This window comes from Nuphar pumila, chromosome 2 (assembly GCF_984573655.1).
Source record: "Nuphar pumila chromosome 2, dmNupPumi1.hap1.1, whole genome shotgun sequence".
NCBI lineage: Eukaryota > Viridiplantae > Streptophyta > Magnoliopsida > Nymphaeales > Nymphaeaceae > Nuphar > Nuphar pumila.
Genome location: NC_143250.1, coordinates 84514302 through 84586390, shown reverse-complemented (window position 1 = coordinate 84586390; position 72089 = coordinate 84514302). Strand labels below are relative to the sequence as shown.

Below are 72089 nucleotides of genomic sequence, written 5' to 3'. Positions count from 1 at the left end.
TATGAGGCAGAGGCGATGGTTAGAGTTCTTAAAGGACTACGACTTCTCCAACTAATATAAAACTGGGGTAAGTTTATTCAAACCAGATTCGCAGACTAAAGAAGAGTTCTAAACGATTTAGAGGTTTACAACAATAACAACGAACGATGAGCAGTAGGTATATTCCTCCCTTCAACTCGGCAAGAACATAAGGTCAAGGTGATATCATGATTGCTGGTACAGATTTGACCCAACACACTCCACAACTTTGAATATTTCAGAACATCCTCTTCAATAATGTGAAAACATCGCAACTGGTACACACACATATCCGAAAAGTTTGTTTCGAACTTGGACAACAACACGAGCTCAACACACATGGTTTTGGACAACACAGTTTTGGACAACACTTCAAGGACACACAACCAGATTCTTGCCCAACTGCTCACACACAGCTCTGGTTCACGCACAATAGCTTCACACGGTTTGCACCATAGAATGCCTGCAGCAAACAAACTTCAGAAAAATCACCCTAAGGTAGGTGATGACCATGAGAGTTCCACCATAATGTTTTCTTCCATATTTTTTTTTCAAAAAAAAGAGAGAAGTCCCCCCTACATGTTTTTTCCAGCCTTCTTAAAACTCCACCCAACTGAGTTATTGTGTAGAGGATGTTTCCAAGACCACCTCTTACGTGGCCAATGGAACTGCACCATTTCTAAGTAGCTTTGCCTCCTCTTTACAACTGTCAAAAAAGGTCATAAAGCCTTACATGACTTTCTCAAAACCTCTTAAAATGCTTTCATGATTTTTTTCTTGGAGCTTTATAATCACACTTCACACTTTTTTTGAGCTTGGTCAACCAAAATCAAATGAGGTCCTTATTGGTCCAACCTCAAGGGTATGGATCCATATTTGAAGGATTGGATCTTATGTAGGATCCGATACTTTAAATGGTTCTAAAAAATTATCAAAATAACTTAAGATAAAAAATAAAATTGAGAAAAATATAAAAATCTACCCAATACCCCCATACACCCTCTAGTGCCCTAAAATAATCCTATCGGATACTAGAACTATCCGGATCCATAGAATCTGACACCTAAAAAAAAATAAAAAAAAAGAAAGAAAGAAAGAAAAGAAAACACACACGAATAATTCCAACATACACAAAAAATGAAATCACAAAAATAAAATAAATTTTCTGAGATGATTGACGTAAAATTATCAAAAATTTAAATATCAACTGGCCAAAATACCCCTTGACCCCAAATGGACCCGAAATGAGCTTTTTGACATGGGGTCGCGGGTCTTGCAATGTAGATTGGGTCTTTGTTTCTCACTACTATCTGGATGCTCTGCACCAACTTGAGTGTCAGTAACTCCATCCAGGTTTTACATTGCAAGGAGGTAGGCCTATTAAGAGACTAGGTTCTCGGTGGGGGTTCCTCATCATCGTAAAACAAATAGAAAATGATTATACTGTATGACAAAAATGATGCATTTTTTGAAATGTCCTACAATTTTTGAAATCCACCCAATGTCCAAATTTATAATTTTTTGGCATTAAAAGAACCTTTTTACCCTTCACACAAGTGAATTTCCACAAGTTCCACAGGATATATCAGTACGCTTCCCAGTTGTCACAAACTCTCACTAAAAGATAGATTCACACATTTTTTGTGTGGACCTTATGACGTTCATATGACCAAACTTGAGATCTTTTTGTAACCAAATTTGCATATATTGTATGAAGTTCGCATAATCAAATCTGCGAACTTCCTGTTACTTAAACTTGTCGAAACCTCACAAATATTTTACAATATTTGCATATATAGTAAGAAGTTCAAATAGAATAGTGCAAATCTCCTTTAAGTAACTGATCCTTGTGGAGATCCACAAATATGGGGTGATCTGCACAAATTATTGGCATATAATTTTCTTACATTCGTGTGTTTGCTGAATTGTATATATAATTAATTTTGTTAATTTTTCTCATTTGTTTATGAAAAGAACCACAACCCTTTTCTCTCTAGAACCCTCAACATTTTTTCTCTCTCCTTGCATCAATTTTTGTAATGTTTTTTGCCACATTTTGACGAGGTTGCAATATCTTTCACATTAAGCTCTCAAGTTAGGTCGAAAAGTGAGTTCCATACAAACAATATATATATTTCATTCCAAACTTTTTCCTTTTTTTTAGAGATAAGCATTTATGATGGCCCATGCATATTTGTGTTTGGTTGTTGTTGTAAATATTTTTTGTATGTTTTTCTTGTTTTATTTATTATTTGCCTCCTGATTTATCGTTTAGGGTTTTAAATATTTTACTACATTCACATATATAGTAAGAAGTTCACATAGAATAGTGCAAATCTCCTTTAAGTAACTGATCCTCATGGAGATCCGCAAATATGGGGTGATCTGCGCAAATTATTGGCATGCAATTTTTCTTACATTTGCGTGTTTGCTGAATTATATATATATATAATTATTTTTGTTTATGTTTTTTTTTTCTCATTTGTTTTTGGAAAGAACCATAACCCTTCTCTCTAGAAGCCTCAACATTTTTCTTCTCTGCTTGCATCAATTTCTGTAATTTTTTTGCTACATTCTGACGAGGTTGCAATATCCTTCACATTGAGTTCTCAAGTTAGGTCGAAAGGTGAGTTCCATACAAACAATATATACATATATTTCATTCCAAACTTTTTTTTTATTTGTTGAGATAAGCATTTACGATGGCCCATGCATATTTGTGTTTGGTTGTTGTTGTAAATAATTTTTATATGTTTTCCTTTCTTTATTTATTATTTTCTACCTTATTTATCGTTTAGGGTTTACTATGTTTAAGATATATTTAAACTGCCTTCTTTGTTGATAGTAGGTGGAAGGCTTCACTCATTTTTAGGGGCGACTTGTGAATGTCACCAAGTTGGTGGGATGTCAGAAGTTTGAAATCCATATGTGGCCTCCTTTGCCGCAAGGTCAAAGTTGAGTATATTTCTTGGAAAATAGAAGAGTTAAAGTGTCCCAGTCAAGCCAATCTAGTTTACCTACCTCCCAAAAGTTGTGATGCCAACGACTAGGGTTCTGTCACCACAACCCAATGACTACGAAGAAAGGGACACTTAGAGAGAGCTAGGGAATATGAATCGTCAGATGAGGCATGTCAAGGGTGAAAGAAGGCCGTACAAAATTTCGGATTTCATTCTAGGTCAAGATAATGAACTTTGGAAACCACTTCCCAAAAATTAGCTAAGTTTAATGGAACGAGAAACCCAACAACCCATGTGGCCTTGCTTTCGATACTTGCTTTGACAGCTTAAAGAATGACCAAGACTTGATTCGATGGGTTTTCTAGGAGTCTTGAAGGTGAAACCTTGTCTTAGTTCCCTACTGTGGACATTCACCAAATCAGGGAATACAAAACCCTGATGAACCTATTCATCGAGTGTTTCTAATTGGATGTGGGACCGTAAGTTTGCAAGGTTTTGATAGTCCCTAATAGAATTCATGAAGTCGCTATTACACACAAAGATAATCAAGTTGTTAGAAGTTTCCAACAATATGCTAGTCAAGAGAAGGGATCCTACAAAATTTTGTTTCACTGGACCGTATTGTCCAAGATTTTCTAGACAAAGGTGAGCTCAAGGAGGAAGAGAAACCAACCAACAATGAGAGCTTGGGCATCTAGACTAACCTATTCACTGATCATGAGTAGCAAATAAAATAGAAAAAGTCAAGCCAGTAGAAAGCCTGGGGCAACAAGGGAAGTCTTCACCATGCAGGCGATCTAACATGGTGGTGATTCTTCATGTCAGTCAACCAAGAGGACAAGAATCAATTTTGAGTCATCCCTAAGTGGACCACCATACAAGTTGTCAAGGTGGGACAAAAGATGGAAGATGAACAATTGGGTTAACATAAAGTCAACATTGTGTACTTGGACCAATCCACAAAGACGATTTTTAAATAAACTAAACAAGGGAGTAGTCAGTCAAGAGAGTCAAAGGCATTGCATTCTATCACAATTCCTTCATACCGTACCTCAACCAAAGGGGTCGATCATATCACACGGTCCAACAGGATCTACCAACCTGGGTACCTACAAAAAAGTCAAACTCATATCTCATATATATTTAGATAGGGGTGTCAACAAGTTAGATATGGTTCGAACCCAGGTGAGTCCAAACTTGAATATGTTTTGAGGTGCAGGTACCAGGTTCAAACTTGGACCCTATCGGGTCTGCTATAAGGAAAACCATACTCAGACTCTATAAGGATTATATGAACTACACCCAGTCCATACCCGATAAAGTAAAAATTTTTAATCTTTTTGTACTGAATAATCATGGGTCCTAAGAAGAACTCGAGTCAAACCCGAGTTTGACATGAAATTTCGCAAACCATACTCGACTCCATATATTAATCAGACCCTTTGGGTTCAACCCAATTTCTAATTGAACCTCCTTTTTATCGACATACCTTGACCCTATAGGGTTTGGTATAGGTCAAACCTGACCCATTGATATGTAGATATACTAATAATCCTGAACATCAACATTGGAATGTTGTCCATAGAATTCTTAGGTATCTTAAGCATACTTTAGACTATGGGATCCACTATACCGAGTTTTCAACTATAATTGAAGGGTATAGTGATGCAAGTTGGAACATTGAATTTGAATATTCCAAATCCATTAGGGATGAGTTTTCACCTAAGTTGCATGGGGGTCTAAGAAATAATCTTATATAACTCATTGTATAATGAAATATGAGTTTATTGCTTTGACATATGCTTGTAGAGAAATTGAGTGACTTAAAAATATACTAGTGGACATCCCACTATGTGAGAAGCCAATGCATGCTATTTTAGTATTTTGTGATAGCCAATCAATTATATGTAAATCAAGTAATATGAAATATAATAAAAAGTCTAAAGACATAATTTTATCAGACAAATAATTGATAATATTGTATCTTTAAAGTTTGTGAGGTCATGCCAAAATTTGGCAGACTAATGAACGTCCTTTCAAGAGATGTCACGATCAAAACATTGAGTGAAACGAGAATTAAGCCAATTAAGTCATCGTCTAAGGACACCCATCCTAGAACGTTGGAGATCCCACATGCCTAGGTTCAATGAGAAACAAATTGATGAATGACAAGTACTAAGCACATTTATGTGAACTCATTCCTTATGTGTGCTTATGAGCTGTAACAAATGTGAGGAATGCACTAATAATTCTTAATGAGTTTGTAGGACTTAAGGTTAGGGTGTGCGTTACATGACACTTAGACAAACACACCTATATGAGTGTAGAAGTGTGAGCTGCTTCTTATGAGAATTGACGATTCTATAAAACACTCTAAATATGCCAATATGAAATCTATACAATAAAACTTTGAGAACCTACGTGTGATGGAAAATTCAGTTAATATTATAAGGAGCTAAGTTTAAGGTCAGTCCACTTATCAGCTTGGTTAATTTAGATTTTCTTTCGCTAAGTCAGGGTTCAAGTCTGAAAGATAATTTTATTAATGCATAAATTTTTTAGACAAACCAAACAAAATTTTGAAACTAGTGAAGGATTGTTGGAAAAGTTTTAAAATAAATATTTTCTATGATGTGAAGGTGTATAATCGCATGTTCTTAATATAGTTTGGCTTTATTTATTTTCCATCAAAATTGTTTAGTCCCATATCTAAGAGAGAGAGAAATTTTTAGGGGTTTAAATAGAGACCTTTTCTATTTACTTATACTTTGAAAAACCCATGTCTTAGGGTGGCTTGCAGACATTATTGCAGAATGCACATGAACAGACACATCAATCATGTACATCAGTGTGTTCGTAAGAGCATTTGGGTGCAAGGGTGCTTGAGGTGCAATGTGTCACTTTGATAGCGACCTTTACACTTACGTACACATGCATCAACGCGAAGCACCTACATTTGTTTTGATTGATCCGAGCCCACCTTTGACAATTTTGATCAAGCAAACCTTGACTGTTTGACTTTTAGTTTTTACTCATCAATTGACCCGTTTGAGAGTATTTAAAGGTGTTTATGAGCCTTTGTGACTGTTGGCAGTTTTGGATGTTCTTGATTGTTGGTAAAAGGTAAGTGACTGTTCAAGGTCATTTTTATCTAAATTTTAAAACATTAGATTTATGGTTATTTAAACTTATTTATTACCCAAAATAATTTTGTCTTTCTAAGTCTATAAAAACTCATCATTCTTGCCTTTTTGATTATAAGATATTTTTGATTCTCAAGCTGTTCTTATTTTTTTTATATTTTTTGCTCTCGTTTGGCTTGCAAGTTCATATGTGGGAGATGTCACCTTGTCTTGCAAAACAATAACTTTCTTGAGGTCCAAGCCTAGTTATATCTTGAGAACTCAATCACACTGATTTCAGTTTGCATCTTTGAAAATCTCGAAGTGAGGCAATTGAAGTTCGAAAGATAGCGATCTTAAAAATGCGCATCTGGGCTTGGGATCTCAGATTTCCAAAATCCTATTTTTGGCCATTGTGTACAAACAATTTATTTGGTCTATAATATTGATGAGCACTTATCATTTTTAAGTTGGATGATTAATTTGTATTGACAATATGTTCCCCATACCTAGTAAGCAAATATGAAGCACCTTTTTCTTGCTACATATCATCTTAGGTCTGCAAATTTTAATAGACAGTTGTTTTTTTGGGTCATTGCTGCTCATAAGCTTGATTTGAGTTACCTTCTTAGATATGGTTATGGGGCATAGTACGGTGTATGACCATGCACATGTGTGCAGATGTGTGTGTGTGTGAACATGCCCATCTAGATTACCTTGCATGTTGTGTTTGTTATAATCATCTCTTATGTTAATTGCAAAGACTAAATTCCTATTAAAGAAGTTTGTTAAAACACAAACTCATTTTGTAGTCATGTGATTTTGTGCATTCCAGGACTTGCGATGAAAATAAGATTTTCTATGAAGAAAAAATTCTAAAATTTGTTTATAACCAACCGGATACCATGTTTTTCGGACTTAATAATTTCAATCCATTAAAATGTAAATGATCATAGAGCATGTGCCAAATTTTGGATTGATCACAAGTGCTTGCCACGAAAGCACAATCATCAATTTGAGATATTTCAAGCGGAAACATTTTATTTTGAGCCATGCTAATCTTAGCAAGAGATAAACTACTTTTTTGCTGCTAATTTCACATGCATCATCTTCAAATAAAACTAAGCAACCTTTTTGTATTAATTAACCCACACTAAGAAAATTCTGATAGACATCATGAATAAGCCTTTCCTTACTTGATTTAGTGTTGAGTGCAACAACCCCTTTTGCCATCAATTTTTACTTCGCTATTGTCTCCAAGCAATAATTTAGTTTCACCGATTGCATCCACTATTTATAAACCACACATCACTTATACTATTATCAGTATCCTCACAGGTAAGAAATAAATTTTTATCTTCCTCTACAAAATTTGCTTGTTTTTTGGCCTTTTCAAAATAATTAGCTTCAATATGGTTAATTTTTTTACAATAATTACATTGTTTTCTCTTGAAGTTTTGATTTTGATTACCTTTATCCGCATTCTCATTTTTTTGATGATGACAATTAAACTTTCCTCGACCTCTACTATGTCCATGATAACCACCTCTAAATCCTCCTCGTCCTCATCCTCATCCTCATCCTCGACCTCTTATTTCACATTCTTGTTTTTTTCTTGAAATCTCAACTTTGGATTGAAATGCTCACTCTACTATTTTCTCACTTGACCTATTCATTTACTACACATGTGCTAACAAAGACCCCCATAAGCTCATCAAGAGAGTAAATTGATAAATCCTTAGATTTCTCTATATCTTTCATAATGTGATCAAATTTAGAGGGAAGACATCTCAAAACTTTTTCAACTATTTTTTTATTTTTAATATTTTCACTAAAAGTTCTCATTTGATTTACAATAATGAAAAGTCTAAAAAAGAAATTCTGAACTAACTCACCAACCTTCATAGAGAATGTTTCAAATTCTCTATGCAAAGTTTAAAGTTTCATACTTGTTATCCTTTTGTTTCCATGAAAAAATTGCTTTAGGATAGTCCATGCCTCTTTTGCCTTAGTAGCACTCACATTATAGGGAAAAATGTTGTTTGTCACAAGCAAGGCTTTTGCATCTTTCTTTTAAATTTCTTTGGGATCATGCTTCTCTACCCATTTTTCTGCACTTTTGAACCTATTAGTATCTGCAGTCCCGATCTCCACTAATTCTCACAAATCTTGTAAGATAAAAAATGGCTGCATTTTGATGCTCCAGAATTCATAATTTTCACCATTAAAAATGGGCACTAAGGATTGGGATAGAGATAAATTAAGAGTATTTGAGTTAGTAGTCATACCAAACTCACTTGATAGCTTTGTACTTACGAGCCTCTCTGCTTCAGCAATATTTATTCTTCATAACTATGATGTCCAATTTGATTGCAATGGGGCTCCGATACCAATTTTGTTGGAGATGACACAACGTAGCATATACTTAGAAAGAAGGAAATAGTAGAAGAGAGGAGGAAACAAGAAATACTTCACTAATATTTTATTCAAGATCACACTTACATAAAACTTAACTATTATTTATAAGAAACAAGGATGACTCATGGGCTGGACCACTCACCCACATTTTTGCTTCTCCCCAAAAGAAGCTCCAAAACAATTACATGGAGGAGCCACTAACAATAAAAAACACCTCATCCATAAGCTATTAAAAATGAGAACTAAGAGTTTAAAGAAAACATGCAACTCTCAACCACAAACCTCCTAAACCTAGGGTGAGAGTTACCTAAAACTTTTAACGTCGCATAGGATTTAATAGGGTCCACAAACTAAAAATCAAAACCCTTTCAATGTGGTGAGAGGCTACAAAAATTCCTAAATTCTCTCTTTATTATAATGGAGCCCACTCAAACCCCTAAAAGGCAGACTCAACATTTTTTTCTTTATGCTCAAAACAGTTTTGAAGCATCAACCACACTCAGCACATGAAATAAATGAGCCCACAGTGTGCTGTGGCACCTGATTGATGAGGTGCTCTCAATCTTTGGAATACAACCTATCAGCTGTAGGGCCCAACAACAGATGGAGGATGATCAGGTGAAGCAGCATACTTAAAAGTGTGCAATCACATTGCACATGTCCTCTCTCAAAAATGGGACCCATACCCAACACAATTTTATTCAAATTCAGGACTGATCTGAGTATGACTAAAATTGCAGATTCACATGGATTAATGGCTTAGGGTACGAGTCAGGTCAGAATGTATCAAGTTTTAAACAAATCTATTTTTTGATCAAGTCTGTTAACTGAGCCTGAACTCAATCTGTTTGTTCAGGTTCGGGTGCAGGTATGACTGAAACTGTAGATCCGTATAGGTTAATGATTCATAAAAATCATGTCAAATAAATGTTTTGGGTTTAAAAACAAGATCATATATCAACAAACTGTATTATGAACACTTGTAAATTGGAAAACTCATAAAATTTGCTACTTTAAAACATACCAAAATTTAGAGATGCAAATTACTTGAAACCAGTTTGGTACAAACTGGATTTGTGCTTGAGCTGATTTAGGTGATGGACGGGATAGTTCAGGTTTGGGTTGGTTCAGAATCTGTTCATGTATGAAACATGTTTGGGTACAAAACCATGTTCTGTTTCAGGTTGACTAGGGTGAAAATTGCATGGAAACCATTTGAATCGGGCATGGAAATGTATTGTGTCCAATTGGATTTGGTTCTATATTTTTACACCCAAGAACTAACCCATTTCTTAGACAAATTTAGATCTTAGACTGAACACGTGTATCAAGATTGATCTGGTCAGGTTTGATCATCTAATCTGTTCTGGATGGGTATAGTCAACAAATTACACCCTCAGTGATGGCGGACTCGACACAACAGCCAATCCATGATCCGAGATCCAAATGGATCTCCATGCACGGAAGCTAAAGTCTATATTAGGTGAGTCCGACCAAGAATCAAACACTCTGAGATGCGGGGTAGTAGCGCTCTGTTTTGACCAATGGGATAAACACAAAAAAGTTGCGCAATGAGCACACCTTTCTAATGAATATGAGAACACCAAATTCGGATCTGTATAGGCAGAGTTATGACAGATGCTAAGGGGCGGATGAACAGGACACCCAAAATAGATAGGTGACCAATCCGACTGCTTGGAGAGAGATTTTGATCCCTCTAACGATGAAGTTTGTGAAAACTCCCAACAGGTAAGTTATGCCAAATTCTATTAACTTTTTGAAAAATTTAAATTTATAATTTTTGGATTAATATATTGAAACTTATGCCTAAAATACGTTGTTGTATTTTTCATTCTAGGCTAAACGAGATGATGAACAAGGTCTCAAGCATGCAGTAAAGTAATCAATTTTTTGACATAGCAAACGATGAAATCAACAACTCAAAATATGAGGATTCTCAATTAGAATGTTATCTTTTCAGATCATGCTTCAATTTAATAAACAGAATAGGGATGGCAAAGATACACTGCAAATACGAGATGCTATCAGGAATATAACAGACAGTCCAGATCCAAAATATCTTTCGATTAACAAAGATTGTCTGCTATTTTTAGACTAACAACGGAATCAATTCAGAAAAAGTTAAAACATAAAAATTAAAGCTCTAGGTGATAGCTTTTCAACAAGTTATAATTTACAAATTTCTGTTTAGTAAACAAGAAGATATGATGAAATCATGAAATAGTAGCAGTGAAGTGATGCACAAAACAAGACTCTAATCTTGTCCAATCAACCAAAACTTGCTAGGAATTTTTATGATAAAAAATGATTTAGGAAAAATGGTAAACTGAGAAGTTGTAGGGGTGGATTTTAGCTTTTCAACAAGCCAAAGATCACTCAATTTGGATCAGTCTCTAAGGAAATACGCTTAAAACACTAAAGCTGTGTCAGACAAACACAAATGCAGAAATAATTTTCTTAGCATAAAAACGAGTTTCAGCAAAACCCAAACATAATTCAACAAAATGAGTGTATGAACAACCAGAATCACATGAACAATTTCATTAACACTTTGGAAATAGACTCACAATCTTGAACAAGGAATCTAACAATCAATGATAACAAATATGCAAAGAACACAAGATGAAGGCAACAAGCATGCAAACAGAAAATGAACAAGTTGTAGAAAATAGTATCTATTTTGTAGCCAGCAAAAAACACGGTTTCCAGCCACCACATGGATGGTTTACGAACAACTTGAACAACAACACACAATGTTACAACGTCCAGGACAATCCCACCACAATGGCCAAGGCTTCAAGCCCTTTGTTCACACACAACCACACTCCAAAACGTCACAAGAACTTCCCTTGTTGAACCAACAACCTCCACCACGTCTAGCACCTTCACCTCCACCTCTTTTTCCAGCATTTTCTTTTTCTCAAAACGAAAAGGCCTCCCATGCTGGACGGCCCCCCTAGCATTTATCAATCATGGGGAAGGTGTCTCATAAAGAGAGAGAACCCTTCCCCAAGTTAGGGCTCTCCCAAGGCTTTGAATCCACTATATTTGGCACAACATTGAATCCATTCTCAACAGCTCTTTTGACTTTCAAAGTCAAAAGAATTTCAAACAGAGAACTAGCATTGTCCACACTAGGGTGGTGCCAAATAGGGGGGGGGGGATTTATGGATTTGGATCTTAGGCAAGATCCAAATAAGCTAAAATTCAGACCCACACTGAAATGCATTAAAATAAAATACAAATAAAAACTGCCCTGGATCCCCATACATCCTCTAGTACCACAAAAGAATTCCTATAGGGCACTAAAACTATCCGGATCCGTAGAATCCGACACCTAAAAAAACTAAAAAAATATTTAATATGATTCGTTAATTTGATAAAATGGAATCGAAAAATAAAAATATAATTTCTGAGAAGATAAATGCAAAATATCTCAGAAATTAAAAAATGACATTCAAAACGGATTTGGGTTCTCGAAGATCCAATTAGACTTAGATAGTCCTACACGATTGAATCTACAACAAATCACATCCTCGATCGGGTCTGGTGAGTTGGATTTGAATCCAACTTATCTTCAATGTTCGGAATTTCAGGATGCTTTGCATCACTCGGTCTATCTATTGTCGCATTTGTCTACAAACCATGCTTAAATCTATGCAACAATATATCAGTGATATTTTAAAATATCAAATAATTTTTATGATGATATTTTGAATAGTTGCAATTTTTTTATAATATTTTCAGAACTCATTTTTCCCAAAACCAATTTTTAAGATATCATGATATCAATGTGATTTTTTTTAGTAGGCAAATTGAGACTAACCCCAATGGGATTTTAGACCGGGTACCCCTTAGGTGTGGTAATACAACCTTAAAAATCCGTCTTTCCCATTCAACCCCATGATATATAATTTATAGGAAAAGTTTTTGTTACCTCGTGGGTATGGGACCACTAGTTGGAACTTATAATGGGAGGTTGTTTATGACCTAATCTGACCCCATGGATGTGTTCAACACAGAGTCGACTGGGTTCTTTGATATTTGAGGTCACCGCCCGAGGGCCTCAAATAAAAAAAAAATATAACTATTTCACGTGCCGAGGGCCTCCAATGAAACATGGCACATGCATGTGCCTCATGCTGAGGGCCTCTAATGAAAAAAAAATATGGACAAATATGGGTCTCCAATGAAAGACGCCTAGGTTCTCAACTTCTCTTGAGCCGCCCCTGGTTCAACATTGTCAAAATATTAGGAATTGACTCTTCGACTATATTTTTTTCAACATAAAAATACAATACGAATTTATGAAGGTTGAAAGTTTGGCATATTGTAGGCCATTGATTTTTCAACCCCTGCAAAATCTTACATACACGTTGGGATAACATGATCAAAGCACTTATTTCTATTAACCCAAATACGCAGATCACATTAGGAGGGTCAGATGTGCCAAAAAAAATTAAAAAATTTAAAATATTACTAGTTTTTAAAAGGGTTACTTAGTCACGAGGATAACAACTATTAACTCTAATTTACTTGCTAGTGTTTTAACAAGATTTTCATGAAAAGAGCAAATATTTTAATTTCTAACAAGTTTTTTTCTCCCCATGAAAATCCTAATACCGCTATTAGTTTTTTTCTCTTCAATAAACAAGCTGGGTTGGTAATACCATCAAGGGTCACCCGAATGTCGCTCATCGAAAAGATGAACGGTATCCAACCACCATAGCAAGATTGTCTTGCATCGGTGATCTGTTTTAAATGCTTTATATAGATGCCATTCAACTACATCTTGGATGGCTTTGAAGAATTTTGTGGGGCCCAATCTAGAGCATAAGCAATATAGCCTTGTTGGTTGGACACCGTTCATCTCCTAGATAAATGACATCTAGAAATGGCAGCAACCTTATTGGAGTCCATGTCAAGAAAATACAGGCCAACATACACTCTGCCAACTCCAATCATCTTCTTTGATCGATAATCCTGGATTTCACAATGAGTAGGAAAAAAGTAACTTTTTACAATTGAAGGAATTGGTAAGTTTACTCGCAGAAATCAAATTGAATTTAGAACTTGATTATGTTCAAGATGGGTGAAATAATGACTTTTCCCATGTGAGTTATAGGAGATAGAGAACCATCGAGTAATTTCATTGTCTTTAAAAAAAAATATATGTTTTGAATGAAGATAACACATAGAGAACAACACATGATATGTTGCTCACATATCAAGAATCCAACAATTAGAGAAGGACAAGATTGAGTTTATGGAATGTTTGCTTGAAATATTAGCAATCTGTTGAGATTTACATGCTAAATTTAGGTAAACACTACAAACCTTTACTCTTGCTAAAATAACATTAGTAAAGGTCTCATTAATGCCAAAAAAAAGTTTAAGTATAACAACCATTTTCATTGGATCTACATAAAATAGCTTCAGTAAAACTGCTCTTTTATTGAAGCAACGAGAGGATGCACCAATAAAAGAGTTTTTTCTTGTTGAGCAATAATGATTCATGGTTTATATTCATCTATCTTGACTTGATGATAGAGGTGGGCATGCTCCAAAATCCACCGCTACTGCATCATTGTTTTCAAGGATGAGGATGACATGCCCATCCTTTTGTCACTCTTGCAACGATAAATTATATGCATTGCTAACATTTGGCAGAAGATACATGATTAATATCTGACCATGAACTGCAACATAAGATTCATTCAATCTCATTAGGAATTGAATAAGATGCTCTTGTTGATATAAATCAATGAGCGTCTTGACAACTCCTGTAACACCCCGATCTGGGACCTCGAGAGTCCAAATTTGGTTGGTATTACTTTTCAGAGAGAAAGCATACAGAGTTTACACAGAGAAAACATGACCAATTTTTTTTGTTTAATAAATAACTCAATTTCTTTTACAAAGTTCATCATTCATAATATGCAAAAATAATGATTACATAAATATTCAATGACAAAAAGTAAACTAACAAGTACTCTGCTGCAAAGTCAGAGTAGCCGATCACGTCCTGCTTAAAACCTACAGTTGTAATTATATAGAGGGTGAGTCTACAACTCAATAAAGAATATTTATAAACAAATAATGACTTTAACTTACAAATGTAGTGAGTTCTAAGCCCTTAGTCTGAGTTTAGTTTTTGACACATCATACAAGGTTTGTATGTTTTAATTTTTCTCCCTTAACTCTCTCAATCAAACACTCACTCGTACCAAACTATAACACTAGGTCGATTATATCGGTTATAGCCGTCTATGGGCATAATAACCCACATAGAACACCCAAATTCTATAATGTTAGCCAGACTATAAACCAGACACTCTCAATGATCCCCGGATCACTAGGCATTACAGTGAAATAACAAGGAGGACCCCACCGGTAGCTAGCCGAGAGGTCAGGCTCAAACTCAATCTCAACATGGCTCATGATACATCCTAAGCATAATGGCTTTCGACCATCTATGGTTGTCTAAAGTCCCAAATACTGTATGAATATAACCATAAGTCACATTTTAAGTTCATTACATTGAACCTTACTCTCAAGCTCATGTTTTACTCATTTTCTTAGGGTGATATCATAAAATAATCACGACAGATCTCACTCTCAATCTTAGAATGACATTAGGGTTCACAACTTGTATCATACTAAGCATGCAACGAAGTAGAGTCTCTACGTCATTAAATCAATGGCGGCCCACTCTCCATGATGGCTGCACTCTGGTCGCGAACCAGATAGCCCTTTCTACAAGTCATCACTTTTAGGATTTAAGGGGTTATGCATACTCATCTCAATATAAAATTTATATGACATGACTAGATTCAAGGCACTCAAGGCCAATTACAATCTCATTACAATACATATTATTTGCATATTATAACATAGATATGCTATCACAAAAACAATATCTTTTTAATATGTATGGCATATCATGACTAACATATGCATATAATCATATCATTGCAATAATCTCATGCATGATCACTTTATGCATATCACATTCACACTCAAGAGTCACATTTTTAAACATGCTAATATGCAACATCAATCATAACATGCAACACAATATGGTTTGTTCATAATTAAGGTTACTTATAATATCTCTTACCTTGAATGTTGTACTCTGACCCAAATCAAGTCTCAAGAGGTTCTAACAAGAGAATCTAATAATTATACAAGCATGTTCATATTAATACACATACCTTCTTTATATTTTGATAAAATTATCAAAATATCCCTTCTAAATTGACTCATCCAACCTCAATTTTTGTGTCATTTATTTGACCAAAATTAGAGGACAAAGAAATTTCTCTCTATGATACATGTCCAACGCACCAAATCTCACTTAATTTTGAGTTTGGAGTGCGAAGTTATGCCTATTTTACTTAATCGGATATTAGGTATACATAGAGATAATTTGGTCATTTCATCTCTTATGATTTTACCTGACTCATCATAGGTCAAAACAGGTTCAGTCTGAGTTTAAAAATACTAGGTTTACTGAACCTAGTCTCGACCCATCTAGGGTTTATTTCAAAATTCAATTAGATTCTCAAAATTCGTAACTAATCACAAACTGGATCCAGATCCATCTCTTATTCAGATCCAAAACTATCAGGCTGGATCCAAAACTTATCCAAACCAGATTAAGTTTTGATCGGGATTCAAATTTGTCAAACAGGATCTAGACCCAAATTTGTCAAACAGGATCTAGACTCAGATTTGTCTGGATCTAGTTCAAATTGGATCGATCCAAACTGACTGAATCGAACTAGACCCATATTCGGTCTGGTTCAGATCAGACCTGACCCAAATAGAAAATTGAGACCTAGTCAGACTCGACTCGGTCTGATTCACACCCAGACCGGTTTGGTTTGACTGAGTTGATCCAATTCAGTACGATCGAGTGGGACTGGTTCGGTCTGACTGAGTCGGTCTAATTCAATATGATCAATTTTTTTTTACTTGGTTATGTTTGGGTGTGATGCAGACCATTTGTTTTTCTTTTTATGCAACTCGCTGGTAGCCATGGCTGCCGGTCCTCTGATCAACCAAAAAAAGAAAGAAGAAGAAAAGATGAATGGTGTACCTGTGGTGTCGTCGACAGCGGTTCCGGTAAGCCTCTTTTCCTCTCTATGCAACTCTTTTTCATTTTTTTTCTCTATTGCTCTCTGTGTATCAAGGGGTGGAGAGCTTATCGTGAGGGCTTTTTATGGAGTCCTCAGGTGAGGATAAACCTTACCCCACTCATCGATCATGGGGGGTGAGGTTTATCCTTATCCCCCCACGACGAAATGGAGAAGGCGGTTCCGCAAATGGGGGAATTGTCTTCTCCCATATCCCTTCTTTTTTTTCCCACCTCCCCCACCCAACGATCTAGTTGGGTGGTTTTAGGAAAAGTTATCTATGTTGACAACTCATCCCACAAGGTTTTCAATTTTATTATAATATGCTTCTATGGGTAGATTTTCTTGATGAAGCATCACCGTGGCACATTGGATTTGGAAAATCTAAGGGCTATTTCTTTGAAAATACCATTCCCTCAAATCCCTCCAAATGGTTGTAGACGTTCACCATAGATTATGCTTTCTGAAGGCTCTTGCAATAACTAATTTAGGAGCTAGGATACTACCATGTTGTTGTAGCGAATTCAGACGTGATAATTTGGTTACGACGGTTCCGGCTTTGGAAGGAATCCATCCACAAATCCCACTTTTTTCTTCACTAATAGAGCAATGGCCATGGTGCTACTTGATGACAGATAATTATCTCACACTAAGGAGGTCACCAAGATGTGGCCTGAGTTACCTGAGTGATGTAGGTAAAAAGGGTCATGATTGATTTCTAAATGATTATGATTTTCAAAACCACCAATCTGATTTTCGATATTAGGTTGAGGAGAGAAAAACCACTTTGCTGAGCCACGATGAAGGAAAGAAAATTGGATCATAGGCTTTGTTATGTTCTGATACAAGAAGAAAACCTTTGATTTTTCTATATCTCCTTACAGAAAAAATGGAAAATATGAATAAATTACATATGGTTGCACAACAAAATTATGTGATGATTTTAAATCCATTTATATAACAAAAGAACCAATATTCCCAAAATTATAAAAGGTTCCAAAGAATAAAGGAAAGGTATACAACAGATTTGCAACACGATTTACAAAATGAGATAAGAATCAAATCTGTTTTCCAAACCTCTTATCCTTCCAACGTTCTCTTGCCTTATTATATTTATTCTTGAACTAAAAGAGAAAGGTTAATGTTCAGAGACACTCAATTCACTCTTGCCTTGTGTCCACTTACCATGTCCTTTTTGTCGTTCCTTGTGACAAAATGAAGGGGTGCTGCTACCAACGGGCTGCAAAACTTTTGGCTTAAAGGGGGGTGTCTGACTGGCGGGACTCACCTGGGTTGCCACAGACCGATCCTTGCTCCCACGTTTGATATGCTGCAACGCAGCCGTTTCAGACAGGACAAGCAGTGTCCCACACAATGCATTACAACACGTTAGCGTGGGACGCACTAGTGAGTACCAGACAAAAGCCACACGTTTTGCCCACATGGCACTTGTCAAGTGTATCAAACACCGAAGCAGGTTATATGTTCCCCCCCCCCGAACAGGGCAGTTAGCTACATCTCATGTTCGGGGATCCCAAAGCGCACCACGTATGTAAGCATGTGCGTCTCGTATCCCCATGTTTGTCAGCATTAATTAGCGTTGGAGTTTGATGCGATTGCAAAGACTTAAGTACCCTCTCCTCCATTGGTGCAAAAAAAAATGACGATTCTTGAAAAGGAGTGGTTGTACAGACTTAAGTGCCCCAAAGATGATTATTTAAGACCCAGTCTCTGCACTGCAAGATTATCTGAGAAAGAAATATCCCCTAGAGGAGGCCATGAACATCAACCCTCTCACTCTCTCTCTCTTTTCTTTTTTTGCTTCTATGCACATCCAACAGAAGATCTTACATTGCTCCATCAAGCACCGGCTGACCTGCACATTGACTGTTGTGGAGCCTGATTCAGAGTTTTTACCCTTACAGGAGGAGGGTTTGGAAGCTCATCCCAGCGTGGGTAGCATCATTCAACTAAATGAGTTGTAGATCCTGATTCAGAGTTTTTACCCTTACAGAAGAGGGGTCTAGGGGCTCCTCCCAACGTGGGTAGCATCATTCAACTTGAAGAGTTGTGGAGTCTGATTCAAAGTTTTTACCCTTATAGAAAAGAGGGGGGGGGGGGGGGTGGGTCTGAGGGCTCCTCCTAGCGTGGGTAGCATCATTCAACTTGAAGAGTTGTGGAGTCTGATTCAGAGTTTTTACCCTTACAGAAGGGGGGTCTGAGGGCTCCTCCCAGCGTGGGTAGCATCATTCAACTTGATGAGTTGTGGAGTCTGATTCAGAGTTTTTACCCTTATAAAAGGAGGGTTTGGGGGCTCCTCCCAACGTGGATAGCATCGTTCAACTTGATTCATTGTGGAGCCTGATTCAGAGTTTTTTCCCTTACAGGAGAAGGGTTTGGGGGCTCCTTCCAGCGTGGGTAGCATCGTTCAACTTGATTCGTTGTGGAGCCTGATTTAGAGTTTTTGCCCTTACAGGAGGGGGGTCCGGGGGCTCCCCCCCGGCACGGGTCCCGGGTGTCGTGGTCAAAAAATGCATAGGGTGTCGTGGTGAGAAAGACATATGTTTGTTCCAAGCAAGGTTGGAAGAAATCAATGGAAAATCCAACAGGGAGCATGCCAGAATCAAAATGTGGATGTCAAGCGAGAATGATGTTGTGCAACTCAAATAACACAAAATAATAAGGGTCTAGTTTTTAGTTAAAATGGAAAATGAAATGACAATAGAAATTGCTTAAAATTTACAGAAATAAACTAGACTCAATAACGAAGACACCATTTTTTACGGATTTGGAATATGACCTCCTGTTAAGGAGATATGGCCCTGAAAGTTGGTCCTAATTCGGGTAGTGATTTACAGCGATTTGCTTACTGAATAACACTATAAATCGCTATAGCGATTTGCGGAAGACACTATAAATCGCTATAGTGAGATTCAAAAACACTATAAATCGCTATAGCGATTTGCGGAAGACACTACAAATCGCTATAGTAAGATTCAAAAACACTATAAATCGCTATAGCGATTTGCGGAAGACACTACAAATCGCTATAGTGAGATCCAAAAACACTATAAATCGCTATAGCGATTTGCGAAAGACACTACAAATCGTTGTTGAAAAGCCGGATAACACTATAAATCGTTGTGGGGCTTGTTGGAGACCCAAAAATACTACAAAGGGGAGCCCCCGGACCCCCCTCTTGTAAGGGCAAAAACTCTAAATCAGGCTCCACAACGAATCAAGTTGAACGATGCTACTCACGCTGGGAGGAGCCCCCAAACCCTTCTCCTGTAAGGGCAAAAACTCTGAATCAGACTCCACAACTCTTCAAGTTGAACGATGCTACAGTCAGTGTGCAGGTCTGTCGGTGTTTGATGGAGCAATGTAGGATCGTCTGTTGGATGTGCACAGAAGTAGAGAGAGAAGGGAGAGAAAGTGAGAGGGTTGATGTTCATGGCCTTCTCTAGGGAGAACTCTTTGCCTCCCTTGATTTCTTCTCTAGAGAGAGAGAGGGTTTTACAGTGTTTTACGGAGAAAAAAGAAGAAGAAGAAGACTTTGAAGAGTCAACATCATCCTCGACTTTCTGGATGGAGGACATGTTTGTCCTTTTTTTGAACGGAGAAAGAAGAAGAAGACTTTGAAGAGTCAACATCATCCTCGACTTTCTAGATGGAGGACATGTTTGTCCTTTTTTTGAACGGAGAAAGAAGAAGAAGACTTTGAAGAGTCAACATCATCCTCGACTTTCTGGATGGAGGACATGTTTGTCCTTTTTTTGAACTGTTTGTTTTTTCTTTTTTGAATAAAGGGCATTTTTGTCATTTTCTCAAACCATCACTTTATGAGAAGAATAGCAAGAAAGGGTACTTAAGTCTTTGCAACAACACCATAGTCCGATGCAAAGTTATGTCAATATACACGGGAATACGAGCCCCATGTGCTTGTATACGTGGTGCTCATTCAAAGCCCCGAACACAGACATGAGATTCAGTGAATCATCCGGGGGGAACATACACCACCCTCTCATCAAACACACCCATAAGAACCATAAATATCATAATTAAGCTCTTATTCCTTCCTCGGGAACGTGATTTCACCGTTCCACCCCACCCTCCCTGTTATGCTGAGAACGGAGACTGATGGAACTGTGAAATAAAAAGATTAAAAACGGGTGGAGTTACCCCCGACACTCTGCCTTGCTACTGCGACCCTCTCTCGCAATTTATCTCCCTCTCTATTGTTAAAACCAAACTTTTTTTTGGGGGGTTTTGCAATATGAGTGAATGCATGTTAAATTCAGTTTATTTGATGTTAGGGTTTGTTAAATTTGTTTTTGTTTTTGGGGTTTTGTATTTTAATCATTGTTTTTGAACTTTTTTAGTTAATGCATGCTCAATCAGGTTTATTTTAGGTTAGAGTTTGTTCAATCCGAATTTTTATAAGGGTTTTGTATTTGAATTATTTTTTTTGCAAATTTTTTAATGAATGCATACTAAATCAGTTTACTTTTTTTGGACATGTTTAGATATATATGAATTGTTACATACATTCATAATTGAATCCAATATGATATCAATTATAACATTGGGATATCAAAAAAATGATTGCATATTTGTTTTAAATAAGTTTTATATTGTTTTAGTATTTGGATCCAATTCGAGCTCTATATTAAAAAAAAATTCATGATTTGTGATATTCATTTATAATTGAATCCAATATGATACCAATTATAACATTGAGATATGCAAAATCTTGTTAAAACATAGATAATGATTGGGCCTATCGAATCATAATATCCAAAATGAAGTTATCCCACAACGAATTTTAACAAAAGTTGGACATAAGAAACACAGCTTCCGTGCACCAAACGTTGGACTGCATACAATTGTTACATAACAGACAAAACAGATTTTGTTTTTTCATTCTGTCCAATCTTAAAAAAGCCATCAAACAAGCCCTTGCCAATGATGACATCATCATTACCATTTTGGTGGGCCCCACAACCTGCAGAAGAACTGTGAGATTGAAGCAATGGACGATCAGGATGGCAGATCACTTTCTTAGATTGGTTTGACCATCTTGAGCCCTAGGAGTCAGGCCACTGATCAGGCTTGTTGGGCTCCATATATAGACCTGATGACGGTCTAGGCTAACTCTGGTTCAGACATAGGCCGAATTTAGCCTTTGACATCCACTCCTGATAAACTAATTAACCAAGTTGTTTGCATCCTAGTTTTAGTTCTAGTCGCCTTTGGGCTGTTACATCTTCACAAGACCGCAAGCTACTCATTAGCCCATTGGGTCAAGGTGGAATCGGGTCGGGTCGGCGGGTCAGAATACCTCAACACGAACACGACCTGTTTATTAAACTGGTCGGATGTGGCAAACACGACCCATTTATTAAACCGGTAACCCAACATGACACGGTTAACCCGTTTAATAAACGGGTCGGGTCAACACAACACAATTACACAACAACGCCAATTAATGTTCCCCTATGATAGCCAAGTACAATAGGGCCTGCAATCCCCCAATCTCTGGCAGATCGTACGGCGGAGATGGGGCTCGTCTTGACATGAGAAATCTGTCGTACACAGCCCCACGATCTTACGATTGATATCCCTCCACGAGTTCCAGTACTATTGGCTATCGTAGGGGAACATTAATTGACGCTGCCCATGGCACAGGGTTGCGGGTTCGTGTAAATGGGTTGACCTGCCCGCCTAACCCGTTTATTAAACGGGTCAAACGGGTTGGCGGGTTGGCATACCCCTAACACGACCCGTTTAATAAATGGGTTAGGCGGTCGACTCGTTTACGACACAACCCGTTTAAGCCAAACCCTAACCCGGCTAAGAATCAGGTCAGATTTTGCCGCCCTAGCCATACCCATGCTGGCTGTTTCTTGTAGACATCTGACCTAACTGTCCAGTACGTATTTGGCCATTTCCTTACAAAATGATGCGGGACCCACCATTTATTCTAAACTTAAGGTGGCCTCAGCACAAACCGTAAGTTGTTCACCACTTGGCTATAAGTGGGACGTCACCACCACTTGGCTATGAGAGGGATCATGCTCCATGGATTCCAGTTCCCATTGAGGATGCTTATAAATACTGCTCTAAAGCCTGTGACTAATTTCCATTGATTGAATGAATAAGATAAAATAAAATAAAATAAAATAAAATAAAATAAAATAAAATAAAAACTGTACTTTTACAGCTAAGTGACTCTGGCTGCAGGAGAGACAGTGCAGAGTTTGTTGTGCCTTTGTGAATGTGGAGTTGGCCTATGTTGGATCCAATTTCCTGTGCAAAATGGCCTTAGGGAAAGGGATGAGCTTCTTCGTCTTCATAGTGTACCGTCACATCATAGCTACAAAATAGTAATGCAATCACAAGAAGCTTCCTCAAAAAAATAGCAATATAACTACATAGAGATCTTGCTCAAGTAAAATATATACTTCTAAATAGTCATGTCTCTTGAGAAGGTAATGAGCTGAATGAACTGGTCTTTCCATTTACCACATATTGGGATGAGCTGGACCTGATCATATTGGTATCTTGACTGCAATTCAGGGTTAGTAAGTGCCTTCCCTTAAAAAAATATGGTGTGTAAAAATGTGTTGTGCACATCTAATTGGTAAATTGTCCAGCAAGGCCAACTAAGGAGAATGCTGTGTATGACATAAGTAATTTTGGACATTTATCTCTTTTTAATATTATATTCAATGTCATCATGAAATTTGTAGGGGATAGACCTAAAAAGGTGGTAGAGCAAATTCTTATAGTTGTACCTTTTCAATGTACTTTTAATTTTAAAAGTGCTATGCAAGAATGCTGGGTGGTTGCTCATGAAGTCATCCACTCCATGCACAAAAATAAAAATGAAGGCATTCATGCTGAAGGTGCACTATAAAATGCTTTTGATTCTTAGGATCATTTGCTTTCATGCTTAGAGCTTATGGGTTTGAGACCATGCAAGTGGCTTACGTCCAAAAAAGAAATTCTTAAGTTGGCCTCTATTGCAACTGGTGTGAATGACTCAATTTGATACTTGTTTAGTATTAGGCATCAAGGGATCCCCCATCCCTATTGCTCTTTGACATTGCCATGGAAAGACTCCCAACTTTTGGAGAGAGCATTAAACAATGGTTTTATTAAAACAGCTTATCTTTGGTGCCAATGAAGATATGGAACTATTGAGTATAAATCACCTACTTTTTATATTTTTTTTTGTACATTGGACTCTATGGATGTGATCTACATGACTGTTTAGTAAAAAATAAGTTTTAAATAATGTGATTGTGACATGTAAGTAGGTTTTATAAGAACTCAAACTCCCACATGAGAAATCGTCCAAGAGGATAGGTCCCAACGGGACTCCTCCAAATCGTCGTCTTGTAGGCCTTCAATCCTGGTCATCTTGTACATGTATGCTATATAAACATGCATCACTGGGGCTATACCCTCACCAAGAGAAAACGTTGAGGTGAAAGGTCGTGGACATAGGATCATTCAAATCTAAACCACATTAGATCGTGTGCAGTGTGTGTGATTCATCTCTTTCTTTACTCAAATTCATGTTCATTTATGGTATTAGAACCAACCTTGTGCATCATGTCTATATCAACATCAACAAGCTCAACTTTAGATATAAGTTGTATTCTTCCTACTTCAACTACCGTACAATATTTCTTGAACATAAAGTTGTCTAGAGATAACTATTTGTTATGTGAATCTCAAATTATCTCACTGTTGATTTCATATGATCTATACAAATTCATTGATTAATCAAAACCATGCTTAGTTAAATTAATTACCCAATATGAAAAGCAAGTGTTCAATCCTAAGTTCATTAAATGGCAATGTCATGACCAACTCTTCCTTAGCTAACTTATTTCCTCCTTAACTGAACTTGTTCACACACAGGTCATTGGCTTGAAAACTTCATATGAGGTCTGAGCATCTCTAAAAGAAACCTATGTTGCCCACTCCCGATCTCGTATATTGCAGTTCAAATATCAATTGCATACTCTCAAAAAAGAAGAGAAAAGTATTGATGAGCTTTTTCAAAAAGGAAAATTCATCACCCACCAATTGGCCGTGGCATGCAAACTTGTCATAGATAAAGATTTTGTTTTGTTTATTTTACTGGCTCTTCTCCATGAGTATGGAGCCTTCAAAGTCTCCCTGTCTACTTGTTCCAACCTTATATCCATAGACTAGCTTCATAGTTTGCTTCTATCAGAAGAAGCTCACATAGCTGAATCCACCAGTTTTGTGGATGGTTTCAAATATTATCTCAATTTTGTAGATGGTTTCTCTCAATTTACTTAGATATTTTGTTATAAAAAATAAATAAGATATGGATACTATATTTCAAAAATTCAAAGTTCTTGTTGAAAACATTGTTGGCTTTAAAATCAAGTTTTTACAAATTGATGGTAGGAGAGGATTTAAGGCCTTAAATTTAATTTCACAGAGTTCTAGATTGGATATCGAATTTTGTGTCCACACATATAAGAACAAAATGGATCAGCTAAGTGCAAACATCGACTACACATTGTCGAAACAAGGCTCTCCCTCATGGCTCATGCCCATGTCCTACCTAGTTTTGGCCTTATGCCTTCTCCATAACAATCTATTTGATTAACTGCTTACCTACCTTCAACATACATCATCAATCTCTCATGAAGATTTTACTTACTCCAGATCCTAATTATACTTTTTTTTTTAAAAATTTTGGATGTGCATGTCACACGTACTTAAAACCTTACAAAGCTCATAAATTAGATTACAAGTCCTCCCGTCATATTTTTCTTGGCTATAGTTTTATTCATCATTGATACCTTTGCCTAAATCCCTCCAATCACAAAGCCATTGTCTCGGGACATGTTATTTTTTATGAAAACTCTTTTGCTTTCCAACCTTGTCATATATTGCCTCCAACAAAACCCATGCCCTCGGCAGCTCCTACCTTTTTGTTACTGATTAATACCCCTCCCACTCTCTCTTCTGGGTCCTTTGACTCTACACCTTCCTCTGATATGCCACTCATACCTTTTAATGGTCTAAGTTCTCCTCCTCTTCCTCCACCGCCTATCGTGGAGTCCTTACCCTCACCCGCTCCTATTACACTATAAGAAAAACTCTAATTAGCGATGGAAATTTGCGATGGATTTTTTCTGTCGCAAATTTGTGACGAATTAGCTAGACAAAACTATCCGTCGCTAACATTCAAATTATTCACAGAATTAGCAACAAAAAAAAATCGATCAGGAATTCGTCATGAATTAGCAACAGAACAATTCTGTCTTAAACTTCGTCGCAACTTCGCGACGACTTAGCAACAAAAATTTTCTGTCGCTACTTCGTCGCATATTTGCGATGGAGTTTGCGATAGAATTTTGTCGTTATGAATTTATCGCTAAATTTATCGTAAATACCTAAAGTGAGCCCCTTTTCTCTTTTTGTTTCATCAGTCGCTCGCCCGCCACCCATCGACCTCCCATCGCCCGCCCACCGTCCATCAACCTCCCAGTGACCTCCTCTCTCTTTTCTCTCTCGTTGCTCCCCCTTCTGTGTTTTTCGGTGAGCCCCGTCCGCATGTAACCCTTTTCCCTATATTGTAGCCTCCCCCTTCCCCTTATGGTTGTCAGAGGGCCAACAGAGGCTCGATAGCCTCTGTCGGGCCTTCCCCACTCCTCTATAGTTGGCGGGGGCTGGCAGAGGCCCCGATCGCCTCTGCCAGGCCCTCCCTTGGCCCCGATCTTTGGCAGGATAGAAGACTTTGCCCCTGTCCTTTCGAATGCCGATAGCCCCCCCCTGTCCTCTTGACTTCTCCTACAGTGGGGCTCTGTCCTTCTGCTGGAGAATGATCGACAGGAGGAGAAGCCTCCTACCCTTTTGTTTTCCCTGGTAGGGGGTGGCTTCGCACCCTGTCCTCAATAATTTCGACAGGGGGCAAAGCCCCCATGCCCCTTGTCTTTTTTGCTCGGCAAGGAGCGAATCCCCTTGCTGAGAAATTTTGCTCGACAGGGGGCGGATCTCCCTGCCGGGAAAATTTGCCTCGACAGGGGGAGAGACCCCCTGCCTCATGATTGATTCACGGCAGGGGGCTCATCCCCTGCCTCCCGATGCTTCCCTTCAAGAGGTCTCACCTCCTACCTCCTGTGATTGTTCTGACAAGGGGTTTCGCTCCCTGCATTGACCTTACTGCCGGCAGGGGCAACACTCCTGCCTATCTCACTTTCAGTAGAGGGTTGCGTCTTTCTGTTTGAGCTCATTTTTGACAGGAAGTGTCACCCTCCTTGTCATTAGGTAATAAACTTCATTTGAATATAGTGTCTTTTGCAGATTTCTCAACGGATCCTGCTTGTTCCTCGTGACCCGTGGTAAGTAAGTGACAAAAGCAATGTAAATCAGATAAATACCCGTGGTGAGTAAGTGATGCATGTGCATCACATGTTATTTAATTTCTTGGATGAAACACTTTTCTGTTTACACACTCACTTAGTTGTGGATATCTAGGACTGCTTTGATGGAGTTCGGAGATCATGCTAAGCATGATTTTAATGTATTAAAATAAAATTGTTCTTATTTTGAAGTTCAGATTCTATGCTAGTCATGATAGTAGTTAGCGAGATATTGGAGTGTGTTTGCTGCAGATACATGTTTGACATTGTTTTGATATGAATGATTTGAATATATTGCAATGTTTGATGTGATTGTATCCATGCTTGCATGAAGTTACTTTCAATTTGATTATGACTTTCATGTGAAATTATATCATGAAAACATGCTTCAAATGAATGTAACATGTTATGAATGAGTTTGCACATAAAAATGAATGATAAGTTATCAATGCTTCAAACATGTTTTAAATGAATGGTTTTGCACATGAAAATATTAAGTTATCAATGCATGTATCATAGTTCTTGTGATTGTATGACATTATATATATATATATATATATATATATATATATATATATATATATATATATATATATATATCAAATCATTATATCTACCACAAATGCATGATAAATTTGATATTTTCTTCATCATAACATTCTGATGATTCTCTTTTAATTGGTTAGGATAATATCCGTAACATCATAGAATAAAATGACTGCAAACCGTGAATGGATGTACCGTAGGATAGTTGACAATGAGGTATCACTTGAATATATGGATGTTGTTGACAATTTTATTGAATTTGCAATGGTAAGTGTCAGTACAGTTGATCCTATAGGTCAGATCAGGTGCCCCTGCACCATGTGTAAGAATGATGGATTTGTTGAACCTCATGGAGTTAGACATCACCTATACAAGAAGGGTTTTGTGAGTGATTATCAAAATTTGACATTTCATGGTGAAGAATTTAAGAACAATTTTGACGCACGGGTGGATGTGGTGGATGATAATCTATAAGTGGATTTGATATTTGATGCTGCAGGATCAGAACTGGGTTCTGCTATGGGTCCTAGTGATGTACCAACTGGGGTATAAGAAGAAGCAACAAATGATACAACTAGTATATTTTATGATTTACTTAGAGATGTTGATGAGTCACTTTGGAATGGTTGCCAGAGTCACACTATCTTGTTTGCAGTTCTTCAACTACTGAATTTGAAGTCCGAGTTTAATTTGAGTAAATCATGTTTTGACCGTCTGTACTCTATTGTGAAGAGTATGTTGTTCAAAGATGATAAATTGCCATAAAATTTCTATCGTGCGAAGGTTATGGTCAATGCTCTAGGTATGGGGTATCAAAAGATAGTTGCTTGTCCAAATCACTGAATGTTGTATTTCAAAGATCAAGAAAATAGCAGATCATGCCCGTCATGTGGGCATCCTCGATTCAAGCTAAAGACAAGAGGCAATGGTAACACGAGGTTAAAAGAAGTGTCATACAAGTCGCTCTGCTATTTCTCTCTCACCCCTAGATTGCAACGATTGTATATGTCTTCGAGGATACCTAAACACATGAGATGTCATGCAAATAAAGTTCGACATGATGAAGACAAGATCACACATCCTGTTGACATGAAAGCTTGAAAGCACTTTGATTGTACTCATCAGACCTTCACAATAGAAGTGAAAAATGTTAGGCTCATTTTATGTATAAATGAATTTAATCTATTTGGGGGTAGATCAACTCCATACTCGCGTTGGCCAGTATTTGTCAGCCCATACAACCTTCCTTCAAGCTTGTGTATGAAGCGTTAAAATCTTTTCTTGTCTCTATTGATCCCTGGTCCGACCTCTCCAGGCCAAAATCTTGATGTATATTTAAGGTCATTGATTGATGAACTGAAAATACTATGGGATGACGGTGTTCTTACGTACAATGCCCAAAAAAATAAAACTTCAATATGAAGGATGCTGTTCTATGAACAATCAGTGACTTCCCTGCATATGATATATTATCTGGTTAGAGCACACATGGGAGGTTGGCATGTCCGTACTGCATGAAGGATACACAATCTTTTAGATTGACGCATGAAAGAAAGCCGTGTTGGTTTGATTGTCATCTTTGATTTCTACCCAGTGACCATCCGTTCTAACGATAAAAGAATGTGTTTCAAGCATGTATAACTGAAATGGAAGGCCCACCTACAAGGTTGTCTAGTAAAGAAATTTTGAGAAAATTGCAATACTTTCTATATGAACTGACATATGCCCGTAGCCCGATGCCCTTCCTTGAATTTCGACCACAATTGGACAAAAAAATCTATATTTTGGGAACTACCATATTGGTCGACCTTATTGATACAACATAATTTGGATGTGATGCATGTAGAGAAAAATGTGTTTGATAATGTGTTTAATACGATAATGAATGTCAAAGAGAAAATGAAGTTTAATCTGAAGGCCTGTATGGATTTAAAAGTAATATGTAAAAGATCAGAATTGGAACTCAAAGAGTACAATGGCAAAGTACTGAAATCAAAGGCAAGGTATGTGCTTGGACCAGATTAAATAAACCAGGTATGTTAATGGTTGAGATAGTTGAGATTTTCAGTTGGATACGTCTCTAACATTGCTCGAGCTGTGAAGATAGACGATGGACAATTATATGGGTTGAATAGCCATGATTGTCATGTCATTATGCAACGGTTGATACCCCTAGCATTCCATGATATATTAGACAAACCTATATGGGGGGTATTATTCGAGTTGAGTAGATTTTTTAGAACATTATGCGCATTACAAGTCATAGTATCTGAGGTAAAATATCTCGAGGATTCTGTCGTTACTACTATTTGTCAGCTAGAGAAGATATTTCTGCCAGTATTTTTCGATGTTATGGAACATGTAATCATACATTTGCCATATGAACTAAGGGTTGGTGGTCCTGTGAAATATCGGTGGATGTACTCATTTGAAATCTATATATATTTCTCTTTAATGCTATTGAAAAATTTATTGTAATCCGAGATGTATATTGTTGACAGATGCATGTTTGACCTAAAAAAAAAGGTTCGAAATAAAGCAAGAGTAGATGACTCTATTTGTGAGGCGTATACTTTGGAAGATATTTCAAAATTTTCATCTATGTACTTTGAACCTCACATTCCAACACGTTACACATGCCCACCTCATAATGATGATGGAGAATAATTTATTGTAGCTGACAAACTGTCGATATTTCAACCACTTGGGCATGCGTTTGACAGTTGTCGTTCAAGACTCTTGGAAGATTGAGAGCAAGACGCAACACAAATCTATATCCTTTTTAATTGCTCAACAATTGACCCATACATCGAGTAAGTATACTTAATATGTAACTCTAAGTTCTATATGTGCATACATGGTTCAGTAATATAAGTATTTGTTAAGTGTAGACGATTTGATCTAGAGTTGCAAAGAGAACTTTCACATCTCACTGATGCAGAAGTACAAAAAGAACGCGAAAATAAGTTTGTGGCATGGTTGAAAGAGTTAGTAAGGACGATGACATACATTCTTTTTATGTAAACAATAATAAGTTACTTAATTGGTCATGATCACAATCATTGTTTATGCTTGTAGGTCTGCCATGGTGATGTCAAAGATCAAAGAATATGTGATTTACAAAATGGTCCGACCAAAGTTGTGTAATGTTACAACGAGTACATCGTAAATAGTTATCAATTCTATACAAAAAACTATAGTGTAAACAAGTCAATGATGATTAGTGGGGTGTGCGTCAAGGGTAGCAACTATGGTGAAAATGAACATGACTACTACTGTGTTATAGAAGAAATAATGAAGTTGACTTATTTAGGCATAAATAATAGGGTAACTTTATTCAAGTGTCATTGGTTTGATCCCACAACAACAAGAGTCGACAAAGCCTCAAGCATTGTGAAGGTGAATCATAAATCAAGGTTTAGAACATTTGAACCATTCATATTAGCCTCGCAAGCTCAACAAGTTTATTATACTTCATATCCGAGTACAAAGAAGTCATATAGAAATGAATGGTGGGCAATTTGCAAGGTGAAGTCTAAACTATACTCCGAGTATGATCAGTTACAGGAAGACAAGTTAACTGAAGAGAGTGATTACTATCAATCAGATGATATGTATGACTTCTCTTATGGTCACAATGTCGCACATGGTATACATGTCATATCTTCATTGTCCGATGGCACATGCATGAAAAAATGTGATCCAAATGATATACCAAGTGGATGAGCGCCCAAAGAAGAAGAAGAAGATGACGAAGAAGATGAGAAGGAAGAAGAAGAATATGAAAGTCAAACAAGTAATGATGAAGTATTCTCGAGCTAGTGAAATACATCTTGTAATACATACCTCTATTTAATGTGAATGATTTGAATTATTTGAATGTATTAAAATGACTTGAATGTATTGCAATATTTGAATGTATTTTATGAAGTTATTTTTGATTTGATTATGTATCTTCAATAGGTATAGAGTTATGATTTGAATGTATTGCAATGATTTGAATGATTTGAATGTCTTGCATAAAGTTATTTTCGATTTGATTTGAATATCTTATGTTTTAATGTATTGCAATATTTGATGTGAATGATTTGAATTATTTGAATGTATTGAAATATATTGCAATGGTTTGAATGATTTGAAGGTATTACAATGTTTGAATGTATTGCATGACGTTTTTTATTCTTTGATCATGTATCTTCGATACATATAGAGTTATGATTTGAATGTATTGTAATGTGTTTGAATGATTTGAATGTATTGCAATATTTGATGTAAATGATTTGAATTATTTGAATGTATTGAAATGTATTGCAATGATTTGAATGATTTGAAGGTATTACAATGTTTGAATGTATTGCATGACATTTTTTATTTGTTAGAATATGGTTCGTGAAGGTTACAGTGGTCGAACACCCAGTGGTAACCAGTCTCAGCCTTCATCTTCGCGAGCAACTTCAATAGGTATATCATTTAACTAATTGTATATTTAATTAGTTTAAATGCGCATTATGTGAATTTCTAACTTATTTTTTCTATAGATGATGTTTCATCTGCACATAACCCACCTACACAAGCTGTTCATACAAGTCACGAGACAACGCTGAATGCAAGGTCTTCTCAGTCTGACACACGATGACTCATTCAAATAGTGTATATCGATAATCAACCGTAAATATTTCATTTTCACTTATCCTATACTTATGTTATAAATATTGTATATTGATAGTTAATGTGTATCAATTCATGTACAATGCGAGGTTTGAGCCACAAGAAGTAATACGAGAGATTAGGCATTCACTAGTTCAACATCTACCAGAACCGGTCGCTCAATGGAAAGAGTACCCGAAGGAGGTGTTAAGCAGATTGTGGTCCTCATTCATGGTATACAATCGTTTCTCATAGTTAATGTGTTTCATATTTATTTTTTTGTTATAGTCATGTCTACTAACTTTCTGAAATTATTTGTAGGCTTCGAATCGCTTCGCGACTACGATGGAGGAGCAGGATGCGAGGAAGGTGTGGCAGAAGGAGGCTACAAGTCGATTTGCAGACATGCTGCACAATATGAAGACTGCAGCAAGAAATGCATATGGCGGGATAGATGATCCACTGTAGTGGAAGGGCCATGACCCTCCTACTATCATGTCAGATGTTTGGGATGCAATGCGCGACAAGTGGGCGGGACATGAATTTTAAAACCGCTCAGCGAAGGCTGCACAAAACTGAGCGAAGATGCCCGATTCCCATCTACACACAGGTGGATCTAGGACTTTTGGGAGCCATCTGAAGAAAATAACAACTCATCAATATATATATATATATATATATATATATTGTCAATTTTATAAGTATTGTTGCATACCTCTTAAATAATTTTTTTATCATTTAACTTCACAGGAAGCAGAAAAAGGAGGCATTGTGCCATACAAGGATGTATTTGTTAAAACACATAAATGTAAGACCACGAGAGAGTTCGTATCAGAGAAAGCGAGAATGACAACGGTATGTATTTATTGTATTAATAAATATTGTAATATAAAAGTTATCATAAATATTATAATTCTTAATTATTAATCCATATTGTAATCAATACTTTGTAGGAGTCATACAAGCAACAAATGGTAGAGCGATATGACGATGACTCCACTCAGCATCCACATTTTGATCCTGCAGCATGGGTGACTGCAACAGGTAAACCCAAAAAGGGTCATGTGTTCGAGTTTGATAGTAATATGAACACCTCACTAGTCATTGCCTCCTCCAGTCACGACTCTCAGTGTTCTCCCACTAGCATCAACTCCAAGCATCCGACTGACCCACCTAATTCTTGGGATGGTATTCGCCAGCTTGTTAAGGACACAATGCATGACTATTTACATGAAGCAATTTCCGACGTTGTTCGTAATGAGTTGTGCAACTTTTTTTGGGACAGAAGAACTTCGTTTGCAGATGCCTATCAGGTATGAAATGTTTCATGTCGTTATATTTCAAGCTAGTAAATGTATGATTTCATCACATATGAGCATGATTTCATCACTATGAAAGTTTGACTGCCTTATAACACATATATGCATGATTTCATCACTATTAAAGTTTTTTTACTACATTTGAACACATATAAGCATGATTCCATCACTATGAAAGTTTTTTCACTACTTTAAAACATATATATGCATGATTGAATCACTATAAGAGTTTTTTGATAACCTTAGAACACATATTTGCATGATTGAATCATTATGAATTTTTTCTGTCAGCCTTAGAACACATTTGAATTTTGTTAATATCCTTCACTTTATTGCTAGCTAGACTATGTGTAATTCACTCATGTTACTTTGATTGTCTTAACTTAGGTGCATTGCATATAATTTATTTCATTATATTTTGTTTATCAAATACTAACCTTTCTTTTCTCTTGTAGGATGTTGAAGATAATCAGTGTAGAGGAGCTGATGGAGGCATGGATGAAGGGGCAAATCGAGACAATGAAGAAGATGATGCACAAAATCTTGGAGATGATTAGATTTATGTATTGAATTTGTTGTACCTTCTTGTTGTTTCAAAAGAAACTCTTTGTAATTATTCACTTATAAATAATTAGAACTTGGCGATGATTATAGTGGATTGATAAATTGTTTGTAGTTGCTTTGTATATGTATTTTTTATGTGTACTTTATTTTTTATTCACAAAATATATAAATTGTATCACGAGAATTTTTTTCTCGATATTTATATTTTAAACAATTTTTTATTTTTTATTTATTTTTTACGATGGATATTATCCGTCGCTAATTAGTATCAGCCTCCAATTTAACAACGAATTTAGGACAGATATTTATCCATCGCAAAATTGAATCGACCAATGTTTTTTGCGACGGATTGTAATCCGTCGCAATTCTGTCACTACAATAGTGCTAAAATTAGCAACAAATTCATATCTGTCGCAAACCCAAATCTCTGCAGATTAACGACGGCCTTGCGACGAATCATAGCATTTGCTAATTCATCGCAATTTAGCGACAAAAGTAGTGACATATATGTTCCGTCGCTAATTAGCGACTAAAAATTTGTGATGAAAGTTATTCGTCGCTAAACTCTACCACGAGGAATTGATGACAGAATGCGTCTATCGCTAATCCACAGATTTCTTGTAGTGTTATTCCTAAATCTACTCTCCCTCCTACTCACACTCATCATATGGTCACCTATGCATAGGATTGGACCCTGAAGCCCAAACTTTTCCAAACAACCAAACACCCTCTACCTATTGCCCTTCTTATTGAACTATTCACTAACATTGAACTCACTGCCTTCAAACAAGCCCAAATTGAGTCTTATTGGTGTGATGTTATGCAAACCAATTTCTCTACCCTACTAAAAAATAACACTTGGACTTTTGTCTCACCTGAAATCTCATTGGATATAAGTGGATCTATCACATTAAAAGTGAGGCCAATAGATCTTTTGTGTGATATAAAGCATGTTTGGTTGTCAAGGGCTTTCATAAGGAAGAAGGCATGGTACCAGCATTTGAGTAATGTTCTTCTAAGCAATGGTTTTGTTGAATCTCATATTGATGTATACATTTTTATTTTGTGCAAACCTCATTTAACTACTTATATTTTGATATATGTTGATGGCATCCTTGTCATAATATAGAGTTTTGCTTTAAAGAATCTTGGGCCTCTATATTTTTTTGGGGCATTGAAGCAGTATAAACTAATGATGGACTACTTCTATCTCAGCACAAATATGTTCTAGACATCCATGCTTGGGGCCAAACCAATCAGCATGCCTATGTCTCCATCTGCACAGCTAACATTGGACAAACCATCCTTTTATGATCCAACACTTTATCGCAGTATGGTGAGTGCACTGCAACATGTGACTCTTACTCATCTTAATCTTGTATTTTTTGTCAACCGTGTGTATCAGTATATGCATCAACCGTCAGTTGACCACTAGAATGCAGTGAAATGAATTTTGAGATATCTCAAAAAACCTATTCATTATGGACTCTTGATAGGGTCGGCTGCTCTGTTCACGAATTATCTTTTCAGATGCTGATTGGGCAGGTTCACCTGATGATCACAAATCTACTTCTAGTTATGCTGTGCATCTTGGTCCCCATATTATTTTATGGAGTTCAAAGAAACATGCAACAGTCACAATTTCTTGGATTCATGCTCTCTTTCGATAACTGGGCAAAACATATCCATTCACCGCCTACCCTCCGGTGAGACATGTCTGCAACTTATCTTGTTGTGAATCATGTTCTTCACAGTCGTAGCAAATACAGTGAAATTGATGTTCATTTTATTTGGGACCACATTGCCAAAGGCAAATTTAGGGTGTCTCATGTTCCTTCATGAGACCAAATGCAGATGTTCTCACCAAAGCTCTCCCAATTCTGTGCTTTCAATTTTTGTGATCCAAACTCAATGTCTATCCCGAGCTGTTGTGCTTGCGAGGGGATGTTAGAATATCATATCCAGATCCAATCATCAGGTCTGGATCTAGATCCAAGAAGATTAAAAAAGCCCAAAATAAACAAAAAGTCTTCCCCATCAAGGAGCCCAAGAAAGGCAAATCAACTCAAGAGTGTATCAAAGAAGATGTTATGGGACTCACATAAGAGAGATCTCCATGTACATTTAGAATAGGCTAGATTTTAACAACTTGTGAAATTATCCCGTTTTTCATAGCTGGTGAATGTCAAAATTCCTGGACATGATATTTGTGACCATTGTTGTAAGAAGCAAATTGAATCGGCCGATTCAAATCAATTCAGCATGAAAATGATTTGATACAGGTGTATCGAGGCCCCTACTAAAATCGAGCAATTCAATCCCGAATCAGCAGTGTAGGGCTGATCTGCTGGATACTGCCTTAATCGATCAGGGTTGAATGTCTTTTTTTTTTGAATGGTTAGTTTTTGTTTACGCAGTGGATGTGTTTAGAATTTGATTAAACCCTATAATCCTTTCATTTCTGTATTTTCTCTTTTTAGATAATTTTCCAGAATTTTCTTTTCTATTGTTGTGGATTTTTTGAGGTTTTTTAAAATTGAATTTTTAAATATGACGATTCAATCAAGTTGATCCGAATGCTGAACCTTTTTGAAAACCGATCCAATTCTGAAACCAATTTTTACTACAATATTGTTTGCTACGCTGTCTGCTTCCCATTGTGTTGTTCCTAACTATTTATCCAGCAAAATGAAAAGAAAATTAGGAAAAAAAACAGCGATGTTCTACCCGAATTTATTGGGCCTGGGTCATGCCTGTCCAGATCCGAACACATCCAAAATCCAAGCTGATTGTTTCTGAGGTCATCTACTTAGCGTAATATGCGGGTTCTAGTTGGACATTTGTTTGCAGGTTGAGGTGGAATTCACCATTTAAGCTTATTTTAAAGTGAGGTGTATGAGCACTTAAAGTTCCCCAATGGGCTATGAGTAGTGGTATATGATCTCCCCATTAATGCTTTAGTGATTATGAATTCCATTAAGGATCCTTATGAAAACTGTTATAAAGCTAAGTGATTCAGGCTGCAGGAGAGAGAGAGAGAGAGAGAGAGAGAGAGAGAGAGAGAGAGAGAGAGAGAGAGTTTGGTGTGGTGGATGTCAACCATGAAGAGGTGCATGCCCTACATGGCCATGGTGTTGGTGCAGTCGGCCAATGTTGGATCCACTTTCCTATGCAAAGTTGCACTGGATAAAGGGATGAGCTTCTTTGTCTTCATAGTGTACCGCCACGTTATAGCCATCCTCATCTTGGGCCCTTTTGCTTATTTTCTTGAGAGGTAAATTTTCTCTCATCTCATCAGTTCATACACTCCAAATTAGGTCTGTTTGGATGCTAAGCGGCTGCCAAGGATTTTTTAGATGTGGGTCACGTAAGGCAGGGTGCCCTACTCGGGGGGTTTTCCTAGCTTCGGCCAGGGTTCCTCGTCATCAAAATATATATATATTCTTTCAAGTGGTAATTGATACAGATCGAGAATGTGCATGGAGGCGTGGTTAGGTGATTGGCTGGAATATTTTACAAAGTAGTTGGACCATGCAAAACACAGAAAATCACTAATGCTATTTTCTGTGTAAAGGGCAAACATAGAAAATCTGTGTCCCGCGGTTTTGTGTGTAAAACATAAAACACAGAAAATCGCTGCACGCACAGCTATTTTCTGTGTTTTGGGTGGTACGAATACTTTGTAAAGCACTCGAGCCTGATCACTGGATCTGCTACAAATGTGTATTTTGATGCAGGTGCCATTACAGGTCACGTAGTGTGTGCTTTACACACTGTAAAGCACCATGGTTGCTTTCATAACACGGTGAGATACCACTCTCTAAGGGTGCGTTTGAGTCCCTCGGATCTCAAACCCATTCAGGGATTTTAGTTTGAGATTATTGTATTTTACAGTGTTGTGAGAGGCGTACGCCTCAGTACTTGAAGCGTACGCCTCAGAGGCGAGGCACACTCTCAAGGTACTGAGGCACACACTCAGTACCTGAAGCGTACTGAACTGGATGGCGCCTCCTCCGGCGGCCAAAATCTGCGACGGAGTCTGACACAGGAACATAACAAACTTCACCGGAATCCAACAAACCATCGGCGTTTCTTCCGGAATCTGACAAACCAATATCGAAAAAGAGAAAAAAAAGAATTCCGTCCATAGAGACAAAGCGGATGACGCAAATCATCCCCTTTTTCTTCATCCTCGCGATCTCCCTCCTCCAGAAGATGGCATCATCCCAGCCATCGATAACTCGCCACCAGGAGGACTCCTGTCGTCCGATCGACCACCATACCCTCCGCTCGGACCAGCTCACTGTCCTCATCAATGGCTTTTCAGAGTCGCGTCTCCCTCTCCTCCAGGAACTCGCCACCGTCTATTCCTCATCTCCGGCGGTCCACTCCGTCTACGTCCAGTGGGGCAACCCCTCCACCCCGTCGGGAACCCTCAGAAACCTCTCCTTCCAGTCCCTTGGCGCCCCCATCTACCTCCTCCGCGACCCCAACGCTAGCCCGAATAACCGATTCCTCCCCCGCCCCTTCATCTGTACGCGGGCGGTGGCCATCTGCGACGACGACATTCGAATCGACGCCGACTCCCTCTGCTTCGCCTTCCAGGTGTGGCAAAGCCACCCGGAGAGGATTGTCGGATTGTTCGCCCGGTCACACGAATTCGATCTCAGCCAGAGGTCATGGATATACACGATGAGCTCGAATCGGTTTTCGATCATCCTGACGAAATTCATGGTGGTTTCGGTCGATTACCTGAGAGAGTATTCATGCCGGATTCCGGCGAGGGTTCGGGAATTGGTGGGCGAGCAGAGGAACAGCGAGGACATGGCCATGAAATCTGAAGGCCTTGAGGCATACGCCTCGCTTCATAACATGCTCAACGCCTCATCGCATTTAACAACCTTGGTATTTTATTCATGTATCTCTGCCCCAACCCCACATCCCTTCCCCAACCCCAAGATGGGGCCAGAAATTGTAAATTTCAATTAAAATAGAAAACCAAACGCAACCTCAGATGACTACTGCATGAATAAATCCAATTCCAAGATATGAGCAATCAAAAGCAGTCTAATACCAACAGGAGGCTCCGCTTGTCTGGTAGGAGCAGCTAGTGCACGTCACCTTGTGTTGGGACGTTGCAAGTTCAAAACACAAACCACCACCACTTGGATGGGCTGGCCAGCCTGGCCTTGCTAGTGCAAGGTTGCCCAATGCCTAGCACGAATTCAAATAAAAGCATCCCTTTAAAGCAAAAAAAAGAACTCAATCGTACCTCACATTTTAGGAGCGAGACAATTAAGTAAATTTCTTTGTACTATGTGAGCCATACAAACGTATAGAACTTCTCTCATAAAAATTATGCTATAAGGTCTCTCATTAAAAGATCGCCCATCTCCCTTTGGCTAATACGGTTCTGTTCTACCGATGATGCTCTCCAACCCTGTCTTGTGGCATAGTCAATTTATATGGGGGTGCAAGGGAGATGGGCGATCTTTTAACTGTGCTTGGCAACTAAGTGAATGATGAACCACAAGAGCTCCACACGGCGCCGCCGTGCTAGGTGGGTCTCCTTAAGACATTCAAGTTGAAGGATGTGGAGAGTTCGATACTCGAGTGTGTCCCTTGCCATAAGGTCAAAGCAGCTGGTTCTCTGGTAGATGAGAGATTGTGGCTTCAAGGTATACATTGCCGGGCTTGGTGACCTGTCGACAGGACTTTCCAGCATGGCAACTCTCTCAACCCAGTGTTAGTTTCTTCCTGTAATAAGTCGGGGGAGAAAGATAAATTAAGGGTACGTTTGGTTCGATCTCATAAGTTTTGAGTTCTCATGAGATTTAAAAAGTGAATCTCATTTGCACAGCAACCCTTTGCAAATGAGACATCATGAGATTTGAGTTCTCATTTGTGTGAGAAATTGAATCTTATGAGACCTCATGAGATGCGAGTTAGCATGAGATTTAGAAAGTGAATCTCATTTGCACAGCACCCCACAAGCAACCAAACGTACCCTAAGTGTATATTTACACAGATAAAGGCATGAAGGGCCACGAGACACTTCACAAACCCGCCAAAATTAAATCAAGCATTTCACATCCAAAGGATATGATGATTTTCACCAACCATTATTTTTAGTTATCAATGTTATGTAGGAATGCTCAAATCATAGCTTAACATTATGTTGATTTTTTTTTCTAAAGAACATTATGTTGGTTTAACTTTTCGAGTATAATACAGGAAAGTACGCCCCAGGCTCACATTTTCAATAGCCATGAAGATCTTTGTTCTCGCTCTCTGTGGGACTACCATCCAGCAAAACCTATACTATGCTGGCCTCAGCTGTACTTCCCCAACCGTAGCAACTGCCTTGAACAATATCATCCCTGCAGGGACCTTTCTCTTGGCTGTCTTGCTCAGGTCACACTCTTATCCAGCAGTAGTTTTGTTACAGCTTCTTTTACGATGCTTAATTGATATAATAAATACAGCTAATAACTATGCTAAACAGAATCTAATGTTAAACACGAATGCTGTTGAACATGAGGGTCAATTTGTTTCTTCAGGATTGAAAGAGTCTGTTTTCAGAGTAAAGCTTAATCTAGTAACAGGGACGTAAACTGTTTGGATTTAGGTTGGATCCATCAAATTCCATATACAACTAATTGTTTCTATCAAATTTAGATATTCATCACATTCGGTAGCTACCATATCTGCATCTGATTATAACCAGATATGGTTTTGGCTTAACAAATTCGACTAAATGGATATGATTTAGCTAAGAACGATATACTGATACTGGTATAGGTACAGGATACAGGTACGGGTACACAAGGCCCTCAAAAGTTTTGGGTACGTTCTGCTTGTAACATCTATCTAAAATTTTTGAAATAAACATTTATACGAGATTTTGGTATGTAGTTTCCTTGATGAGGGTACGAGTTTCTAACAAAATTGATTTGAGTTTTTGGAAATTAGATCTCATCATTTATGTTATAAGAATAATGACCATATAGATGAAAAGAAATGTTTAAAAAAAAGCACTAAAAATTAAACACATAATTTCCCATGTATAGCTATAACAATAGGTTAATATCTCAAGTTACATGTTAAAGCAAAGATTTGAAAGCAAAATGTTTAAGACAATGGCCAAATAAAGAAAAAACTTAGAACAATCTCAAGCTAATATGGCTAATAATGTAAAGGTTGTTTCTTTTTTTGAATTTATAAGCCAGAGAAATCGCACCCGGCACAAAGACCTGGTCGTGCTGGCTCAGCCTGCCATACCTACGGTCATCGTGCCGACAACGAAAAACTCTGAGGCTAGGACCCCTGCCCCTGGGGCCTATGCTACTCATTGGCTTGCGTAGAGAGGCGATGCCCATGAGAATGGAACATTGACTGCCCGTCAAGCAGCCAAGGCCCCACCCAACTACACCAACCCTTCTTGGGGCGTAAAGGTTGCCTCTTGCAGCAAGAATTTGTAAAAGGCATGCAATTATTAGCATGATGTATTGAGTGTCTTCCAAATCTCAACCATGAAATTGATATAAAAACTACAAAAATCAAGTTTAGATTAAAGAAAAAAAAATGATCGGCCATAAGTGCCTCAATGATAGTGAGAGAAGCTTGCTAATGGTTTCAATAGAAGTGTGCTAGATCTACTTATATAAGAACAGTGTAGAAAGGGCTGCAGAGATCTTATTATCCTATCTTACCTTATTTAAGAGGGATACAATGATTGCCACCACCACATATAAAACCAGGCTCGGTACTAGCTTCACTTGTACAGGGGGACTGTTTTGTTATATTCATAGGGACAAGTTTCATATACACTTAGAAACGAGTTTCTTGGTGTTTTGAAAACTTGTTTCAATGATTTTGAAACCAGTTTGATGTCGGTATCAGGTACTGGTACACGCAAAATAGAGTTTTTATGCAACTATGGTTAAACATGAATGCTGCTGAACATGGGGGCTAATTTGTTTCCTCAGGCTCGAAACAGTCTGTTTTCAGAGTGTCCGGGGCAGGGCAAAGATTTTTGGTACTTTATTCAGCATAGCAGGGGCATTAGTGTTTACACTCTGGAAAGGGGTGCCTCTCAATAGACTTAGGACTCCTCTTATCACCATTTATGAGGAAGCTTCAAGTAGCCAGAGGCAAGATGATTGGATCAGGGGTTCAACACTCCTTGGAGCCAGCTACATTGCTTACAGTTTATATCTAATCTTACAGGTCTGTGCAATATATCATTAATCTTGTATCATTAATATCACCTACCAAGCAAGCATTTATATTTTTGGTGCAGCTGCACATATAGTGACTAACATTGGCGATATTTTGTAAATTTTGCTAAAAAATGGATATTTTCGTCTCTATTTTAAATGGCTAAAACACTGCCATATTTTAAAAAAACCATGATTTTATTGTTTGAATAAAAAATTGTGACAATATCATGATAATTGCATTTTCATCGGTATTCTTATTCCTTTTTGCATGTTTTGTTCCTAACTTTTGCCGACATTTTGCCGATGAAAATGTAAGAAAAACAAAAAAAATTCAATTCCTTTTACATTATTTGTTCCTAACTTTCGTCAACATTTTTCCAATTAAAATGTAAGAAAAACAAAATTCTTCAATTCCCTTTTACATATCCCAACTTTTGCCACTAAAAATGTAAAGAAACAGAAATTTTCAATTTCTCATGAGAATTTTGCTGCTGTCATTTTCTTCTCGTTTTAGGAGCTTTTGTCACAAATGCTGTGACTAAAAGCTATTACATGTTTTGTCATGTCCAGGCTATTGTTTTTCAGTTCTATTCCGCACCGCTATCAATAACAGCCTTAACCGGTTTGTTTGCATCTTTACCATCTTTCATAATCGCTCTAGCATTTGAAAGGCGCATGGATGCTTGGAGATTGGGATGGAACATACAGCTCCTTACCACCATATATTGTGTAAGCTTTAGTTTTAGTATGAACAACTGTTTTGAGTTGGTGAAAGAGGTTGACATTTGCAAGTGCAGGGAACCGTGATCTCAATTGGTGTGTACTATCTACAAACTTGGTGCATAAGCAAGAGAGGTCCAGTCTTTGTGTCCATGTTCCAACCTCTTGTGCTCGCGGTTGTTGGAGCCCTCTCATCTCTTCTTTTTGGGGAGCAACTTCACTTGGGCAGGTATGTCTAATAGTACAGCCATAAAATGTGAAAAACAATTAGCCGCAAAGGGGTTTGGCGTAGTGGAATGGGGCCTAGGCCCATTAGACAGGTGCTAGATCTGGGCTCTCCTTGCACATTAAGCCTAAGCAAGGGGACTCCCTGAGGGTGAGGGCCGGGTGCACTGCCGTTTTACTTCGCCAGAGAAGTGACCATAGGTTTGGCAGGCATAAGTCCAGCGTGGTCAGGTCTCTTACTCCTAGTGTGGTTTCTCCATCCATAGAAAAAAGAAATTGCGAAAAAAATAGTTTTGATGTGTATCTTTATTTATGTTTTATTTTTTGGTCTTCTTTTTTTAAGTTGACATAAGTAAATTGTTTTCTTGTTTGCAGTTTGGTTGGTGCCATTATCATTATGTTGGGTCTCTATTGTATATTGTGGGGTAAGAGCAAAGATAACCAGGTGGCTCGCACCAAGGATGAGTCCGGGGAAGAGCTAGGTGCCAGTGAAGCAATAGGGCATTTGTAGAGTGGCTCCCCAACCAAATGTGCATGTTATGCCTGAATAATGAAATGTTAATACTGCTCTGATATCAGTAAAATGTCACCAACAATCTCATTTCAAAACCACCTCCTAAATCTTTTAGGGCACGTTTGTGTGAAGCGATAGATAGTCCACTGACTATTTGTATTGGCATAAAAATCGGGGGAAAGATAGTCCCGCTGCTTACAAAAACACATGGAGAATCTTTTTTGTGTTTCCTTGCAACCCTTAGACCATATAGAATATTCTAGAAGTTCAGTTATATTCCAGTACTGGACCTTCCATGTCAGTTTAAAATGATTGTGCTTGAATGATGTTTTGTATGAACAATAAAGTTATCATATGCTGAGGGGATAATTTTCTTTAAGAAATACTAGAGACACTCAATTGAGATAGTGGGGCACTGGGGCTTTAATTAAGTCATCTAGCTATCTTTGTTCAACCCCAATTTCAATATTTTACTAAATAATGTGTTAAGTTAAACTTGTTTCATTGTGTTAACACTTTTGTCTTCTATGAAAGCGTTTTTTTTTTCGTGAAAAATATAAACCTTGATCTCTTTTTCTCACCCTTTAATTCAAATAAAAGTCTATTGCCTCTTCAAATGATGTGTGTAAAGGGTATGTTTATGAAAAACAACACCGATTGTCATTTTCTGTTGGAAAATCTCAGAGAGCTAAAATGCCTCTAGAATTGATTCATGTAGACTTATGTGGCCCAATGAAAAATCTATCTTTGAACGATAGCAAATACTTTATGCTTATTACTTATGATTTTACTTGAATGAGTTGGGTATTTTTTCTTACTCAAGATGCTATCAATCACTTTAAAGAATTTAAGGCTTTTGTAGAAAATGAGTGGACAAACTATCAAAATTCTCTGCACTAACAGAGGGGGAGAATTTTTGTCTGATAATTTAGGCATGTTCTATAAAGGAAATGGCATTCGTAGGTAACTCATAATAAGAAAAACACCACAGCAAAACAATGTAGCTGAATAGAAAAATAAGACAGTGGTGGAAATGGCCCGAAGTATATTGAATGAGAAGCACTTACCTTATGAATTTTGGGTAGAAGTTGTAAACACATCGATACATCTCAATATTTACCAACAAATACAATTCAAAATAAAACTCCATATGAAGATTGGTGGAAACATAAGCTTAATTTAAGTATGCTGAGAATATTTGGTTGCATAGCTTATGCTTTGATTCACTCCTCGGATAGATCAAAACTGGATAAAAAAGCGAAAAATGTATTTTTGTTTACTATAGTGGTGAGACCAAGGGTTATCACCTTTATAATCCTATTACAAAGAAATTAATCATTAGACAAGATATCATTTCTTATTAGAACAATTGTTGGGATTTGAATAGAGAAGGAAAAGAGCATCTTTCACTTAAAGAAGCGGTGGAAACATCTTATTCAAAAGAAAAAGAAAAACATCTTTCATGGGTTCAAAATAAAACTCCATATAAAGCTTGGTAGAAAGATAAACTCAATGTAAGTATGTTGAGAATATTTGGTTGCATAGCTTATGCTTTGATTGCTCAAAATTGGATAAAAACAGTGAAAAATGTATTTTTGTTGGCTATTGTGGTGAGACCAAGGGTTACCACTTTTATAATCCTGTTACTAAGAAATTAATCATTAGACGAAATGTTATTTTTTATGAGAATAATTGTTGGGATTGAAATAGAGAAGGAAAACAACATCTTTCACTTATGATCTGATGAAAATGTCTAATTCAAAAGAAATGTGGTGGAAACGTCTCATTCAAAAAAGAAAAAAAGTACCATCATCTATGGTGGAGGAGCCTTCTAAAGAGAAATTCATGGAAGATGTTGAATCAACATTTGATGTTGAAACTCCCACTAAGAAGGTACGATCTTTGGATGATATCTATAAATGTGCATTTACTTTTTGGTTGCGAAACCTTTGCATTATGAAGAAGCATGTGAAGATGAGAAGTAGTTGAAATCAATGAAAAAAGAAATACATGCTATTGAAAAGAATGGTACATGAGAGCAATTACTGATTTGTCTCAAAGAAATGATCTAATTGGCATGAAGTGGTATATAGAGTGAAATATGATGCAAATGGTAAGATACAAAAATAAAGCAAGGTTAGTTGTAAAGGGTTATATGAAAAAATATGGAATTCACTTCTTTGAAACTTTTTTCTTGTTGCCAAATTTGAAATACTTAAAATTGTCTTAGCAGTTGCAGCTCAATTGAAATGGAAAGTGTTTCAATTTGATGTTAAATAAACTTTTTTGAATGGTTATTTAAATGAATATGTCTATGTTGAGCAACCACAGGGATTTGTTGTTAAAGGGAAGAAAGAAAAAAATTATAAATTGAACAAAGCTCTCTACGGGCTTAAGCAAGCCCCTAAAGTTCGGTACAACAATTTCACCAAAATTTATTTAAGAGAAGTAGAAGTGAACCCACACTCTATGTAAAGGCGAAAGGTTAAAATATGCTCGTGGTAATCGTGTATGTAGATGACATTATCTATACATGAAGCTCTATTGAACTTTAGATGGAATTTAAAAGATGCATGACGAGTGAATTTGAGATGTTTGATTTGGAACTATTGCATTATTTTCTTGGTATTCATGTTATACAATCAAATCAGGGTATCTTTATTTTGCAGGAAAAATATGCAATGGATCTTCTCAAGAAGTTCAACATGTTTACCTTTAAAACATGTTCAACTCCCATGAATGCCTATGAGAAATTGAGTATGGATGATGGAACAACAAGGGCTAATGAAAGGCATTTTAGAAGCATGATTAAAGGATTGATGGATCTCACTCACACACAGTCAGATATTATGTTTCCAGTCGGTTTGATTTCGAGGTTTATGCACAATCCGTCTGGGCATCACTTTGGAGCTGCTAAGAGAATCTTATGTTATATATGAGCCACTACAAACTTTGAAATTTTATATAAACCTGTTACTAAATTTAATTTGATTGGTTTTTCAGATTGTGATTGGGCAGGTTCTATATATGATAAAAAAAGTATAAGTAGATTTGTATACAGATTTAGTTTGTGTGTTGTTTCATGGAGCTCAGAAAAGCAAAGTTCGATAGTTTTATCATCTTCAAATGATGAATACATAGCCGCTACTACTGCAATGTGTTAAGCAAAATGGATGAGGCAAATTTTGAAGGATTTGCATATGGAGCAAAACAGTCCAACCATGCTCTTTTGTGACAAGTCAATAATCTCGATTGCAAAAATCCAACATATCACATAAGGACCAAACATATCGAACTTAAGCACCATTTTATTAGAAAGGTAGTTGCAAGTGGAGAAATCATGTTGAAGTAGTGTTCTATGAATCACCAAGTTGCTGACAGGTTCACAAAGGCACTTTCATATTCAAAATTTGTTGAATTCATAACATCACTTGGAATGTGATGCAGAGCATCCAGAGGTTCAGAGTTCAGAAGCTGAGTTGGATCCCAGTCCAACTCTGCAGACCTGATCTGGGCATCACTACCCGAGGCGATCCACCCATGTTCAAGACATCCCTTGTCTTAGTGGATCCAGAATTTAGTCGATGCTCGCCTTGATCCTTCGCTTGATTCCATTACGCTGTTCATGAAATCATATTTTGGACATTTTGTTGTCAATCCTTATTTTATATAATTTTTATTTTATTTTTAGATGCTGGATTCTACGGATCCGGATAATTCTAGTGCCCTATAGGATTGTTTTGCAGCACTAGAGGGTGTATAGGGTACTCAGGGTAGTTTTTTTTTTTGATTTAAAAAAAGTCAATATCGTGAAGGGTTTTTGGAGCAAAAACATCATTTAGATCTTGGATCTTATTCAAAATCCAATTCAATCCAAACCCTAATTGGCACCACTTTGGGTTGGACACATATAACCTCTTTTTGAATCAGTTTGACCGTAGGAGGTCAAAAGGGGATGTTGGAGAAGCAATGATAGCCATTTTTGAAAGGAGCCCATGCATTAGGCAAGTGGGCGGCGACTTGGGGAAGTCCTTCTCCCTTTGTGCATGATTGAAGCAAGTGGGCGACAGCATTATGACACATTTTTGAGGGCTTAAGAGCCTCATGGTGGTCGACCATGGGCTGGTGACTTTTGTTTTGAGGAAGAAAAAAAAGAATTCGAAAATGGAGCGGAGAAGAGAGGTTTGAAGGTTGAAGACAATTCTAGTATTTTGGCCATATCTCCCTAGATACTGGTCCAAATTGCTTGATCTTTAACTCGTTTGAAAGATAAGATCTTGTTCTACAAGTTTGGTTTTTACTACTTGGCTTGATTTGACTCGGTTAAGCCAGTAAAGTCTATAAGAATTTACCTACTGACAGCATCCATGATTTTTGTGAGGAGAGTGAGCTTCTAAGAAGTCATTCTCGTGGTGGTTGTGACAATATTTGTTCATGGTTTCTGACCTTCAAGATGTTTATTCAAGATTGTTCATGGTTCAATATTGGCATCAGTTTCTTTCCACCGACGGCCATTGTCATCTTCAAGCCGGATATTCGCTGGTTCATCATTTTTGCTTGTTTACTTTTATCGTATGTAACGTGTGTTGATCATCTCATTTTGCTTGTAAGTGTGACTAGTTCATTGTTCCTTTTGAATGATTCATTAAGTCATTTTTAAGTTAAAAATTGGATCATTCAATCAAGATAATTCCCAGAATATTCAGTGTAGTTTGGAATTCGTTGTTACATAAAAAAACGTGAAAACGTTATCTTGGTTCGTCAGAGACCTTTTTAAAGAAATGATCGTATCGACCTCGATACAGATCTGTTTCTGACGTTCTTTAGCTTCCTGAAAAGTTAGAATGATTTTCTACAACTTTGTAGTTGAAATATTTCTGAGATCCATTCATTTGTGCGCCTAAAATTGTCTGTCAAAGTGTCGGGCTGACAAAAGTCTTGTACTTCTGTTCTGCTACAGAACATCCGTAGTTGTGCTTTGTGTTTTTCACTTATCTAAAGATTTCCTACATGAAATTTAGATTTTTTTGATTCTGTGAAAAACTAAGATCTAAATCTACATCTTTCATGTTTAAAAATTGCATTGAATTGTTGTCCTTGTGCTCGAAAAATATCAATTTCTTCTACTGTTATTTTGCTTGGAGTTTTTGGTTTCATGCTCGTTAACTATTACCATTTTATAACTTCAAAAATTCATAGCGGTTTGTAGAAATATTAGAAAATTACGATCTTTAGTGTTCTGGAAAGGTCTGGATCTGAACTTCGTTTTGTCAGTTGTGAGTTTCAACAAACTCTATCGTTTGAGGGGTTGAAAACCCCTTTGAACAATTTGTCTATGAAATTCAATAGTGTCTTGGACTTGCTTATCTGTTCGAGTTCCGAGTTCGTGGAGAGGACATCCCTATTCCGAATCTGGTGTTTTTGGATTCGTTGAAAAGCTGTGTGAGTCACGCATGACTTTCATTTGGGCCGTCTTTGTTGAAACAAAGTGCCCGGGTCCCAAAAATCTGTTTCTCAGAGTTCTGTTCAGACTCTGCATCGTTTAAGCTTCTACGTGCGTTTGGATCCGTTTGGATCCTGAATCGTGAATCGGTATGTATCGAGTCCACATCATACCATTGCATCATAATGGTTGGATTTTCGCATCAAGGGAGAGAAAGTGTGGTTGATGCTCCAAAACTGTTGGAGCATAAAAAATGTCGAGCCTTTGACTTTGGGGGGGTTTGAGTGGGACCCATGATAATAAAGAGATAATTTAGGATTTTTTATAACCTCTCCCCACAATTAAAAGGGTTTTGATTTCTAGTTTGTGGACCTTATTAAATCATATGAGGATGTTAAAAGTTTTAGGTAACCCTCACCCCACAATTAGGAGGTTTGCGGTTGCGAGTTGCAGGATTTTTTTAACTCTTAGTTCTCTTTTTTAATATCCCGGGGCCTCCATGTAATTATTTTGGAGTTTCTTTTGAGAGGTAAAAGCAAAAAATGGGTGAGTGGTCCAGCCCATGAGTCATCCTTGTTTTTTATAAATAAATAGTGGTTAAGCTTTGTCTAAGTGTGAATCATCTTGAATAAAATATTAGTGAAGTATTTCTTGTTTCCTCTTCTCTTCTACTATTTTCTTTTTAAGTTAATACTACATTATCTTCAATATTAGAAGGTGAACTGAGGCTTCACCCAACACTAGCTAGCTATCTTTTTATTTTCCTTTCCCACCCTGAATGAAACAAACATCAAATCATTATGGTGGCACAACTGAGCTCCAATTTTTTCCCCACCACTCACTTGTTAAGTGTAAATCCTTTAGTACCTCCCCCTATTAAAGCATTCTCACGAGAAAGCTGAGCTGGAAGGATTTTTTCAAAAATCCGTGCCCCTTTCCCATGAAAAGCATTTCCCTTTCATGTGAATGAATCCAACAAGCCCTGAAAGTGTGCAATCACATTGCACCTGATCTTCGCTTCCCATTTTTAGTCCCGCTTCGGAAATAGTCATGACAAAACCTGACGTGAATTGAATCAACCCCGGTTACACCCCTAGTTGGACCAAAGGATAAAACCATCTTCTATTCTTAAAAACGATGTATGCTCACAGATCCAAGCATAACTGGAGGGTTTGAGGAGAGATTAATTGGATTAATGTGAACTCTGAACAAATCTTGCTTTAGGATGGAGTTATGCTTGTAAAGAATTTCAAGCAGGCTGCAATTTGAGGTTAGTGCTAATTCTTATGGATTTCATTTCCTTATGTTTCCTTATTAGCAAATAGATTATTAAACATACTTTTGGACAGTTGGATCTCTTATACCGATCAAATCTCTTCATTCCTTGTTAAGATATGCTTGGTGTCTTGTTTCTCCAACCTTGTGTGCTATTTTCTGTGATTCAATTTTTTTCCAGAAAGAGAGGTGTCATCTGGCAATAGATGTTGCTGATGTACAAATACTGCCATTCATCATTTCATGAGGCTCTCTGCAAAAAAGTCGTTATGGTGTTTGGTCTCTGTACATAACATAGTGTAGGAAAATTCACATGATTAACTTCAAGCGAGTTGGGTTGCCGAATTCAATGTTTTTCTGTGATGCATTTGTTCTCCTTGCTCTTCCCACACAGCAAGATGTAAAGGTCAATCACTATCACCACAGATCCTTACACACTGCACAAATTGCACTCATTCTCCTTGCTCTTTCCACACAGCTAGATGTAAAGGCCAATCACTATCACCACAGATCTTAACACATCACAAATCAGAGAGTTTCAGAAAACACTAAAAAGTAGACTAGAAAAGAATGGCCTTCGTTATGTGAAACCACACTAAAAGAGACAAACCTCAGGATAAAAGAGAAAAAAAAAAAGAAACCACAAGATTTACATGGTTTGACACTCAGGCCTGCGTCCACAGGCGAAAGAGGAGCAAAAATTCTACTAGAAAGATGTGAGAAAAATGCAACAACAAGATACAAAGCTCTCAAAACCCTAATTCTTAATACACCAAAACTCTCTTACCCAACTCCAAAAGGAAGCCAAAATAATATGACTAAGGGCACAAAATCTTAATTAGCACAAAAAGAAAAATAACAAAATTAGACAGGTCCGTGATGGGCTCCAAGCTTGGGCCTATCAGGCCAAGCCCTCCGCGGCCAACACAAACCACATTGAAAATTTCCATTGTATGGTCTTCAAAAATACTTTTGGATCCAGCCATGGATCAAAATAGGTTCAGGATTCAAGACTCACAACAACAACATCAAATGAGGATAATTGAGATCTCATCCACTGATGTTTATGCATCATATATTTGGTGGTATTCATTAGATGCCCTCATTGGGACTCAATGTGAGGTTCAATGCCTTCCATTCCTAGATAAGTGGCACCATCCAAAATGGAGCACACTACCAGCTAAGTGATTGAGATCATACATGAATTAATAAGAGGGGGAGGGACCCACCTTCCTAGGTGCGTTCGTTCATGCAGGAATGACGGAGCCTACTAGGACAAGAGGGACAAGACCTACTAGGACAAGAGGGACAGGAACGAAACCGACCACTAAACGCGCACAAAGGCTTAACAAGGCAAAATTATGAGGGAAAACTATTGCTGGATTTTTAAATATATATATTTAGACACCAAAATGAACCCAAACACAATAAAATCCGATTTAAATATAATATAAAGCTTCAGAAGAAAATTCAGATTTAACTAAAGCATTCATCCTCTTTGAGGCGTTTCGCTTGGTGAACGCCTAGAAACAGAAATTTGACAAACTATTTGCGCCAACAAGAAAATATATGTGAAATGATTATTCTAACAAAGCCTTCAAATCAGAAAATATAATTCAGATTTCATAGAATTAATATGTAACCATTCACGCACATTAGGGAAACTGAAAACAACTACGCAAACAATCCAAAATATATGAAAGTCCGAAATGATGTCTTCTAACACACATTCCAAATGACCATCTGAAAATCAGATTCAAGTTTCATAGTCCGCAAGATATATATATATATATATATATATATATATATATATATATATATATATATATATATATATATACTTGCCCATAAAATGGTAATTTTGATTGTCGAAAATATCACGTATTCAGTGAATACTATTCACATTGGCAAAATTATAATGAAAAGTCTCCCTTGTTATCACGTAACTCCAGGTCTCCATTGTCATCATTGAATACTATTTATATTTTATTATAAATATCTATCTTTACAATTTTACAGCATGCAGATTGGTGGAATACATTTAATGATGAAACAAAAGAGATAATTTTTTTTGCAATGTACGTTCTCAACCTTACATGTAGTTCATTGGGGGTGTGAGCACAATTGAAGTGCATTTTCAATGGTAAACAATAATTTATTTATTTATTAAATATTTTATTTTATTAAAATGATAATGTAATCATTATTGAATATTTGCAAAAAATATAATTACAGGTTCACACAAAGAAGATCGTCTTGAGCAAGAAAAGCTCAATTAATGCCTTAGTATTCATTATGTATAATATGAAGTTAAAGGAAAAACATCTAAAAAGAAAAATGAGTGATTATCCATTGACTCTTGATTACCTTAATTCTAATGATGAATGAGCTGTGGAAAAAGAAGTAACGGTTTTGCCTACAATTGCTTTTTTATTAGAAGATGTTTTTGCTAGATCCAAGTTTTGATATAAATGAAATAGTTGTGAGGGTTCATCAAGTCGAATAAAAAATGCAAGAGAAAATCTGCAGCTTCAAAAGAGATGTCAACTAGAAAGGGTATGTTGATATTTTTATATGATCTAGTAAATTACTTTTTCTTACTAAAGTATTAATTATTCTCAATATTCTATGATGAAGGCAAAACAAAACAAATTGAAGAGTTGAAAAATGAAAGTGCTGAGGAAAAACCTATTCCTTATATAGATGATTCAAATGATGACAAATTATCCGACTTTAGTGTTGAAGGAAACGACGAAGATACAACTTAAGCAATGAGATGATGAAACAATAAGACTACTAAAGTTGATTTTTTTTATTTTAATTTCTTTAGATATTGATTGAAAAAAATTTCATGCATATTTTCAATTTACTTATGAAATGAGATTTGATTAAAAATTCATGATACTATTCTAATTAATTAAGATAAGCTATGTTAAATCTTACTTTAAAAACAAGTTGGATCTTTTAGTTATGTTTTTAGGGTGATTTCTTTTCATATGCCTATGTGTTTGAATATACTTTGTGTGTGTGAATGTGATCATTTTTATGTAAAAAATTATATATTTTTATAGGTCATTGATTGTAAAAATACACAATTATTTGCTTATTTTTTATTTTATTATATAGTTGCATGTTTTATTATCCTGTGCTACTCATTGTTGTGATACTTGCGCTTCAATGACTTGATAGTTATGCTGCTTTTCATCAAGGTGGTAACACTTCACCTAGCCTTGACACTTTTAACAACCTTGGGTGGAGCCATAATCGTGCCCTGCATTTGAGTCGGGCCTGAGTGAAGCCCCACCCTGACCTGATACCTCCTTGGGGGAATTGTTGGGGTCAGGACCACCTTGCCCATAACGTGGCTCCGCCCCTAAACCTATCAAAAAATATGGTGTCTATCTTATGTCACGTTTCAAGTATTTACGGTTTTATTTTGGGTTTTGTACTTGAAATCTTTTGGGACGGTCTTTAGGAAGGCATTTTCATTTTATACTGCAGATGGTAGCCTCAATAAGTTGGGTTTGTGTTGGATACTCGATCGACCCAAACATGCTCAATGGATCACGCTTTTGGAGACCTGACTTGACACGAAGATGAATATTTGAATGTAAGCATAAAAGTTTATAGGTAAGTGGCCACCCTTTTGCTCTTAATTTTGTTGGGTCCAGCCCTATCCCTCATTAATGGTGTGGGGAAGTGAAATAGCTACCCACTACTTCTCATTAATGCAGGAGAAGTTGAAGAGCCAGCCCTATCCCTCCATTAATTATGCGGGGAAGTGAAATAGCCACTCACTTCCCATTAATGCAGAAAGTTGAAGGGTTAAAACCCCTTCGATTTCTGGAATGAGTCTAGAAGGCTCACATCTAGAAGACTCTATGCCATCTATAAATAGGGATGCAAAGGTTGTGTGTTGGTGGGAGAAGAGCAGAGTGACTGTGTGCAGCGTGCAGCGAGAGAAGAAGTAAGAGAGAGAGAGAGTGGATAGAAGAAGAGGAAGAAAGAATGTTCATCACCATGCATTGATCCTCAGAGAGAGGTGTTGGTTGTGGTGTGAGTTTTGACTCGGGTTGTGCACTCGAGAGGTAATCTTGTATCCATCTCTTTCTTTGATTCCTTTGATGTTATTATCTTTAGCTTTGAGCAAACTATTGGACTTTGTACTTTCTACATTGTACTCTCTACTCTTATTATAGTGGATTATTCTCTTCGTGCCCCGTGGATGTAAGTCGTGTTGATTGAACCACGTAAACCTTTGTGTTGTGATTTGATTGTGCATTTATTAGATCCTATATTGCTTCCGCGCGAATTTTTGTTACCCTTATTACTCAACAAATTTATAAAATTGACCTCATGTTTCTGAATGTCAAGATATAGGCTTCTGTTTTCCTGAAAACTCCCAAACAACAACATTAATTATTATTGTATATTAATAAAGGTTAAAGGCCAATTGGGTGGTAGCGAAGGCATTGAGTTGAAACTCCACTGGTGCACCGGTATGTCCATAGCTTTCAAAAGTGGCCAATTCTCTCTCTCTCTCTCTCTCTCTCTCTCTCTCTCAATTGAAGACTTATTACTCTCATTTAGGATCTGTTTGGGAGTCCGAGAGGTGTTTTGCGGATTCTATCAATGCTCTCATGCTTAGGGTTGTAACAGGGTCAGTTCGATTAAAGTTCGAGTTGGGTCTTATCAGACCCGATTCTGAATCGGATCTAAAAGTAAGACCTAAACCCAACCCAATCTATTTTGGGTTTGGGTACAACTAAAAATTATGGACTCATATGGGTTAACGAGTTTAGGTATAATCGTGTCGGGTCTTTAAGAGACCTGTTTTGATTCAGGTCTGAGTATGACAAAAAGTAGGCCTACATGGGTTAACAGTTCCTATATGATCAGTTCGGATGTTAGCTCAAGTCTTGATATAATTGGTATTGTAGACATAATTAAAAAATATGTAAATTAATGGAGCCAACTATTAATTAAGAAGATTATATTCTAACAAAGGAGAAGTTTATTAGTTATTCTAAATAATGTTACAATTTAAATATAAAAAATATTTTCATACTAGCCAATCATTTTAAGTTGGAATAAAAAGACAGTATTGATATATCATATTCAAAATGTATCAAATTCAATGAGTTCTTGAGTATTATTCTTTAGATTGAGATTCACTTCAACCCAATAATTTCTTTGTCAAAAGAGCAATAAAAAGTATCTAGGAAAAAATGAATTAAAGTTTTTATCATTAAAAGTAATGCATATTAATTCTAAGTTTATTGATATCTTTAAATATTTAATTGATTATATAACATTTAATATTTACCAATTATTCTAGTTATTTCCTCATACTACCAATTATAAAATGAGTTTGGGTACATAATGGGTTTAGATTCAACTCAGGTCAGGTAAAAAGCGGGTTCGGGTTAAGGTCAGTTCAGGTATGAAGCAGGTTCAGGTATATAATCGTGCCGAGTTAGGGTCACTTCAAGTTTACAATATGGGGAACCATTCAGGTCAGGTATAAAAATGAGGTTTGGGTCCAAACAGGTTCAGGTCTTCAGTTTCAATGCCCAAGACCCGACCCATTTTTATTTCGAGTCTATATTTTGGTCCCAACCTGAACCTATGGGTCCACTAAAATCGGTCGGGTCAGGTATATTCAATTCGGGACATCGGGTCGGGTATACCTGACCCAGTTACACGATATTATCCTACTCATGCTCTTTGCTGTTTGCGAGCAGTGATATTGCCAAAACACGATATTAGAAATGGAATTGCAGCCTTATCATCTCATTTAAACACCATTCACAAGAGGATGTTTCACACCCTCAAAGCCACATTTTGGAAAAACCATATTTTAGCAACACATGGAAATGATGTTTTTGTATCAATGCAAGAATCCCAAACAGGAATTGTGGTAATTATAAACATTTAGGAAATCAATGTTTGGAAGTTGGTCATCGAAAAGAAATGGAGGGAGGCAGAATGGTTTTTGAGAATAAGGATTTTGCAAAAAATAATTTTAGATGTTTGGCACAAAGGAGTTGGGGGCATGGAATCGGCCCACACAAATTCTTTGATTTCCCTCGTTTCACAAGGAGGAAATAATTGCTAGTTTCTCCCGGCAAAAGATTTCAGCTGTCTTGAAAATATCCAGTTAGTTGCTTTTAGAAATTTTTAGTCTACATAAACTCATTTCTCATTTATATTACCAGCCTTATAAAAAACAAAAAATCCAAAATAATTGGCGCGCAGTGTTAAATCTTTGGAGAGACGCTACTAGACTACAGGAAATATACGTTTTACTGGCACATCCTGGTGGTAGCACCAGTGTAAAACGAGGTTTACTGGCAAAGAAAAGGCTTTTACACTGGCGCAAAATTTAACTGCGCCAGTAAAAGTGTTTTTTACTGGCGCAACATCTATCTGTGCCGGTAAAAGGTTTTTTTTTCGTTCCCTCCCAGAACTCCCTTCTTCCTTTTCCTTTTTTATTTTCCGATGTCTCGTGCCGAATTCCCTACACTAGACTGATGCCCTCTGCCTCGTGATAGAACTCTGCCCTCGCCCGACCTCTTCGAGCGCGCCTCCAAGTGGGTTCTCTCTGAAACGGAGGCGGCGACTGTGATGGCGCCCGCTGATGGAGGTGCTCAGGGGGAAGGAGTACAGTAAGAAGGTCAAATTCGCGCCAGTGGGAGCTGCATTTGATCGATCCCCCAAACCCTTTGATCCACTCGATCGATCTCCCAAACCCTTTGAAACAAAGAGAGGAGGCAACAAACGCCCCCGAAACCCTTTCTCTCTGTATGTAATTGCGGGCCGCCATGAGAAGGAGAAGGGGGTCAATGTTCAAGTTCTCCTCTATTACAGGCAGGGCCACCGGGATCTCTTTTTGTTTCGATTGCGTTTTATCGTTTTCTAATCTTGTTGAGCAAAATTCTCAGGCAATTTAATGATGAGGAGTTGAGATGCAATGCGCCTCGGGTCATCACCTGCAACGAGTACCAGCAGAAGGTCGCCGTGTCGCAGAGTATCACTGGCAAGCAGATCGACCGCCCAAGGTCCAACTTTTTTCCATTTATTCCTTTTCTTTGATGAGCTTTGGTTTGTTATTTTAGTCAAATTTATGGTTTTCTTTTCAGAATTAGGTTTTTGTTTACTTTGTGGATGATTGATTAGGGCCAGATGGTCTACTAGTTCGCTTAATATCTATTTTTTTTTTTATGATTTTGATCATCCTGTTTCTATTTTTATGAAATTTTGATTTATTTTCTTTGAGTTCAGGTTTTGGTTGGCCTTTTTCATATAGCTTATTGTTTCTCTTCATGTTTTATTATCGTGTGATAGCATTTTCCTGATTAAGTTTAGCATATAAGGTTTGTGCCTGTGTAATAAAACAATGAAATGTAAAAATATATTACAAAATTAAACAGTTTACATTTTAGATCTAAATGTATACCTAAAAAACCCTCATGTCTACTCTATTTTTGCAAATTTCTTTTTTATTTTCTGTGAGTTTGTGATATTTTGCTTTATTATAAAGACCTATTTGAGCTATTCTTCTATACTGAAGGCAGTTAATTTTGAGTTGCATATTGATTTAATACTTCATCTTTTGGCTAATGTGTATATGATTAATTGTTTATCTTTGTTTCATCTTTTGTATTCTTTTTTTTTTCTTTTTAAAAATGTAAGAAGAAATTTTATTGTTGATAAGAATAATTAAGCACAGTAGAGAAATATAATCAAATATAGTGTTGGTACCACTGCTTATGTAGCTCAGACAGGATATAGAATGGGACTATCCAAGATAATATCCTCTTTGGATTACCAATGGATGTTGGTAAATACAAAGAAGTGTTGAGGGTGTTGCTTAGAAAAGGATTTAGAGATGATGGAGTTTGGAGATCAAACTGAGATTGGGAACGAGGGATCAATCTCAGTAGAGGCCAGAAGCAGAGGATCCAGCTAGCTCGAGCTGTTTACCAAGATTCAGATGTCTGTCTTCTAGATGACATCTTCAGTGCAGTTGATGCCCACACTGGTTCAGATATCTTCAAGGTAGTATCATTTTTTTCTTCTCTCTTCAATTTTATGATAACCATCTGATCTGAGATGATGAGCATTGCTGGAGTGAGAATGGGGTGTCCAACATCGAAGGTGGTTGTTATGCTAAATGTATTGATCTGTCTCATGAAAAGGAGCCTGATATATATCTGGAATGCCATTAAATTTGGATCTGGTAAGGATGAACTCTTAAGGCTCAAAACAAATGATAGGGCATTACCCAATTCAATTTGGACCTTTTGAGTCTTCCAAGCAATTGGTAAAATGGTTTTATTACACACCAGTAAATAGAAACTTAATCTACTTCAAACTGGCTTTCTTGAAGCTTTGGTTTTGGTCATGTACTAAGGTGGTAGGAGTTGATATGGTTAAGATGTAAGTGGAGTTTCTGGTAACCTTGGGCTAAACTCTTATATTTAATATATTCTACGTTATACATTGTAGTGTAAAATAAGTGGCTGAAGTGTTTGACTTGCAAATCCTCAAGGGGCCCTTGGCCACTAGACAGGTGGTCAGGGTTCTATTTCCATGAGCATAAGCCCCATGCATTAATGAGGGCAAGGGATAAGTCCTTTACTCAGCCTAAGCTTGGTGACTCCTTGGGGGCGATGGGTGCACCACAGGTTTACATCGTCGGGACAACAACTGCAAGCATGGTAGGCTTAACCAGCACAACTAGGTTTCTGATTCTGAGGGTGGTTTCACCGTCCTTCGTGAAAAAAAGTGTTTGACTTACAAGGAATAGGTTTAGAGTTCAAAACTTCAACTGTTATTGCTTTTTGCTCGACTGAGCTGGGTTGGTTATACCTAGGGTTTAAAGTCTACTGCTTCTAGCTTCGAGACAATGCACTTTTTTAAAATATAAATAAGATAGTTCAAAGTCAGCTTGCTGAGCTAGGTTTTCGCCATAAGCTCAAGCTCGGCACAACTCACCAAGAGCACAAGTTGAGCTTGGCTTGGTTGACTCGTTTACCAGTCACAACTGTGTGTATATTGCAAACAGGGACCCATCTTTATTCACCTATGCATATGTGGTCAAATTATTCCATCAATTTCAAGCAAATTGTAATATTAAAAAATTTTAGTGAATATTTTAATGAAATATTGAAAATTTTACCTATTCAAATTTTAGTTACCGAGTGAATTTCAAAATTTACGAGATACTGTATGAGGTATTTGGATCTGGACCTCAGTAGAGATTCAAGATGATCAACCCACACAAACACAAGTTTGAACTATCCAAATGAACATGTAGGATCCATTGGATATTAAGTTACCGAGGATCTCCAAATGATTCAAATAAACCCAAATGAGTTTAGTTAGGGTTTAGTCCCATAATGGGGTTTAAACCGGATATAAAAGTTGTTTGGATCCATCTAAGATTCAAATGGGTCTCACTAAGGATTTAGATTCATTTGAGACCCAAACGGATCTCCTTAAGGTAAATAGGATTTTAGATCTATTTGAAACTCAAATGGATCTCAATAAAGTAAAAATGATAATTCGATTCATTTGAGACCCAAATGGATATCACTAAAGCTAAATGGAAATTTAGATTCATTTGAAGCCCAAATGGATATCACTAAAGCTAAATGGGAATTTAGATTCATTTGAAACCCAAATGGATCTCACTAGAGTAAAAATAATTTGGGTCCATTTGAGATCCAAATAGATCATATGAAATATTTATATATTATAATGAATACATATATTAATATTAATTGATTGGATTCAATGAGACCCAAATGGGTCTCACTAATCCCAATCCAAATCCTAACTTATTCCCTCTCAAAATTCAAAACTTGAATTTCTCCCAATTTAAATTTAAAAAAAAAATGAAAGAAGTTCAAAACTCCCCTCAAAAATCTCCCTTTTTTTCTTTTTTTCCCTCCCAAAAGGAAAACTATAGCCCCCCTACCTCTTTCTCACTCACTACAAACCCCCCATTATAATCTCTCTCTCTCTCTCTCACTACAACAAAGCAGTAGATTAGCGACGACCACATTCCGTCGCTAACCATGTTAGCGACGGATTAGCGACAACGCGGCGACAGTATGCTTACGTCGCGAATATTTCAACGCTAACTGGCGACGGAATAATTTCGTCACCAAGTCCGTCGCTAATTGCGACGGAATAACGAGCGCTATATTCCGTCGCCAATCCGCCGGTACTAAACGGCGACCACGGCGTGGCGACGGATTTAATTCCGTCGCTAAGCCGTCGCTAGATTAATATGAATAGCGACGGAATCATCCGTCGCAAAAACGAAAAAAAATAAAAAAAAAAATTATTTAAAAATTAATTACCGAGAACTGTACAATTTATATTTCCTGTACAATTTATATTTCCTGTAAATAAAAAACAAACCACACAAAAAAATTCATATAACAAGTATCTATAATAATTAATCGTTCCACCTTAAAACTAAGAAGTTTAATTATTTACAATTCAACAATTACAATTAGGAAAAATAAAAAAAATAGAACTTCTTCAACACAGTCCTCTAATCATCGCCAAGATTTTGTGCGTCTTCTTGTTCATTGTCTTTATCTGTCCCTTCAGCTCCACTACCCTGATTATCGCTAGGAGCCTACACAAGAAAAGAACAGTCAGTATTGATAAACAAAATATAATGAAATAAATTACACACTATATGTGATTCTATCATGTGCTCATGTGTGATCTAAGGCAATAAAAAAACTCTATATGTGATTCTATCATGCTCATATGTGTGCTAAGGCAGTCAAAAAATTGAATATGTGATTATAGCATGTTCATATGTGTTCTAAGGCATATAAAAAAACTCTATATGTGATTCTACCATGCTCAGATGTGCTTTAAGGCAGGCAAAAAACTATATATGTGATTCGATCATGCTCGTATGTGTGCTAAGGCAGTAAAAAAATTGAATATGTGAATATAGCATGCTCATATATGCTCTAAGGCAGGCAAAGCCAAAAATTTTATATGTGATTCTATCATAAATGATATATAACATGTTCATATGTGTTCTAAGGCAGTTAAAAAACTCTATATGTTATTATAGCATGTTCATATGTGTGCTAAGGCAGTCAAAAAACAGAATATGTGATTATAATATGCTCATATGTGTTCTTAGGCAGTAAAAAAACTGAATATGTGATTATAGCATGCTTATGTGTTCTAATGCAATAAAAAAAACTTTATATGTGATTCTATCATGCTCATATGTGCTCTAAGACAGACAAAAAGTTAAATATATATATATATATATATATATATATATATATATATATATATATATATATATATATATATATATGTGATTCTATCATGCTCATATGTGTGCTAAGGCAGTAAAAAAATTGAATATGTGATTATAGCATGTTCATATGTGTTCTAAGGCATCTAAAAAAACTCTATATGTGATTCTACCATTCTCAGATGTGCTTTAAGACAGTCAAAAAAACTATATATGTGATTATACCTGAGAGGGACCTGGAATCGAAGATCCCCTATCCTGAACAGCGGCCTTGATCTCATTTCGGAGAAAGGGGGCGACGATGTATTGGAAGTAGTTATTCAGTGATTCATTAATGATCTCGCGTACATCATCACCGGAAAGAATAGTCGGCTGCTTGGAGCTTATGTCGGCGCAAGAAGTTGGTGAGCCGTAACTGGAAGAACCAATAACTGGTGAAGTGTTCATATTACTCCCAAACCCGAACACGCGACCTTTTTTGGGTTCACCTGCTGCAGTCACCCATGCTGTAGGATCAAATGATGGATGTTGAGTAGCGTCTTCGCCATATCGCTCTACCATTTGTTGCTCATATGCCTCCTACAAAATAATGTTTAAAGTATTCATTAATAATTAATGATAACATTATGATGACTTGCATATATATTGCAATGATTATTAATAGAATTAATACATACCGTTGTCGTTCTCGCCTTCTCTGATACGAAGACTCCCGTGGTCTTCCGTTTATGTGTTTCTACAAACACATCCTTATATGGTACACTGCCTCCTTTTTCTGCTTCCTGCGAAGTTAAATGACAAAAGATTTAGTACACAAATTTGCAACAATACTTATAAAATTAATATTATATATTGATGAGTTACCATTTTCTTTAGGTGGCTCCCAAATGTCTTAGATCCACCTGTGTGTAGATGGGCTTCGGGCATCTTCGATCGATTTTGTGAAGCCTTCGCAGAGCGATTTTTAAATGCATCTCCCGCCCACATATCGCACATTTCATCCCAGTAATCTCTCCTGATAGTAATAGGACCATGGCCCTTCCACAGTAATGGATCATCTACTACGCCAGATGTTTTTTTTGCTGCAGTCTTCATAGTGTGCAGCATGTCTGCAAATCGATTGGCAGCCACCTTCTGCCACACCTTCCTTGCATCATTTTCTTCCACCGTAGTTGCAAAGCGATTCGAAGCCTACAAATATTTTCAGAAAGTTAGTAGACATTGCTTAAATAAATTAAATATGAAACACATTAACTATGAGGAACAACTGTATACCATGAATGAGGACCACAATCTGTCTAACACCTCCTTTGGGTACTCTTTCCATTGAGCAACTGGTCCTGGTAGATGTTGAAGAAGTGAATTCCTAATCTCCCGTACTACTTCTTGTGGCTCAAACCTCGTGCTGCACATAAATTGTTACACAGTAAATATCAATATAAAATATTTAAAAGATATGCAATAATTGAAAACAAAATACTTACGGTCGATTATCGATATACACTATTCGAATGAGTCTTCTTGTGCCAGCCTGAGAAGACCCTGTTTCCTGTGTTGGCTGTTGACTTGTGCGATCAACTGGTGTAGGTGGGTCGTGTACAGGCGCAACATCATCTGTAAAAAAATACACACCAAGTTCTCAGAATGTGCATTTGAACTAATCAAGCATCTAATTAGTTATATGATATACCTATCACAGGAGCCCGTGAAGATGAAGGTTGAGCCTGACTACTACTGGATGAGCGACCACTATAACCTCCACGAACCATATTCTAACAAATAACATATGTCATACAATACATTCAAATAATTCACATCATGCACAAACGGTCAAAACATGATTGACTCAAATTATACTCGGACTTCAAATTCATTAGTTGAAGAACTGCAGACAAGATAGTGTGACTCTCACAACCGTTCCAAAGTGGCTCATTAGCATCTTTAAGTAAATCATAAAATCTACTAGCTGCATCGTTTGGTGATTCTTTATCTACGACAGTTCTTACATCACTAGAACTCATAGCAGAACCCAGTTCTGTTCCTGCAGCATCAAATATCAAATTCGTATATGGATTATCGTGCATCACATTCACCCGTGCATCAAAATCGTTTCTAAATTCTTCTCCATGAAACGCCCAGTTCTGATAATCACTCACAAAACCCTTCCTGTATAGGTGATGTCTAACGCCATGAGGTTCTACAAATCGATTATTCTTACAAATCTTGCAGGGACACCTAATCCGACCTGTGGGATCTACCGTACTGACACTCGCCGTTGCAAATTCAATAAAACTATCGACACCATCTATATATTCATGCGATAACTCATTGTCCACTATCCTACGGTACATCCATTCACGGTTTGCAGTCATTCTGTCGTATGATGTTACGAATAGTATCCTAACGAATTAAGAAAAAAACAATCAGAATGCGACGATGAAGAAAATATCAAATTTATCATGCAATATACTATGCCAAACAATAACAAGAATTTTGATGCATGCATTGATAACTTAATATTTTCATGTGCAAACTATTAATGACATGATACAATCATTTGAAGCATGCTTTTATTATAAAATTTCACATGGAAGTCAAAATTAAATTGAAAGTAACTACATGCAAGCATGGATACAATTACATCAAACATTGCAATACATCATAATCATTCATATCAAATAAATGGCAAACATGTACCTGCAGCAAACACACTTCAATATCTCACTAACTACTACCATGCTTAGCATGGACTCCGTACTCAAAAAATAAGAACACTTCCATATTTCTACATTAAAATCATGCTCAGCATGATCTCCGAACTCCAACAAAGCAGTCCTAGATATCAACAACTAAGTGAGTGTGTGAACAATAAAGTGTTGCATTCAATAAATTAAATAACATGTGATACGTTTGCATCACTTACTCACCACGGGTATTTACCCGATTTGCATTGTTTTTGTCATTTACTTACCACAGGTGGCCGAGCACGAGTTGGTTCCGTTGAAAAATCTGCACAAAAACAAAACAAATTAAGTAACAAACTAACTAATCATGAAACAAGATGAAACACTAACTAAAAAAATTAAAACAAATTAAAACAACTCTAACTAATTGAAAGAAGAGAAAAGAAAAATAGTATATATGTTAAGCCAAATCTAACTAGAAGATGCTAATTTAACAAACCAGCTATAACATGTTGAACCAGTCGACTAACATAAAGTCATAGACAATTTCTAATCTGAACTACTTAGCAAAGGAATAGTAAATCAATCAATTAGTTTACTAGAAAAGATGTGAACTCCGTTTAACCACCACTATCATAAAGAATTCAAATAGCCCTAATCTAACTAACTGATTGTTAGAACATTAAATACCAATCTATCTAAGAAAAATATAATTATAAAAGACTAATAGATTGAAATACTCTAACTAACCAGATTTCAAGAAAACAAATTGAAGTAAAACTAACTACCAGTAGACATTAACAAACTAACAAATTGATAAAAATTTATGAACTACTCTAACTAGAACAAACTAACAAATTGATAAAAATTTATGAAATACTCTAACTAACCACAGTTGATTAAATCTCAACCTAGCCAGTTGATTTCGATTTGAATTTTTTTTTTTATAATTAAATTTTTTTTTTGAATTTTAAATCTCAACCTAGCCAGTTAAACCACCTGCCTTTCCGGTAGGGAAGGGGGTTAAACCCCTTGCCGGAAAGGCAGTTCCGGCATGGGGGGTTGACCCCCTGCCGTGCCTTTACGACAGGGGGGTCGACCCCCTGCGTTTTCGGCAGGGGGTCGACCACCCATGCCTTTCCGGCAGGGGGTCGACCACCCCTGCCGGAAACGCAGGGGGTCGACCCCCCATGCCTTTCCGGCAGGGGGTCGACCCCCCCTGCCGGAAATGCAGGGGGTCGACCCCCCTGCCGGAAAGCACGGGGAGCGGCGGCTGGCGAGGTCGCCGGTGGCCGGCGCAGTCGATAGCAGAGAGGGGGAGACCTGGAGCGAAGCTCGGGGGCCACTGGGTCGCCGGAACTCAGAGCGGAGGCGAAGAGGTGGCTGCAGGGAGGATCGTCGGTCGTCGGCGGCTGAGGACGCCGGTTGCGAGTCGCCGGCGAAGGGGAGACAACACCTCCCGGCAGCAGCCACAGAGGAACAACAGGGAGGAGGAAGAGGTCGGCGACGGGTCGCCGGTGCTCGGAGTCCCTGGCGCAGCCGCTAGCCAAGCAGGGAGGTCGGCAGCGAGGATCGTCGGCGAGGCGGCGGCGGCGGCCGGACGGTGGCGAGAGCCGACGGGCGGCGGGAGGGAGAGGGCGGCGGGCGGGAGCAATACAGCGAAACAGGAAAAAGAGAAAGAGGGATGGGATTAGGGATTTACGCGATATTTAGCGACGGCTTAGCGACGGAAACATTCCGTCGCTAAATCAAAATACAAAAACCGCGACGAAATATATACTGTCGCTAATCCGTCGCTAATTAGCGACGGATTAGCGACGACAGAGTTCCCTCTCTAAATCCATCGCTAAAATGGTGTTCTTGTAATAAAAAGTAGCGACAAAAAATTTAGTCGCTAATCCGTCGCTAAGTAGCGACAGATTAGCGATAAAATTTGTTTCTTCGCTAATCCGTCGTGAATTAGCGACATATTCTATCTCTAGCTAATCTGTCACTAATTAGCGACGGAAAAAATCCGTCGCTAATTAACAATTTTCTTGTAGTGTCTCTCTCTCTCTCTCTCTCTCTCTCTCTTTCTTCATGGAGGCCACCTTCGTACCCACCCAACACCTTCACCGCTGCCTCCCTCTCTCGATGAGCAGACTACTAGCAGTAGCACTGTCGACCCCCACAGCTGGTGCCACCCTCAACATATCGAGACGATCACCATCCTCATCTCCTTTGGTTTCGGGTGGTAGTGACAACCACCGGCCACCACCATCACCTTTCACGCCTTCTTTTGTTTTTTGGCGAGCATATGCTTAGTTGATGCCCTCACCACCCTCTCTAAATGGATCATATATATATATATATATATATATGGATTGGATTCAATGATGGGTCTCACTAAATCTAAATCTAAATCCAAATCCCAACCTATTCCCTGAAAATTCAAAAGGGATTCGAATTCAAAACTTAAATCCCCTCCTTTAAATTTCAAAAAAAATAGAGAAATTAAAAACTTCCCCCCAAAATCTCTCTTTTTATTCTTTTTTCCCCCAAAAGAAAAACTATAACCCCCTGCCTCTTTCTCACTCATGATAGCCCCCCCCCCCTCTCTCTCTCTCTCTCTTGTGGTTCATAGAGGCCACCTCTCGTGACCACTCGACGACTTCATCGTTGCCTCCCACTCTCGATGAGCAGACCATCGACAATAGCACCATCGGCCAACACAACCGATGACACTCTAGCGTATCGAGCTGATCACCATCCTCATCTCCTTTGGTTTTGGGTGGCAGCGGCAGCCACCAGCCACCTTTCTCTCCTTCTCTTGTTTTTCGGCGAGCATCAGCTCAACCAATGCCCTCACCACCCTCTTCTCTTGTTTTCTGGAGTCCTACAACAACCTCAACAACTGTAAGGTCATATGGTCATAAGTGACTCTTGGAGTGACTATTCCAACAATCACGTTTCAAGAGAAGTGTCTCTTGAACAGACACATTTTAAGAAAAGAGTCTCTTGATGGATGAAGGGATTTTTCCCAGGGGTTGTGTCCCAAAGCTTGAACTCCTCTTCGTAGTCTATAAATGCAAGTGAAACAGTGTATGAAAGAAGAACACAAGATATCATATGATACACAACAATTCATAGCATAGAAGAAGAAAGTTGAGAGTTTGGACTCCCCTAGCAATTTCGAGCGTAACTGTGAGGCCTTCATCCCGCTACAATTTCGGCACCGTGCAAGGAAATTTCCCAACATTGGTATTAGAGCAAGGTTCAACAGAACCCCTATCGGTGATCGTGTGTGCCAGTCGAAATAGCTTGCATCTCTACAAAATAAAAAAGCCAAAACAAAGAGCAAAATCAAACAGGAAATTAGCAAAAAAGGTTAGTCTTTATTTTTGTTCTGTTTTGGGCAAATCGGCAGGGTTCCTGATTGCAAAAACTCGAAAAAATATTTGAGTTACCTCTGTTTACACTCGCTAGAACTGACGCCAGTGGTAGACTAAGAAGAAGCGTTGCACGGTAGGGCTCTTTGCCAGAAACCGCAACAGTCGGTTCTGTGAAGGGCTCAAACCGTCGGCCACTCGTGGAGAAAATCCATCGTCGGAAAGGGTGAAGGGGACGAATCACAGGAATTTGGGGATTTTAGAAACACCCCAAAAACGAAAAACAAAAATTGTAAGGGAAAGAAGGCTCGTCTCCCTCTTTCCTCTCTCTCTCTGTGTCGGCTTATAAGGGGCAGCGGCTGAGCTATTTTTGCTCATCTCTTATTCGACCGGTTTGATGTCCGGATCCGTCACCAAAGGTGCCAACAGTGGCACGCCGTTGCTAGGGACAGTTGGCCAGTTTTTTTTTTTTTCGAAACCACTTAAAACCCTCGCGGACGGAGGTCTTCAGACAGGCGGCCATCGGTCAGCCAGTCTGTTACGACATCTTGCCGCCAAATGAAAGCTGAGTTCAGTGTAGCTGGACATGCCGGAGGAAGATGCCGGAGGCGGGCGCCGTGAGTTGCCGCATGACCGACGCGTTGGTCCATCTGCAGCTGCAGACAAAAACAAAAAAGAAAAAAAGAAAAAAGGTGGAAGAAGAAGGGGAAAGGTAGAGACTTACCTGCGCCTCACCGGACGGGCCGAAGGAAGTTGCCGGAGGAACCCCTGTCGTAGATTCCAACGTCGCTCCGGCGGGCAGCGGCGGATTCCCTCTGCTTCATCAAGAAAAAAGAATCATTTTAACAAAAGGGAACCCTAATTGGGTTCCCCTTTGTTTGTAAGGTTTAAATTAATAAAACAAAAAAATTATTTGGATCGGATCCGGATTCGAGTGGAGGACCCATTCTGATTCGATCCATGACCCACCATTTTTTGGATCTAGATCGGGTCAGCGATGCGATCTGATCCTTATTACCCGATTCGATCCATAAAAGCTCTGTTAGATCGGATCCGGTTCTCGGGTAAAGGATCTAAAATCTTTTTAACCCCGACCCGTTGTGATTTAGGATTCTGAAATTTTCTTTGGATCTCTGGAACCACATCCGGTTCATTAAGTTCATTTGGATCGGGTAGAAATTTAGATTCATATCCGATGATCCATACCGACCCATGATATCGAATCGGGTCGGATCCAGATTCAGATATTCGGGTCTCAGATGTCGAATCCGAAAAATAATCTCTGGATCAGATCTGGGTAATCCAGACCCGGTTCTTTCAGTGACTGATCCAAGATCCGGTTAAAACCAGATTATATGGTTCTGGATCTGTCAGTCTAACAGAACTGGATCCGAATGATCTGTAACAAGATCCGAACCGGTTCAGCCGATTCAACCTATACTTGAACCGGTCTGGGTCTCTCTGTAACATGTTCTCAGATAACAGATACTGGTTCACTGTAGTAGAGACCGGTTTAGAGTGTTACAGACCTGGTTTAGTGTATTCTGAACCGATTCATAGCTTGTTTTCACCGGTTCATCCAGTCTTAGGACCGGTCCTGGGGTCATTTAGCAGATTCATTCATGTTTGGAACCGGTTATGGGGTCTATATGGTCAGTTTATCCAGTTTTTGGATCGGTTCATGGGTCATATGGCCGGTTCATCATGTTTTTGAATCATTTTGAGGCTTATTTGACCAGTTCCTTGCATTTTGAGACCGGTTCAAGGCGTTATCTCATATCGGCATTAAGGATAGTTAGATGACTTAGTGTATTCACGTCACCAAAGTGATTGAATACACGTATGTCGTCAAAATTTTTTAATACTATCACACAGTTTAAGCCAATATCAATATTGTACTTAGAATCATGAAATGATAAACAACCCAAAGGTAGTTTATCGTGTCTAGAATTTAAGTAGAGAAAAAATAAGGTTTCTTCTAAAGCTGTAGAGCTTACTCCCCATGAATTATGGACTGGTAGAAAGGCAAACTTGAGTCATTTACGAAAGTGGGGGTCACCTGCTCATATGTTAATTCTTAGTCAAATGAGAGACAAGTTAGATAGTAAAACAATCAAATGCATCTTCATGGGATACCCAAAGGGATATCGTCTATATAATCCTGAAAAAGGATTTATAAAGAGGAGAGATGTAGAATTCTTGGAAACTTAAGAAAGCATTTTCGATCCTGAAGATGATGATGTCTTTCTGGATATCATAAATGAACATGGGATACCCATTCAAGATCTAGAGCATAACGATCCAGTTGTGAATAATGAACAAACTTCACAACCAATAACTAGACAGAAAAGAACAAGAACTCCTTCATCGTATTTGAATGATTATTATACATTCTTGGGTGAGAAATTATGTTATTCCATGGATTTGAAAGAAACTCTTGATAACTTGAGTTTTGAAGATGTGATTGCTTCTAATGAGTCAGAACTCTGTAAGCAAGCAATGAAAGATGAGTTGGACTCCATAGAAAAGAATGAAGTTTGAGAACTAGCTACCTTGCCTAATGGATATAGAGCAATTGGTAGTAAATGGATTCTCAAGAAGAAACTCAAGGCAGATGAATCTATTGATAGATTCAAGGCTAGATTAGTAGCAAAAGGCTATACTCAACGAGAAGTGATTGATTATGAAGAACTTACTCTCATGTAGCCAAAATGACATCTATTCGTATTATTTTGGCATTGGTAGCTTATTTTGATCTTGACCTATATCAAATGGATGTGAAAACGACCTTCTTAAATGGTGAATTAAATGAAATTATTTTCATGCAACAACAAGAAGGTTTTGAAATTAAAGGTCAATAAGATAAGGTATACAAGTTAAACAAATCCTTGTATAGACTTAAGCAGTCACCAAGACAGTGGTATTTGACTTTTCATAATGCTATAACCAAATTGGGTTATGAGGCAAATAGTCTGGATCACTGTGTATATGCCAAGAATAGTGAGAGTAAGTTTACGGTGTTATCCCTTTATGTTGATGATATATTAATTGTTGAGAATGACATAGACATGATAAGTTTGACTAAATCATGGTTAAGTTTTCGATTTGAAATGAAGGATATGGGTGAGGCTTCTTATATCCTTAGAATTAAAATCCACAGAGATAGAAAATCGAGATTGCTATGTCTGAGTCAAGGAAGATATTTTGACCACATTCTAAAGAAATTTAGAATGGAAAGTACCAAGGCAAATGGTACTCCTACAGTAAAAGACCAAAAACTAAGTATGAATGGCTGTCCAAAAGATGGACAAGAAAAGTTGAATGTTCCCTATGCTCAGGCAATTGGAAGCTTGATGTATGCAATGCTTTGTACTAGACCTGACTTAAGCTTTGATATAAGTCTAGTAAGTAGATATCAAAGTAACCCTGGGCTCTCTCACTAGGAAGCAGTGAAGAGAATTTTTTGATATCTAAAAGGAACTAAGGAACTTAAGCTATGCTATCAGTCAGATAGTTTAAAGCTTGTAGGATACTTAGATGCTAACTTTGCTGGTGATAGGGATAAAGCAAAGTCCACCTCTGGTTATGTATTTATGTTAGGAGGTGGGGCAATTTTATGGTCTTACAAGAAACAAAGGTGTGTGGCACAACATACCCAAGAAGCTGAGTATATAGCCTGTAACATGGCGGCCACATTTGGTGTGTGGATAAATTGTTTCTTAAATGAGTTGAAATTGGACATTCCAAAATATCCAGTTCAGCTATATTGTGACAATAAAGCTGCTATAAGATTAATACAAACAAGAGCAGATAGCTCTAAAAGTAAGCATATTGAAGTTAAGTATCAATATATTCATGATATGCTTATGAAAAAGAAAATAGCAGTGAACTATGTTCCTTCAAGTGACATGGTAGCAGACCCGCTAACCAAGGAAGTCACTGAGGATGTTTTCACTAGACATGTAAGTCAGATGAGACTCAGATATGTCTAAGTGGTAAATGAGTAAAGATTACTCAGAAAGTGTGTATGCAAGGTTCCAGTTGAAAACAAGCATATAAACACAAGGGTGAGTAAAGATTACTCAGATAGTGTGTATGAAAGGTTCCAGTTGAGAACAAACATATAAACACAAGAAGTCCCTTATAGCCAAGTGAAAGA

At 37.5% G+C, this 72089-nt stretch overlaps 1 protein-coding gene and 1 pseudogene across 1 annotated transcript; both read left to right on the top strand.

Annotated features, from left to right (window-relative positions):
* Positions 1-38332: 38332 nt before the first annotated feature.
* On the top strand, positions 38333-39160 carry LOC149845900 (glycosyltransferase family protein 64 C3 pseudogene; annotated as a pseudogene).
* A 1279-nt stretch (positions 39161-40439) lies between these two features.
* Positions 40440-43849, top strand: LOC149845899 (WAT1-related protein At5g64700-like). The gene is made up of 5 exons (XM_089989706.1): positions 40440-40585; positions 42160-42400; positions 42964-43122; positions 43191-43342; positions 43714-43849. Exons 1-5 carry the CDS (start codon positions 40440-40442, stop codon positions 43847-43849), a joined length of 834 nt encoding a protein of 277 aa, XP_089845832.1.
* The last annotated feature ends 28240 nt before the right edge of the window (positions 43850-72089 follow it).

Coding starts and splice junctions, on each gene's coding strand:
- LOC149845899 (XM_089989706.1), top strand. CDS start 40,440: ATGAAGATCTTTGTTCTCGCTCTCTGTGGGACTACCATCCAGCAAAAC. Junction 42,401..42,963: donor GTTTATATCTAATCTTACAG/GTCTGTGCAATA, acceptor TGTCATGTCCAG/GCTATTGTTTTTCAGTTCTA. Junction 43,343..43,713: donor GAGCAACTTCACTTGGGCAG/GTATGTCTAATA, acceptor TCTTGTTTGCAG/TTTGGTTGGTGCCATTATCA.